This window comes from Acanthopagrus latus, chromosome 14 (genome assembly GCF_904848185.1).
Source record: "Acanthopagrus latus isolate v.2019 chromosome 14, fAcaLat1.1, whole genome shotgun sequence".
Lineage (NCBI taxonomy): Eukaryota > Metazoa > Chordata > Actinopteri > Spariformes > Sparidae > Acanthopagrus > Acanthopagrus latus.
The window spans coordinates 4934790-5006878 of record NC_051052.1 but is presented as its reverse complement, the minus strand read 5'-3'; the positions used below and the strand labels follow the sequence as shown (position 1 = coordinate 5006878).

Below are 72089 nucleotides of genomic sequence, written 5' to 3'. Positions count from 1 at the left end.
ACTTTTTTTTTATTGGAAATCCATGTGCAACAGAGCATGGAACTGAGAACAGTGCCAGTGGGAGCGGGCGGCCAGCGCTGACCAGAAATGTAAATTGGCGGTCTGAATGCACGGGCCAGGAGCGCTGTCAGCTGCACTCCTGCAAACAGTAATAACTCTCTACAATCACACCATAATGATATGCTTGGGGTCCTGTTAACTCTGCATGTAATAATGGTCTCGCTCTTCTGTGTCTGTTAACAGAAAAAGATGGCAGCCGTCGTACAGAGCGGCCCCGGCGTGTGGCGGGGTCTATGGCGGCGACGAGGGTCACACTGGATCATTATCCTCTCCATTAACATCCCAATTACACACCTTCGCCTCGCATAAAGAGCGGGCAGATATGCGCCGCGACCTTTGTTTGAGCCATTACTCTAACCGCTGCCCAGCCCCTCCTCTGTAATTCAGAACCACAACCTTGAACCCCCTCGCACCGCCGACCGCTTTCCACTCCCCCGCCATCTCGCAGGCTCCCCCCGACCCTCACTACCTCTGTGATCCTAACAATAGATGAAGGCTAAATTACTGTGTCATAACATCACATAGATAAACAAATGTTCAAATTTGCTGCGGGTTGTACGACTTGATGGCTATCTTCGAACTCCAAGGATTGCGGTAGACCGTGTGTCTATGCTCAGTGAGTAGAGAAGGGGGAATAGAATTTGGACTATTTCTGTGATCTCCCACCATTACGACCATATTGACACAGAAGTTTTATCACTTAATTGTAGCAAAGTCCAATGGAGCAACTCATGTTACTCTAAGAACATTTGACAATCGTTTTGCTTGGTTCAGGTGTAGTTAAGCTAAGTTAATTTAACTAAGTTAAGTAATCTGCCCTTTTTTTTCAGGCTTAATTATTCTAGTCAGTAGAGGTTGTTTTTTTCTGCCTCTGTTTAAAACCAGTTTAATACAGATTTTGTCTTTTGATTTCAGAAAGTTATACATGTTTTTACAAAATGTTAAGATTGTATTTGTTTAGACATGGAATGATGGCGGCTGGTGAATTTGTTTCAATTTGTTGTTGTTCTTGGTGGTGTTTTTCTTTTATATAAAAGCTCTTTGTCAGATTTGCTATAACCAGATGTATCAAAGCACCCTACTGGTGCATCACACAAGTCTACTTAAATATATTAATACCCACAGTACGATATGTCTCATATGGTTTTTCCACAAAAAAGACTAATTAACTCATCAAAATGATCTACAAACTCCCAGGGCCCTGCTTGTCAAACCATCAGTCCAAGAATCTTAAGACTTCATATATGACAAGAAGAACAGCAGCAGCAAAAAAAAAAAAAAAAACTATTCAAGAAGCTAGAAGAAGCAAATGTTTGATATTGTAGCTTAAAAAATCAGCACTCCTGACTTCTTCAACCACGTGCTCTCTCAGAACTGAGAGTTCATTCTGTGCTGCTGTCTTAGATGTTCTTGTACTGCTGCATCTGCCGCTACAAAATCCACCACTCTTATGAAAACAGTTGGAGTTTCTGAGCATTCACTTTCATCATTCTCAAGCAGGGCTCGCTCAATCTCACCACAGTCTATAATTTCAGACGAGATGTGCTGTTTTAGCCAGCCTCCTCGTTGTCTTCAGATCCCTGTCCTGCAGCCTTCATCAAGCTGAGCAGCAATATTATCTCTACCAAACATGCCAAGAGGCATTTTCCTTATTTCCCATGTGGCTCTTAGCTTGTTCATGCCTTTTCACTTTTTCTGCTTTAAATCAGTCTTAGCGGACTGGGTCCATGCAGTGGTTCGGTTCCTGCGGTTTGATTGTTGCGTCCCTTTTTGCATTGTGTCATTTATTGAGTCTTACTGTATGAATGTTACAGATGTGTACTGATGTATTGTTCATGAAAATGGTGGACACCCCAGGAAGAGTAGACTCCTTTTAAATATAGAATCTAATGGGGAGCTAAATGTAACTGGCACAGAGTTTGGAACGCAACCCTAGTTGATAGAACATGAGACTCTTGAATTCAGGGTTGTGGGTTTGAGCCCCACGTTAGGCGCTATGGTTTTAAAGTGCCCTGTCTGCTTTCCCTTTCGTGTGTTGGACTGGTGATGGACTGGCACAGACATACAACATAAAGTGTATCGAATCTGTGAGTATCTGTGGTTCATGTAGGATGCAGTTCAACAAATCAAATCAATAAATACACTGTAAAATGCTCACAAATACTTTATGTCACCAAAGAAGGACCAATAACTTGTGAGGTATAAAAACCTTCTATAGTCTTCTTTATCTAAATACTCTTGGTGAGAAGTCTGGAAACTACTTATCTCAATTACCAAGAGCCCAAGGTGAAGCAATCCCAGACACACTGATACAGAAGTTACAATAAATTTGAGGCTATTGACCTGAAAATCCAACAAGAACCCAACCAGCAAGTGTTTTTTTTTTCCATTTTTTTTTTCCAATTCATGAATACAAATGAATCGTTGAAATTAGACCTCTTCTGTCTCAAAACCAGCCCAGCTAGCTCAGTCGGTAGAGCATGAGACTCTTAATCTCAGGGTCGTGGGTTCGAGCCCCACGTTGGGCGGTGGTGTTTTAGACTGTTAAGCCAACTAATCAGATCACTTTGGACTTGATGCGCTGGATTGGACACAGTCTGACTCGGTCAGCGTCCGGTGAGCCCAGGATCTCTGTCTTTGCTGATGGGTGCTGTTCCAGAGTATGTTAGCTTCGATTCATACTGCTAAACTGTACAAGACATGCATGAACCCATGATAGGCGCTGTGGTTTTGGAGTGCCCTGTCTACTTTCCCTTACATGTGTTGGACTGGAGATGGATTAGCACAGACATACAACATGAAGTGTCTTGAATCTGTGGTTCACGTAGGATGCAGTTCAACATCACTAAATACACTGTAAAATGCACATAAATACAATATGTCATCACAGAGGGACTCATAACTTGTGAGGTATAAAAAACTTCTGTAATCTTCTTTATCTAGATACTCTTGGTGAGAAGTTTGGAAACTGCTCATCACAATTACCAAGAGCCCAAGGTGAAGCAGTCCCAGACACACTGATACAGAAGTTACAATACATTTGAGGCTATTGACCTGAAAATCCAACAAGAACCCAGCCAGCAAGTGGTTTTTCCAATTTATGAATACAAATGAATCGTTGAAATCAGACCTCTTGCATCTCTAAAACAGCCCGGCTAGCTCAGTCGGTAGAGCATGAGACTCTTAATCTCAGGGTCGTGGGTTCGAGCCCCACGTTGGGCGGTTGTGTTTTACACTGTTAGGTCAACTAATCAGATCACTTTGGACAAGATGCGCTGGATTGGACACAGTCTGACTCGGTCAACGTCCGGTGAGCCCAGGATCTCTGTCTTTGCTGATGAGTGCTGTTCCAGAGTAGGTTAGCTTCGGTCAATACTGCTAAACTGTACGAGACATGCATTAACAGAAATGGTGCCAATGAGGAAGCAAAGTGCACGAGTGAAAACTGTGACAATAATGTATTTGTCAAAACTGACTTTGTTAAACAATAACCGTGACTACATCTCTCTACAAAATATTGAGCCCACATTAGGCGCTTTGGTTCTGGAGTGCCCTGTCTACTTTCCCTTTTGTGTGTTGGACTGGAGATGGATTGGCACAGACATATTGACCTGAAAATCCAACAAGAACCCAACCAGAGAGTGGTTTTTCCATTTTTTTCCCCAATTTCTGAATACAAATGAATCGCTGAAATCAGACCTCTGTCATCTCTAAAACAGCCCGGCTAGCTCAGTCGGTAGAGCATGAGACTCTTAATCTCAGGGTCGTGGGTTCGAGCCCCACGTTGGGCGGTGGTGTTTTAGACTGGTAGGTCAGATCACTTTGGACAAGATGCGCTGGATTGGACACAGTCTGACTCAGTCAACGTCCGGTGAGCCCAGGATCTCTGTCTTTGCTGATGGGTGCTGTTCCAGAGTATGTTAGCGTCGGTCAATACTGCTACTGGTACTGTGATTTCACAATCAACCTAAGTGTATATGTTACCAACCTGTGTAATCATCTGACTGCTAATGTTCCAGTAATGAACCTGGCTAGTAAAATGTCATCATAACTAAATAAAAAAGATGGTTGAAACTACAGAATCAAATGGAAAAACAGATTGTTTTTAGAAAAACCCTTGAAAAGAAAAAAACACTGAGGTCAAATAAGTTGCTCCGACTGTGTTTGATGCAAACACATTGTGACTACTGAGGTGGCACTAAGTCCACAGTTTAGACAAAGCTGCTTTCTGGCATGAACATTACTGGAAAATCTGTGCAGGGGAGGTGAATAATAAACTACTTGCTGCCTTAATTACTGTTGCCAAGGTGCCCCCTTTGCAGAGCACTTAACCCCCAGTTGCTCCGGCGAGCTGCTCAGTGGCCAAACAGTAAAAAAAAAAAAATCTGGGCAGGTCCCAGGTGTAAATGGGTGCAAACGTGAATACAAAACAGGACGTCGGAGGGAAAAGAGCATGTGCGCTCGGTCGACATCCTCTGAATAAATAGAGATTAATGAAAAACAATCTTTCCATTCCACTGCCCTCTTCCAGCCTCCCTGCCTTCCTCCACTCATCTTTTCCCTTCTGACACTCTTTTTTTTTCGCCCCTCTTTACCCCCCTCTCCATCAAAAAGCTGCTTTACATGTATGAGGTGCTCACAGTGTGCACCGTGATGAAAGAGGCAGAAATATATAGCGGAGGGACATGAGCCTTGAGCACACCTATGGTACCGCCGGATCATTCCCATAATTCAACACCCCACCCCTTTCCCTAGCCTAGCACCCCCCCCCCCCCCCCCCCCCCCACCACCACCACCACCCCCATCCCATTCCACCCCCCACTCCCTGCAACATGGTGCTACAGCCATAATGCAGCGACAATAGAAGGAGATGGTTTATTTCACGTGCCATTTCCAACAGCACAGCAGTAATGAGGAACAACATTAACATTTTGCTGACATGTGTTCCTCTCCCCCCCCCACCCCCACCCTCGATGGGCATTAGCCTCCAGTTTGCTGCGTGGTGCTGTTGGTGTGCTGTATTTCATCGTTCCGTAGTGAGTCAAACGTTACATACCCAATGCACCTGATTTCCCTAATGGCAGGAGAGTGTCCTGCGATACTGAGATTAGGAAAGAATATCCGGACAAGTATAATTTATGACAGTATTTCCATGTAGAGCTGCAACTAATGACCATTTGTGACCATTTTTTTTTTGTTTTAATTAATCAACAATTCATTTAGTCTGGATAAATGAAATAAAATAAGGAAACTGCTCATCACAATTACCAAGAGCCCGAGGTGAAGCAATCCTAGGCACAGATACAGAGTTTACAATAAAATCAAACACACAAAGAGGCACGATACGAAATAGCACGACCACTTGTTACAGAGTACATCTATGGTACATTACGGTTTTGTCGCTATTACTTTAAACAACAATGTCTGAGTACCTTTTCCACCTCCACCAGACTGTGCTTGAAAACACAAGGCTAACACAAGGAGACTTGACATAAAAGGCATGGGTATTTCCTCGGCCTCGTGAGGGACGTTATCACTTTGCATTATGGGAAGCGTGGTACACAACATTCTTATTAGCCTGATAGTGCATCCTAGGAGCTAAATGTCAGCCGCAATTGGACTTTAAGTACATCTGAGGGGGTTAAATCGACCAACAAAAACCTCCCAAAATATAGAATCTGTAATATTGAAAATAAATTAGTAATTAAAAAAAAAAACAATAACAGTTATCATATAGCTGGTAGAAAATAGGAGGGCGAGGTAGGTCTTGGTAATATCAATGCCATTGCTTAACAAGACAGCAGTAGTGTTATTATTTTGCCAGTGCCATGAAAAGTGGCACCCTTGGTACTAAGCAAGGCTGCCTCTGAATGGACGGTCTGGGAGAGGGAGCGGGAGGCTTTGGTACCTCCCATAAAAAATAGATGAAACCGGGCAATCTTTGAAAGAGTAATTGGGTCCCTGGTGGCTGCCTTGCCTTCAAAATTCCACCAAAAAGAAAAAAAAAAAATCAAGCCAAGCAGACACCACAGAGGGCTTGTAGGACACGTAAGGAGAGAATGGACAGTGGGCGCGTGCCGCTCCAGTGAAAAGACAGACACTTTAAGGAGGTGGCTGGCGGGAAAGCGCTCTCGTTTTTTCCACCCTTTCACACACTTGAGCAGATTTTCTTGTCTTTGTCCGAAATATATATATATATATATTTTTTTTTTTTAACAATCCGTCAGCTCAAGAGCCGCTAATGGCTCCTCAGTGTGACGGCCTCCTGACTGGTCCGAGAGCAGCTGCTTTGTGTGTTCGTGTGTGTGTGTGTGTGTGTGTGTGTGTGTGTGTGTTGACTGTTCACATGTGATGTCACCGTGAATTCCATTTGAGCCATTTTCCACACAAAAGAGGTTACAGAAATCAATCAGGTGCTCCACCTCTCGTTGCCGGTTTTAATTACTCCGACGGACGGCGGTGCAAATCAGCGGCGCGCTCGCTGAAATGCTCACGCCTGCATTCTGACAAATGGCATCAGTGGTAATTGCCTCCAAATGAGCAAATTAATGGACACGAGCATCAATATGGGCGCGGGAGAAATGTCACGGCTCACAGGCGAAATATGGGAGAAGTGTTTGCTGTGATTTTTCAAACGACGGGTGTTTGCGAGGGTGAGATAACGTCTCCAAACAAATATCTGTTCATTATACTACTTCAAGATCGCTGGCGCTGAACAGCTTCAGCTAAAAAGAAAAAAAAGGAAAAAAAGGAAAAAAATGCAATAATCTTTCATTAGATAGCGATTTACAAAAAATAAAAAGCTAACATTAGCGTACTGATCCTTTTTTTTTTTTTTTTTTTTTACCATTCCTCCTTCCTCTACAGTCTGACAACACATTAAGCTCCTCACTCGATGCTCCAGCACATTAAGACCCCTCCGTCAGTTCTAACATTATCAGGCCCTGGTGGTTTCATCCTAATGGACGACGCCCTCAGGCTGCTTTATTTGACAGATCCATAAACACGTATCCTGTGGGCAGGAAATAAAGCACTGTCAAGGCTGATCGGAAAAAAAAGGTGATGACGGCTCGGTCATTAAAGAAGGCATCCTGGAACACTTAGTCCACGGCACTGAGTGTGGCAAAAGCCAGCGCAGGCATTAATGCATGTTAGATGCAGATACTGATATTAGGAGGTGAAAGATTCTGATATGAATATAGCTGCTAATATACACAGTAACAACTTAATCTTAAGAATTTAATAATCATAAATAACCCAACCCATATTTTTCTGCATTATAACCTCGAAAACAAACAGCCTTTTCATATCGTTGCATATCAGCCAATATATGCCCCAATACCAACATACCTGTTGGCCGATATGTGCCGATGAAACTGACAGCACCACTGTCAACTTACACCTCCTGCACAAATGCATCATATAATGTTTTGTTTTTTATTTGCTCAAGTTTAAAGATATCAAACGCTGCCACCCCCTCAATACAGCTGAGGTTAATGGATTTCTTGTGTTTGTGGCACTCATTAAACGACAACTTCAAGATTCAACAGCTGCTTTGCTTTCCGGACACAATGTGCCGGAACCCAGCGTTTATAGTTCACACTCGCTCAAAACCTGGAAAATGTACTTGAAACTACGCTACCTCTATTACTAGCAAGTGTTTTGGATAGATAGTTTTAGTCTTCTTCTTATTTAGTATAGTACTCTTTTTCAAAATGTAAAGAGAATTTGTTCTAGTTTTCATCATTTCATTTTTTTTTCTAACTCATGACTCATTTTCAACTGTATGTCCTGTAAGCATTCTGAGTCTAATACTGTCTATCATTCATGTTTTGTTTTTGTTGTTGTATCTGCCTATAAATTAGACACATTTACATCTAACGATGAATATAAGGTCATCATTAGCAATGTGGTGAATAGCTGTTCTTCTGTTTTACTGTTGTATTTTTTTTTTGTATATCATGTTGTATACGTTGCATTTTAACATGCTGCAGGTGTCTCTTGTAAAATAAATAAATTAAGTGTGAGCAGTTATGATGGTCTGGGTAAAAAATTCTGACAGTAATTCAGCAAAGATTTGTCAGATTAATGTAAAAGATGGCGCAACAAGGTTAAACATTCACAGCGAGAGGGATTAAACACCTCTCATAACACCTTCTAACATCCATGTGACAACCCGATTATCTCAGTCATCATCTCTTACGGACTAAGACAATAAAATCTGGAGAATAAAACATTGGACGGGCTCGTTTCAAGTCATTTCAGAGATTCTTCTCATCGGATCAGTCAATAAAATCTTTCTCTCTCCTCTCAGTTTAAAAACCCTTGTCAAAGCACAGGAATAACCTGACAGACAGTCTCGGAGAATAAATTAATATGCCGAAAAAAGCTCCGAATAGAGAATGTGAGAATGAGGCTCTGTCAGATGCCAAAAGGCAGGAAGCAGAATTTGCTCCCTAACAATGTTTAGTCATGGAAATGGTGTGAACAAGTCGCCTCTGTCTAAAGGAAGAAAAATATAATGTCACGTTGACTTCCTTATGTCTAATCAGAGGGGATATATTATGCGTTTTTCCTTTTCCTTTGGTGCATTATGGCCTTTTTTGGACACGTCACACGTTGAAGACACCTTGTTTGTTGTCCGGCCTTTTGCTCCCATAACTTATCTACATGACTGCATAGCACAGCAGCACCTCCAGCACCTCTACAAGCAAAGACAACAGCACTTTTGCAGGAAATTGATTTTTCTCAAGGAGCCGCAACGTGTCGGGGTTTGTAAGAGTGAAACCGCTGGATACTTTTAACAAGATGGGGGCCAGTACAAAGAACAGGGCCAAGCACAGGGGCAGCTGCACAGAGTCTTCATCTTCTTCCATCTGAGAATATCGCAACCTGCTGGTGGATTTACTTTATTTCATATCTAAATCAGACAGAAATGATCTCAAAATGACTGGAAAACTATTGAACAGTGTGCGCTTATACTCCAGTCCACACTCCGGACATAGTGAAATGGATTCTTCGAGGAATATCATGTTTTGTTTTTTAACATTAAAGCATGTAAAAACTTCTCAGATAGCTTCCGTACAAAATGAATCTGAAAAAAAAAATGGTCTTAATATTCAGGAAACATTTAGCACCAGCAAGTCCATTAGAAGAGCAGCAGACTACTGCAGATAAAACACCAACTCCTTCGGGAGAACTTTGGTGGAAAGCAACTTTCGTTGGTTCCAGCACACAACCAACGCCCATCATAGCCTTTCTGCTATACCTACTATGGTGTACAGATGCTGTGATGTTCCTTGCTGAGGCTGTGGGGGGGGGGAGCACTGCAAAAAACACCCTTTGTATTCCTGCTGAGGGAGCAAACACCATCGCTTTTAGGAGTGACGTCCAGATTGACAGCCACTGATCTCAGCACCAGCTTGGAGGTGGCTGTGAAGGGGGGGGTCTCTATAGGCTACTGTAAGCTCATTTTGTCCTTGAGAGGATAGTTAGAGGGTACAATTGGAGACTATAAAGTGCTGTGTAATGATTCTGTCCATTCCCATATCCATCCAGGCCAACCCACCCAGCCCTGCCCCACTACGGAGCCCTCAGACTCCTCTGCGAGATGCAGCAGCCGAGGGCAGCTGGGTCCTGTCTGGACGGGCGCGCGGCGGCAACTTGCGCTTAAAAGTCCGGCACCAGTTTTGGCAGAAACAAATATTGTCCATCATGTGGAGGTCAGCGGTGTTAGATCTCGGGCGCCCACAGAAGGAAGCGGGGAGACGGGGGGGTGGGGGGGGGGGGGGGGGGGGGACAGCAGAGCCCGTTCAGCATGGGAGTGTGCAGTGTAAGCTAAAGCAGGAGGACAGCTGTGCTCTGTGCTGGCTGCAGCTGACAAACATGTCGGGTCATTAGGGCACTTTCATGCTTAATCAGGGCTAACGCCAGGAATACACCGGCAGGAATGCGTCACACCTCATAGGGCGCAACGTGGATGCTGAAAAAAAAAATCCTCTGCACACATTTTCCTCTTTTATTCAGGCCAAATAATAAAAAATAAAAAAAATAAAAATTCTTTGTCTTGCTTATTTTGTTAATGTGTTTATCGTAAAGACACAGCCCGGCATGCAATGTCAATGTTATGCATTTTTGAATAAGCCACAGCAGGGTGCAGCTCTGCTGATTCTAGCAGGCTGTGCACCACGGGCTGCTGCAATCCAACCAATACAATCTCATCACACAGCCAGAGGAAGAGGACTGTAGCCTAAAATTGCAAATAGAAATATGCCATGATTAATAGGGCCTGTTTTTGCTAAGTAGCAGCATATGTACATGGCATATAGTCCAAAAAAAAAAGAAAAAAAAAAGTAATTTGTTATACTCAGTGAAAGACAATGTTGCTCCAATAACAGTTTGATCGCTCTGTTCTCTGCTGGTAAAGGAGTGTATCATTCAGGGAACTCTAACACAAACACAACACCTGCAGTGTTTCCATCAGTTCCTGTGGCTGCCAGCACAAACAATAGAAAGCAGAGGCGCCCACTCGCTTTCGTTTAATTTGCTATTTCAAACACCTCATGAACGCTTAATAAATAGATACAAAAGCGCTTAAACATTAGCAACAAATACATATGCATTATTTCACATTACACTTTGATATTTACTCACAAGTTCAAACACGGACGACAGAACGTGTGCGTTGGCAGATACTCTGTGGGCATCTACATTTACATTTTAGCTCCCATCAGTTGCTCTGGATCGATGCTGTTGTTCCGCTGGACTGGACAGTGATACTCTGACCTCTGTGCTGTGAACCACAAAAAGCTAATTGTTCCCCCGCTGTGCTGTGAGTACACACTTTTCTTTCAAATTGACTTGACGTGACTCTCGGCTCTCAGCAAGCGTGCAGCAGTTCGGTGGTCTGCCGCTCTGTCAGCGGGTGTGATGGTGGTCGTATGTTAATGTGTTGCCACGCGTGTGTTTTTACAGCTCGTATGATGGATGGCATTTGCAAATGTTTTGTGTGGCCTCCGGCTGTATAAACACGTGATTTGTCTTCTATAAATGCGTGCAGGAGTCGGGTCGACGTTTCGCCGACAGTCTCAAGGATGTGGCTTTTACACCCTTTTGAGTGCCCGGTGTCAGTGCCTCGCCTCCGCTCCGCTGACAGGGAGCAACGTTAGCGTCCACAAACGTGAACTTGGCGACCGGCTTCCACCACAACACATCCCGCCGCTTTTTCTCGCTATGTCCCGCCTTATCCTGCCCCGGATTGGTTGCTGGCGTGAGATCGCTTAGGGTTAGCGTAGGTATACCACTGTAAGCCAGTCAGAGGCAGAGTGGAGCGACAGAAATAGGTACCAGCCAATCAGGGGCAGAGTATGCCGGTCTTAAAAAGCAGTGTTATCCATAGTCATGAGACTCTATAACAATGAGACAAAGGGTGTTGCACATATGCATGAACTCCCCAACTGGTAATCTACAATTCTATGAATGATATTCAATGATATTCCCAAAGGAGAGGATTTGAAGTTTGCATCTGGCTGCCCCTCTATTGGTCCCCTGTTGACAGCAAACTGCTGGTGGTGATAAGATCGTGATGGATACTATGACATATCCAGAGCCGCCAGACTGCTATCCAAAATTATTTTAGGCTCTCTGGTCTCGGGGGGGCAGGGGAGGATGATCGAATAAAGGAACTCCAGAGGATCAAGAAGTGCATACCCTCCGTCTATCTGAACCACCCTCCCACGGATTTTTGGACTTAATCTGATGGCTAATCCATTTTGACTTGACTGTACAGAGGAAAGGATCAATAACCCGGGCAAATTGGGAAAATAATTGTGCCGCTCAGCGTCAGGTTATGATCAATTCACCTTGACACGACATGACTGGCTGGCAGAGGGAGAAACGATGCAGTGAGGAATGGAAGTGACGTCAACAAAGGTGACGTCTGAGGAGTCTCTGCACAGCAGCACGAGTGCCTGAGTCACCAACTCTGACTGCTTTAGTGACGGGAAGTAGGAAATACCCTGTGGACCCCGATCAGGAGATCAGTTAGCTTACGTAGTTTTAGCAACTTCAGAAAAGACCGCATGATAACAATAAACTGTGGTCTATGCCTCCAGCAAGAAACCGCCATCAAAAAGCCAATCATAGCCACAAATAATTCTCAGAACAGCACCAAACTTCAGCAACAGTACAAATAGGGTCCCAGCACATGGTTTGAGGCATCAAACATCTGCTAGCTTTGCCAGAAAGTGAACACAACTCACCACTCTCCTGCAGCAGCTCGCTCGTTGTGGAGAAGCCCTGACGAGTCGATTACAGAGTACAGTAGAGTTCCGCAGCTCAAGGATGAAAATGTGTATTATTACTCCATGGAAATGCAATCAAAGTTCATATGTGTCTTGCCTACCAGTTTAGAACAGTTATTATCGAGAGCTGACAGGGAAAAGAACGGAATTGAGCATTTCTAACTGCACTCGGTGATCGACTCATTCCTTTAAGTAGGGAAATACTGATAAAGCTGATGATAAAGAAGAAAAGTCAGGGGATTACCAGAGTTACTGCTGTGAGGTTAAATTAAGGGTAGTATGAATGTTCATGGCACGGAGTCCAAAAGTTGTTGAGACATTTCCCTCAAAGGTATTAATGTCCATCTCATGGTGGCACTGTAGGAAAGGTCAGGAGGTCACATGTGACATATACAGACATGTGACATATATTAATATAGTTGTCATTTGTCTTACGGGAGATTTTTCGGCAACAAAACTTGGTTGGATGAAAAAAAAAACACTGTGGTTTGGGTTCAAACAAGGAACCTAGGTAACTTAAGTTACATATGTTTGTAACGGGATTCATGTTACATGCATGATGTGAGTTAACAACATTAGTTAAAATAACAAATTTAGCTGTTTTTTGTTTTCATACTCGACATGAACAGTTGTTTATTAGACCCATCTATTAACCCAGCCTCCTTCCTATGCAGACTTCCTTGCTCGTCATACAACATCACCTGACTTCCTCTTTTGCTGCCATAATAAAGACTACTGCCGCAAAAGGTTGCCGTTTAAAAAGACTTCAACATGGGTCATGATAAGCTCCTTTCATAGACTAACACTATGGTTGTTTTTTTATGATGAGGACTGGCCGGAAAAATCTTTTTTTGTATTGTGTGTGTGTGTGTGTGTGTATGTGTGTGTCTGTGTGTGAGTGTGTGCGCGCGCACGTGCATGCGTGTGTTTGGGAGTATGTGTGCGTGTGTGCAATGGCACAAATCTTTTCATATGTTTCAACATCCTGTGTCCATGTCTCATGCCTTTATAATCTTCTCACTAACGGAAATATAATGTAATAGGTTACATCCTTCTCTAATGAGGTTGGTTGTATAATAAACAATGTGTCAGATGTGGAGTCAGCGTGGTTTATTAAAAAAAAATAATAATGATAATGTAATTACATTAGGAATAAAATTACCATTAGAAGCAAAATACAAAAACAGTCTGGATCTTGAAAGTGGACTGTAAACTCTCCCTCCGTTCTATCATAATCAACTATATTATAACATGTGAGTGATATCTGGATTTTGTCAATAGTCATGAAGTCCAACTGCAAACACACACAGTACCCACTGTTTAATTTTCTTTTGGACTGAGCCCGTTGTGAATGAAAGTAAACATCCTCTGATGAATAGCGTGCTGCTGAAAAGACGGACGATTGATTTTCTGACTTATGCACATCGTCTTGTCATGCCAACAAAGCCAAAAATATGTGTGCTGAGGAGCAGAGTGGAAACACAATCTGTGCTTCAATATGACGGGGGAAATTGCTTTCAGGACGGCATGGGGGAATGTAATGGGATAGCTCTCCTGTTGACATGCATATGGAACAATAATAAGCCATCACACGACGCGTATTGGATTCAACGCTGAATAGACTACCCGGGATAAAAAGGCGGATGATGAACAGGTAATAAAAACAATGAGCGTTAAGCTCAGCAAGAGCCTGTTATACACTTAGGTGGCATTTGCGAGGTGAGAATGAAGTGACACTACTGCTGGATGCACGTTGGCTGGTTCATACGCAAATTATGACAGAGTTGTCCATTATCCTGTTTACCATCAGGATCACAGACCTATTTCCATTATCAAAACTGATCACCGCATCACATCACATTACAATGAATGCAGTATCAGCTGCAAAGGATCGTCGGTTTAGCTGAGTTAATGCAAGCTCAAGAGAATGATAGCAGCTGACTTTGCTGTTGCCTAGAGACGGCTAAGTGATGCTTCTGCATGTGCAGGCCTCTCAAAATCAATGAGAGTAGTGTAACTAGAGTTTTCAGACCAACAAACAAAGACAGACCTGTGAGGGAAGGTTAGCGGTTTGAAAGCCTCAATCCAGCTGTTCACCTCTGGATTAGGGTTTGGCAACACGCTTGAATTTTCCAATTGGCCTGACGACGAGTAATTGCAGACATTGTGAAATTAATCCAGTTCATTTTGCCACTAGCAAACCGACTCATGACAGACTTTTTTGGTTTAATAGTATCAGCTCGGAGAAGCATGCAAGCAGTGAGTTTGCTAGCTTCCATTTTGTTGTCTAATAAATAAAATAAACTTATAAAATGTCAAGAACAAGAGTTTTTTTCCATCAATTTTCCTTGTTAAAAGAGAAAAAGAATAAGAAAGAAAGAAAAATTCAAGTTTCTCTTTTTCAGCAAGCTTAGGATAACGTTAGCTTAGCTGGCTTGTTAGCTCATCGTAAAACTCTTCATTCGAACTCGACAGAAACAAAATGAAACTCAGAAACACAGAACCATTTTGGTTGGTCTGTTGACTGTTTCAACTATCACCATCTCTGGTTTGGTCAAAATAAATTCTTAATTCAGCAAGTTGTAAGTGAACATATCTGCCTCTCCATGCCATTGCTAACCCCTTGTGCTACTGCTTTAGCTAAATGAGGGAAAGTTGGACTCCACATTTGCCCTTAGAGCTGATGTGTTTGTGCAACTGCCCAATTCGGATCTGCGTAATTTAACTGACCGTAGGAAATGTCACACTTTGGAGGTTTCACTCTGCAAGGCGTGCAGCTTTTTAATCCAACTGAATTTGAATTTGCACTGCGCAGCCCCTTGATGTGATCGTGTATAACTGTGTCAAAGCGTGAGAAAGCACCACTTAAAGGAGAGAAAAGCATCCTACTCATCATTCACTCTCGCCTTATTGCCTCACCGGTAATTTATAGGCGATTAACTGTATTGTGCAGCCATGAATCCAAGGTCGCCGTGGCTGTGACATGAATGAGAATTTCATCGCAATCCAGTGCAAAGGCAAAAAAAAAACCAACACACAAGAGGCACAGAGGTTCAGGAAGAAGGTAGAGAGGCTGGGAAAGTGTGACAGACTGGACAGGAAAGGTGGAGGTGAAGTGAGAGATAGCAGCTGTGACAGCCAGGGGAAGACAGGGAGAACTAAAACAACACTTAAGTCAGTGAGGGGGTTTTTTGGGCTGCTGAAAGTCCTTCACCTGCTTATAGTTTAGTATTAAAAGATCCTTATTTAGCTTTTATCCCCCTTTCCTTCAGTGTGTTCTATAGGTTCCCGTGCATTTTAAAGGTCTTGAAAGTTGAAACGGTGAAAGTCCACGCCACTGGGAGCTCCTCTCTCCCACGGCAAACACTGCTCCTGAAGTATCTCAAAACCTCGTCAGCAGTCTCGCCTTTAATTTCTTGACATCACGCTACGTCACACATTTATGACTACATTCACGGGTAGGAGCAAAGCTCACTGGAAGCTGACAACACAACAGATCTGACTGAAGACATGGTGAGTAGCGGTAGCTCAGGCGTGTGTGAGCTGACCAATCAGGGCAGACTGGATATTCTGGAGGGGGAGGGCCTTAAAGAGACAGGCGCTAAAACAGAGCGTTTCAGACAGAGGGGGAATACGGTGCTGCAGAACTGGACAGTATGTTAAGATGTAAGAAATTATGAATGTAAGAAAATGGACAATATAAGGTCGCACATGCAGTATGAACCAATCAGGATTATTATTTTTTTTCCAAACGGAGGGAAAATATTGTAAAAACACGCATCAACATAAATTCCGTCATTAAACAATATGTTTTACATGGTTTAAAAACATATTTAATTACTTGCAGACACATTTACACACTAACGCACCACGACTCCTTTTTTCCTCACCTGTTCTCTCTGTTCCCCTGTCCCTCTCCAACACACACACACACACACACACACACACAGACTGAAGGACATAAGCATGATTTTCTCTAATACACCCCCCCGCCCCTACATGCCCTCTGTCAGCTCCTCTCCCCGGCTAATCAGCTACAAGCCCATAAACATTCATCCATCCGCGGCGGCGGCACACCTGCTGCAATCTGTTGACTTTGAGCGAGATCTTTCACCTGTCGCTCGCGGCTCAGAGAAAAGGTGTGAGTCGGTCGCTTCGGAAAACCACCTGTTCTGCCTGGTTAGGTTGCACCGTGTGCCCAAATGTGACCCGTTAGGCTCAGCTGACAGCTTTCAGAGAGCCATCACAGCAGAGGTGATAGATGTTCTGATGTGGCGGTGGTATGAAGGTGTCCAACCTTTTCTCTGGACGTTTACTGAACTTCTGTGGCCATTTTTTATCCCACCTTCAGTAGAGTTTTGAAAGTTATGTTTTTTTATCATTTTTAGCTGTCTGGAGTTAGTAGTCCCTGTTATGAAAGATGACGAGCATTTTCCTTATTATTTAGATGAGTGGTTGAGTGATCAGATGGATAAATCGTTCATGGAATGATCAACGAAATTACAAATTTGATAATTAAGTGTTCAAGTCATTTGTCGAGCTTATTAAGCACAACTGCCAGCATCTAATATGTGAGGATTTGCTCCTCTCTGTTTCGTATGCTTGTATATTGAATTCCTTTGGACAAGTGGTCAAACGTCGGCATAGGCTCTGGATGAACTGCCATGTGCATTTTTTTACTTTCTTTTTCTCACTCCAGCACATTATTGGCCTACATTTTACTTCACAGATTATATTACAAGTATAGGTATAATCAGTGTATATATGTTGGCTGATAACTAAAAAGAAATGGAAGTACAGGAATGCCAAAGGCATCAAGATCTAAGCCAAAAAAAACGTCTGAAAAGATTCCTGTATCCATGTCTTTATCTGGATCTTTGTCAAAAGATAATGTGGTCTGTTCTGGGCTGAGACCCAACAGTCAATCTGAGTTTTGTGTTAATTTGTTCTGTAGTTTTTTCTTGTTATCCTGCTGAGAAACCAACAAATAAAAAATAAATAAATAAATAAAAAAATAGAAAAAAAATGCCAATCAAGACTTCCTGAATCGCTCGGTGACATGTTGAAACAGCTCATTTTGACCAACCGCCAGTCCAAAACACAAAGACATGCAGCTTGCTGTTATAAACGACATACACAACTGGCAAATATTCACAATTGAGGAGCACTGACCTGTATATTTCTTTGCCATATTTGCTTTAGAATAATGACTTAAACTGACATTGTACTGTCACAAATATGGGCCAGTTGGGGTTGCTGTATGCTGAGGTAGCTGTTCCCAGATCCCATCCAACAGCTTTGCTGCATGTTATCCTCCATCTACTGTCAGCGCTCTGCTGCAGCTTTCTGACAAATGACTGAAAATGTCCCTCTTTCTCTCTTTCAGTACACACAGTATGTGTGTGCATGTGCGTGTTAAACATTCTCTGATGAATAAATGACTAAATTAAATAATTTCAGGTCTACCAGAGAGCAAAGAAGATTTATTTTTCAAAATGTGTATCCTGTGTTAATGTTATTCTTTCTTTTTCTTACTCTCATCATATTGATATTTCTACATAACCTCAAGTGTCAGCTGGGCTCTGCTGAGGGAAAGCATACAATCAACTTGTTAATGATGAAAATAACAGCTACAGTACAGTACAGTCACACTGGTTAATGTTACATTGATGTTCAGGAAAAGGCTGTGTAGCTGCAGCACAGATGTGTGATAAATCAATAGGGAGGACTGCAACTGTGAGTCTTTATTGGGTAAATAAAAGATTGTCTACATGCAGGAAGAACAACAAATCACCACACATCAATACCCTGAACTGCAGGGTGAACACATTATCTAAATACACTTGCAGCGCTGATGCTGAAATCAGTACCAAGCTCCATGTATTGCTGTCATTTTTGTCTGCATAATTGGCAATTATGGCAAACAGAGACAATCCTGAGAACAAACACCATCAGACGCCAGTGATCAGATCCTGTTAGCGGTTACAGTGCAGCGCTCCATTGGTAATCAATGGAGGCTCAGAGGCATCCACTGATCTGCATGCAGATGGCCACGTCACGTGGCGACGGCAATCTAAAGCCGGGGAGACATGCAAACACTCCAGTGTTCAATGGTGCTGGTCAACAGCACAGAGGTGACCCAGCGGGATCGATAGCATGTTGTACATCACCTTGGCTCCGAGGGATTTGTTTGAAGTGAATTAAGAAGCTTTGGATGCAATTACTTTAAAAACACCGCCGACAGAAAAAACCCATTTCCTAAATGAGTTTCTTACGATGAGCAATGTGCTCCATGAACTCACACTGTTGCTTATTGAACACGAGAGATTTCAAGAACCTCAAAGTCAAACTTGGGTAAAAGTGAATGTGTCGTGTTAAAACATTACCTCGGTAAAAGTAGATTGTCTGTCACGGTGGGTTTTAAGGGGGAAAAACCAAAAGGTGAACCCAAATGCTGATCAGACAGGAGGTAAGATCAGGGGAAACAAAAAATGCGAGCTTTAATAAACAAAAGCTGAATCAAAAATAAATACAAGGAGACACAAAGAACATCCAGAAACATCAAGGAGCTTTGGAAAGAACAGGGACAGCACTCCAACAGAAACAATGGACCGACACAGAGAAGGAACAAACTAAATACACAGACACTGATGACGAGACGAGGAACAGGTGAGGTGAGAGGAGGGAGGAGGACAGCTGAGATAATGAGGGGAAGACACAGAGGAGAAGGCATGAAAGACACAATACTGACAGACAGGGAGAGACAGACAAGTTTCCCAGTAGATCATAATTAGTAAAAAAAACTCATTTTAAGTGTACCAGCTCCAATTCCAACTTCGATTTTTAGTCATTTAGCCATGAATATCTAATATAATAGCGAAATACTTAAGACTTTAACATGGCTGATAACCAAGAAGCAGAGAACTTCGCGGGCACATGATGGACTTGAGTCCTGCAGGTGTTCTCAGGTGTCGCGCTCTACCCAGAATCCTCCACGGAGCCATGAGGGAGCCGTGATGGACGAGACAGAGCTGAGGACCCTTCAGGAGCGCAGTGTTCCATTAGCCAGGCTGTGATGTACTGCTGGTCCCGCTCAATACACTCTCTCACACACACACACACACACACACTCACTCTTCCTGAAACCACCATTCAGGCCCGTGGAGGAGCATGATGTACCTCTTCATTCAGCCTCTACGTACGTGATTATTTGGAGAAAAAGCGAGATTTACAAACCAAACTGAGGCGGTAAAATAAAATGTACATTTGGCCTCAATAATCCACGTGCAATTTCTCAAAATGCTCAAGATTTTCCTTTACGTATAATTCCTTTAATCATTCTGATTCTTTACCGTTTTACAGCATTTTTTTTTTTTTTATCATCTTCTTTTGAAATTGTTGGTACAAGAGCTGTTTGATTTTTTTCTTTTGCATTTCTGTTTCTTACAATTGTGTTTACGGTCCCCTTCCCCGCCAGCAGCAGGAGTCCGGAGTTGTCCTTGAACGCGCCCGACCTCGCACATCTTCATTCTTCACGGGCGGCAAATCACCGAGGACGATCTGCGGCTCAATCGGCCTCCATACAGGATAGAGAGAGAGAGAGAGAGAGAGAGAGAGAGAGAGAGGGGGAAAAAAAATTCTCCTAGGCAAAAATATAACCGTCAATTCACTTACTCTCCAAGGACGGCCAAAGAAGCAGATAAGCTTTGTTGGTGCGAGGTGGCTGTTGGCTGCAGTTGGGGATGCAGCACACGCTTTTGTCTTCATGCGCATAGCTACCAACATGGTCTTGGGCCTGAGGGAACGAGTCGGCGAATGAATAAGCGAGGAGGAGAAAAAAGTGTGAGTGTCAGAGGCAGAAACAGAGAGAGGATAACAGATGATGAAAGTGCGACAAAAGGGGATGGATGCTAACTCGGAGGCATGGTGAGAATAAGTGACGGAGAGTGAAAAACAACAGGAGTGAGATAGAGAAAGTCAAGGAGAGAGAGAGAGAGAGAGAGAGAGAGAGAGGCTTTGATGCCATCTTTGTTACCACACCTCACAAGCTCTTGATGACAGCTGAAGCTGTCTTCCACTCTCAGGAGGAGCCAGCGTTACATTCGCGGAATGCATCAACAGCTGAGGCGCGGCTAAAGGAAAACAGCAGTGTGGTTTTGTTTACTATTCACCAACATGAGCCGCCGCCTCAATTAATGAGGAGCAGTCTGCTAAGAGCAGATCAGATCGGTCTGCTCGGTCCGACTTTCATTCAGCCAATAATCGACTCGGCACGTATGCTCTCTTTCACCAGCCTGCTTGGGTTTCACACAGTTACGCACATCCATTACTGCCGCCCGAGACAAATTAGCTCCGCTGAAGTGGTGGCAGGGTTTTGTTGCTTTGCTTAGGGGCAACTTAATAATGACCACAGGCATGGTCGAAGGAAAATGCACAAAAGGGGCAAAACATCGATGAGATGTTTCAACCACAGAGGGTAAAAGTGAAATCATGAAGTCCAGTGAGTCATTCGGTAGGAGACATTTTCCGGGACTGGGACTTGGGACGTCTATACTGGATTTATCAAAGTTTAAGGACACTGTAACATGTTAACTTCCTGTATATTTACTTTTTGGCATAACAGGCATGGCTTATTATGCACATTTCGCTCATATACTTTGTGAGTCATGATATGTAATTGCAGAAAACAGGGGAGAATCGGTCACAACGATCCAAGCAGCTCATTAAAGGTCATCAAGACAGTCACAGTCTATCCTCAAGGGGTGGTTACAGTCGATGGTGCATGGGCACAAGACAAATCAATCTACGCCCATCTAATGATAAGACATCTTATTGAAGGAAATGAAATTTAAATCAACATTTACCCCTGATCTTAATCAAATCTTTGAGAGATGCCAATAATGCCTCAAGGGTGGGAAAATAACAATGTTGTTTTCTGATTACTATGCTGTCAGTATGCCAGTACCTATGATGTAGCCACTACCATATTTACTCTTAATAAAAAAGAGTTTCCTTGCAAAGTTACTCCAAAATGTGTCATTACCTTATTTGAAGAGAGGAGGTTTGTGGCTGGCTTGCTCAATCTCGAGCCATTTGATCCATTACACCGAGCCCGGCTAGCTCAGTCGGTAGAGCATGAGACTCTTAATCTCAGGGTCGTGGGTTCGAGCCCCACGTTGGGCGACCTTGTTTTGAACTACTTCATACTGATCTTGGTTGCCAAAACACAGCTCATCATGGCTGGTGGTATTGAGTGATTATCATTGATCATCTCATTACAATGCAATGTAGCCTTGGGATTATTTGGGTACTGGCATTCACCACTTGACATGCACCGTCCAGCCAACACTGATGTGGACCAAGAATACAGCGTCCTGGCATGTCGCTCCTCTAATAGGCAAATGTGCCCTGCAACACCAAAAAAACCTCTTAAATGACACAAAAAAGACTGAGGCGTTGACCCGGCCCGCAAATTCCCTAGATCCCGCTATGATCAAGCATCTGTGGGATGTTCCATGGAGGCCCCGACCCCTAACCCACAGATTCCAAGGCATCCAGTACAAACCCAGTGCCAGACAACACGGGACATCACAGGGTTTGGCCTATGGACGATGCCTTCATCCATCTCCGATGGCTGACAGCCATAGACTACTATTCTCTAACCATCGTAACATTGTGTTTTAAAAGGCTCCCCACCAGAGAGCACAATTAATTGGGGCGTTCCCTCAGAGTTGCCGTAGGGCAAGAGTTGTTGTTTGCGGTATGTGGGAGGAGGAAATGAAAAGAAGGATGTTGCTGCTCAGTGCAAGATCACGTTGACACCCAGTAACATTTTTCCTGCGGGCCGCTGTTTCTCTCAGTCATGCCATTTTTTACACAGTTTTCTTAGCTTAGCTTCCTTGGCTAGTAGGCCAACGTTGTCCTACGCATATGAAGCTGAACAAATTTAAGTTATGGACAGGCGGTGGGGAGGCGAGGATGTTTTTAAACCTGGCAAAAGGATGTAAGTAGTGGGAGATGGGGACAGTTGAGACAGTTGGAGATTCATGTGGCTAAACACTGGTGAGCTAATACGCTACTGCTGCCTTGCGACAACACTGAGGGGACCTGCTGCCTCAAAGTCATAAACAACGATGCCATTGTTCATCACGATGTTTCATTGTAGACATCGTTATGTGCCGATTCTGCATACATCAGACAATCGTGGGACACAACCAGAGGTCTTTTGTCAGTGCATTGATGAATCAGAGCTGGTTTGGCGACACGAGGGGAACCAGCACAATATTAAGTAGATGGTTTTATTGTTGTGGCTGATCACAGTGTATGTCCCAACATAGCAAAATAAGAAAATACTGGCAGCAGATACACACTTCTAGTTGGTTAGTGATTACTGAGAGGGATTATCTTTTGGTGCATCTTTTTAAGCAAAGTCTTACTCATTTCTCCTTCCAGTACATTATCTGAAAACTCAAGCAAGTCCAGTTGCCTCTGATTTACCTGCGGTTTATTAATAAATATAAAGCCATTTCGGTTTTAATGTTGTAAAGTAGTAAAGTAAAGTAGAAGTAGAACGTGATGCCACTAACATAATCGTGCTACTTAGCTAACGTAAACTGGTAACATTTACATTTAATTTGACCTTTTTCTAACTGAATGGTTCAACAAGAACCGATCCTGGGGGAGCTCGGGTATTACATTTTTTTAAATCACATTTTCAGAAAGGGTTTGATTTTCTTGAGAAAAAAAACAGTTTCATCTGAGTTTTGATGACTGCCGCCCTGTGGCTCTCACCCCCAACCCTGATGAAGTGTTTTGAGAAACCGGTTCTCCAGCACGTCAAAGACAACATCCCTGCCAGCCTGGAACCTTCAGCGGCTTGCTTTCAGAACCCACGGATCCACAGAGGATGCCGTGTTCATTCATATTCGCCCTTCACCCACTCCATCCTCATGCACCTGGAGAATAAGAAGAGCTACATCAGAAAGCTGTTTGTTGACTCCAGCTCGGCATTCAACGCATTCTCACCGAGAAAAAGCTGATGTGTAAACTTTAGCAATACTCTGCAACTGGATTCCTCGCAAGCAGACTGAGTTTGGCTTCGTCCTCGATGAGCGATCAATACTCCATTTTCTGAAATAGTTGAAGCACAAAGGACTCCATCATAGTTCTGTTCTTTTAAACCCTTAAATACATTTACTTTGTAACTTTCTAGTTTGTGACCATGTAGACCTACATTGCTCATCATGATTTGAATCATTGTCTTGACTAGGGAAACTGTGCTTCAATCATCCAATCGGCGCGTGGATGTACTTTGAAGAAACCTTTTTAATGATAGAACCGCACGAACTACACCCTTGTCAAAACCACCGTAAATCTAACCATCCCGGGTTTTAATGCTTTAATGATGAGATCCAGGATCAAGGACACGGGGAGCATCTAAACCTTTGTAGTGTCCTGTTAGATGGCCATAACATGGTTTCACGGGAGGGATCTGACTTACTAAAAGAGGGGCCGCAAGGAGGAAGTAAAAACCCAGACAGAGGCAGAAAGAGCCAGACAGGCCAAAAGAAAAACAAAGCCAATTAAAAAGGAAGGTTTCGGAGACACAAAAGGGTAGGGGAGAGATGAGAAGGTTATAGAGACTGACAGAGAGAGAGAGAGAGAGAGAGAGAGTGGGAGATAGAGGCCATGAGGAACGGCGAGCGAGGGATAGATCGAGAGAGAGAAAATGAGACAGAATAAAAGGGAAAAAAACAGGACAGACAGATGCGAGGAGAGAAAGAGGGAAGGGTGAAAAAATAAAAAACAACAAAGGAGGAAGACGGATGAAAGATCGAACAGACGTTCGGGCACAGAAAACAGAGTCAGAGAGAGGTGAGCGTGTCGGACAGGAACCGGGAGGGTAGCGAGGCAGTGACACTCCGACTGCTCTGCACTGGGCAGCTCCCAGTGGCAACCAGTAACAGACAGTGATTATACTGGGCAGCTCCCGGTACGACCGTGCGATGCAATGCGAATGCGAAGAAAGGCATGGCCGTATCAGAGAATATTATTGCTCAGTGGACTTGACGAAAGCTCAGTGACTTGAGCAAACAAGAAAAGGGACATTTACAAAGAAAAAGACTCGAGCTGACGAAGAGGACGGCGGGATGTTGAAGCAGGGAGCCAGATGTGGCCGGAGAGGCGACAGCTGACCGTTTCCAGCTCGAGTCCAGACGAACCAAACTCGCTCCAGTTTGGAAGACGTCCGGGGGGGAAAGGGGGGGGGGGGCGATAATGAGACAGTCCCCATTTCCCCTCTGTCCAGACTGACCAGCCAGAGGATGACGAGAGGAGGAGGACAGGATGGCTGCGGGGGTCAGAATCGTCCAGGCAACAATTCAAACAAGCAGGAGGGGAAGCGTCTGAAGCAGCCAGCTGTGATGGAAAGCGCCTGCAGCAAGGAAACCGAGGAGCGCGGCAACATATTGTATTATCTACAGCGAAATGACCATTCAGGCTTTTTTTCCTAGACAGCAGGAGGAGGCGGTTCAAGCCTCTGGCTGTTTCAGAGCTTTCCCCTCGCATAATATTCATACTTAGACAGTCAGCTCAGGTTAATTAAAAGCCAAGGAGTGTTGTTTTAGATTCATTATGTGGCTGCTCAGAAAAGGTGTTCGGAGCTGGTTATTTTCAGTGATGTGAACACAAAAGGGAAAGCGTCTATGTGTTCGCGCACCAAATGTATGTTAATGTTACAGCCTATCTTGGCCAAGAGCATGCTGGATGAACAATTCCACCCCAGTGCAGCATAAGCTGAAAGGAAGAAGATGGAAGTGGAGTGGGGGGGGCTTTTTCCAAACCTCAGTTGCTTAGTCTGGCTGAATCAGACTCCAGGAGGTTTGGAAAGATTCATTTAGGCGAATGTGAATACAGCAATCATACTCAGGCAGGGTTTGTGTTAGCCGGCGAATGCTGGCCTTTTGCCAGCATCAAGTGTAGTTGTCAAGCAGGTGAAAATATCAACGGCCATGGTCTCTGATGGAAAATAAGCCAAATGCATAAACGAAGGAATTAATAGCATGAATAACCTAACTGCGCGTGACTTGGTGCAGATATTCTGCCAAGTCAACTCAAACACAACTTCTATTATGCAAAAGTTTGGTTTCGCCTCTGCTGCTGAGACGTTGTTTAGTCATGTGCTGTGTGTTTTACTCTCACCACATCTAATCCCAGCGCTCCCCAGGGCACTGCCAGCAATTTCTGCCAAAAAACTAATCACAATGCACCGCACGAGATTCAAAAGCTGCAGCTGCAGCAGCAGCGGCGGCGGCGCTATCGTTTGGCTCAACAGCAGTTAACTGGACTCTAAAATGTCGGCGGCGAAGCAACCAGCTCAGGGTCAGGAGAAAAGAAAAGAAAAGAAAGGGAAAAAGCATGAATGCAAAGGTGTAACAATAGGCCTGCTGCAGCTGAGGCCAGTAAGACCGCAGGAAGGCACCAAGCTTCTGCTCCGGAAGAAATGGCAGGTGGCAGGAGAAGGACTGGGCAACCAATCACACAGGGGCGCACCGCTAGAAACATGTCTCCAGCAAAGCCACTGTTGTCCTGGAGCTGTCCATTCGTGGCGGAAATGTAATCTGACCTCGACTAGAAGTCGTGGTCTGCAGGTTGGTGTCAAACGGCTCTGTTCAGTTTCCATGAAGAAGAACAAAGTGAATTTTCAGCGCACTGGCTCTGTTATAAATAGATTACTGGCTTTGCCATACAGCACGGGGGAAACCCGACAGACCCATCAACATTTATCAACAGCAAATTGAGTAGAGTCCATCCAAACCACAGCAAATGTCTCGTTTGCGTATTCATACAACACAATACACAGATGGAGAATGTAGAAATGAATGAGCGTAAATCATGGATGCATTGCATGGGAGAAATAACCGAAGTGAGGAATCTGGAAAACACTGTTGGAAAGTACACTCAAAATACAACACAGATAGAAAAACATCAATGATGGCAGACACTAAATGACAAATCTGGTAAATATCTGCAAACAGGTAACAAATACACTCATATACAGTAACTGTGAAAATGCAGAAGCCGGCGAAAGAGTACAACCAGCATAGTGATGCGGGAGAGAAAGTGGGCTGAACTGTCTGATCTGACACCATTGTGTTGCAGAGGAGGAGGAGGAGGAGGAGGGGGGCTGAGGTTGGGGGGCTCAGTTGGTGCACTGCATCTGTAGGCATGCAGTGCTCATGCTTGACTGGAGATGCTGGATGACTTCACCATTTCCTCACGTCATATCAAGTAGGTGCATGAACACCAGAAACACACACACAAACATATGCACAGGCGTGCATCTACTGTACCTCACAGCCAGATATCTTCTATATCAGGAGGGTGACTTCACTTCCTCATCAAGTAGGCTGACTTCATTCTGTGTCTCTGCCGTATTCTGCTCCCTCGACCCATCTTCCCGTCTGTTTTCCTTCATAAAATGTGTCTTTTTTTTAAACAAGGAAAGCAACAAAAGCACACACACTGTCACACCACGTGTCAGGATGGCCAAGCAGTCCTAGCCGTCAAACTGGGTAGAGAATGAGAGTCTTATTCTCAGGGCTGTGGACTTCAGCCCCACGTCGGGTGATGACGTTTTGGACCATTCTGTCCACCCGTCAAGCCACCTTCCTTTAGCTGCATTGAAATGGCGATGGATGAAGAAATACAGATTACAGTGCGCTGACTGGCATTTGTGGTTGCCCTAAGGTGCCGTTCTGGTAACCATCAACATCAACAAATACCCTAGAAGTTCATACAAAGCACACACTATTTACAACAATCTAGTTATATGAGTGTTCTCTGTCCATGGGAGTCAATGCAGCCGCAAATTGGATCCATTTTGACAGTAAGCCGTGCCCGGCTAGCTCAGTCGGTAGAGCATGAGACTCTTAATCTCAGGGTCGTGGGTTCGAGCCCCACGTTGGGCGATGTGATTTTAGAGTACTTGGTCTGGTATACTGCTAGATTCCCCTAGACAGGCTGGACTTGATATGATAGGTGGATACTGGCGGTGTATGTTGACTCTGTCTACACACCCAGAATATCTGTGTCTGCTGCAGGGTACTATTCTCTTAACTGAACTCTGGCTTTCAGCAGTCTCAGGAGCCACACTGAGGATTTACCCTCCCCTGAGAAAAGAAACTAATAGTTTCCAGTCAGTAAAAAACTGGAAACTACTGAGACTCCGGGTGGATTCACACCTGCATCTGGCTTCATCTGGACTAAAACAAGGGAAAAATGATACATCATTCTTAACCCTCCACTGTGGACCCATCTCCCACTTTGAACCATCCAGCCCGGCTTGCTCCGTCAGTAGAGCATGAGACTCTTCATTTCAGGTTTGTGCATTCAAGCCCACTGTAAGGCAATGGTATTTTGGACCACTGGTATGGTATTCAGGACGGCCAATTAACACTAACAAAAAGTTTTTTAATGCGCAACACAAACTGTCCAGTTATCATGTCACTTTCCCTTGGATGTGTTGGAATCAATGCGATGGGTTGTATGTTGACTCTGTAAGCTGACACCTGTGGCTGTCGTAGGGTGCTTTTCACTTAACTGGACTCAAAGCGCCATACGACATCAGTTCGCTGGCCAAACAGTCTGTGGCGCCACACGCGAGGATTGACACTTTCCAGAGCAAAGAGACTCGTAGTTTCCAACCATCCATGATTGTCAGTGTTCTCAGCCTGTATGCATTATTGCAGCCAGAAATTGGACCCATTTTAGAGCTACTGACAGCCCGGCTAGCTCAGTCGGTAGAGCATGAGACTCTTAATCTCAGGGTCGTGGGTTCGAGCCCCACGTTGGGCGACTTTCTATGAAAATGCTTAGTAAAAAAAAGCACTTTAGACATGTTCAATCCAACATGATGTGCTTGACTCATGAGGGGTGGACAGGGACAGAGTATGGCCTATCACCATCACCTGGAATGCAACAAATCCTGGTTCTTACAGGGTGCTGGAAGTTTAAAGAGCTCTTTAAGGGATAATGGCCTTGATCTCTCGAGAAAACATTTTTTTTTCTTCTTCAGAGGTCAAGAGGTCATTATAATGTCCTGGGAGGCTGCAGGGATGCAGTGTCTCTCTCAAAGAAGAGTCACTTCCCAGCTTAGCACACCACACTGCAACTTCTCCATGTACTGCGTTTTCTTCACACGCTTTTGGCCGGTGTCGCTTTTCCATGTTTCTTGTGCAGTCATGATTGTTTGAGGCTTTATCCTCTTCTCACAGGATATTTCTTTGCAATGTTGGAAACCAGTGCCACACACAGAAGCTTATGTAATAGAGAATCACACCGTTCTGTACTTTTAATTGATATGTAATATGCTACATTGTATATTATCATTTTCACACCTAAATTCTGAACAACACTGTGTTGTATTTTTGGTACTGTATTGTGTGTCTGTTATTTTGGCCACCTCCGCTCCTATAGTAAGCATATAGCCGGATATATAAATATGTGGACCTGTAGGTGGTAAGATGCAATACATGCTGTTGTGCTCCCGCTGTTCCGAAAATACTTGGGTCCTCGTGCGGATTAAGACAATAGTGGACGGAGCTGAGAGAGAACTGGCTGCCGGTTATTAACTCACAATTCAGATAAGCAGAGATCAGTGCTGCCTCTGCCAGCGGCGCTGAGAGGCAACAACACCAACACCTTGGCCACAAGATAAGGGAATTAGAGGGGACAAAGGCGACAGTTCTTTGGCGCAGTTTGCAAACATATTGGAGCCGTGCATGTGTCCCATTCAGGCTGTACTGTTTCCCCATCTGCACCACCACCAGGCGTTAACACACAGAGAGACGCCGGGGCATGAATGCAGGGAAGCAGCGGAGAGGGAGGGGAAAACAACGGGCGGAACACGGAGCCGTGCGCGTCCGCCGGCCTCCTCATTGAAACTCGCCGATTTCTCTACGGGTGTGACATTTCAGCCGGCGGTCCCTCGTGAAGCCAGAGCCCTGCGCTAACAGCATTTCTGCATCCGCACGGCTGGATTTCGTGTTCACCTCGCTGTGGAGGAGTGAACACGGGGGAATGGGCTCACCGAATCAGACACAGGGACATAATGATGAGAGGTGAGAGAACAAAGCGCATCTGCAGAGGGATGGACAGGAAGAGGTCTCGGTAGCCTATACGAATACACATATGAAGATGACAGTACATGGTCTAGGATGTTGCACTTGTGGAAAACTCTTGTATGTGGCTTTTAGTGCTTTCAAGCTGAATTTCCACCAAGGCGATTGTTAGCCATGCTCGTGGCCTGGCTCTAGGGATGGCAAAGCATGTTGGTGGGTCCATCTCATTTGAGTTTAGTAAAATAGCTCTGCTGAATGGATTTGTACAGATATCGATGGTGCCAGGATGATGATTCCTAATGACTTTGGTAATCTTGACTTCTCCTCTAGCGCCACCTGCAGGTCACATTTCAATTTGTCCAATTTGGTTTCTGACTAAATGACAGCAAACTACTGACATTCCCATTAATTAGAATGTTGGCGTGCTAACACACTAAACTACTGTAAGACTGTCAACCACATATACATTGCCATACACTATACCTAAATGTACTGTTAATACAGTCACTGTGATCATGTAAGCAGGCTAAAGTTAGCATTTCGCCCAAGGCGCCGCCATCCTCGTCTTGCATAGCCAAGCCACAGCCATCTCCACAGCACTGGGTCAGCACTGGTCTGACTGCAGTTAGCAATTCTCATGAATAGGTATCCAGTGGCATGTAAACACCAGCAGCCTGCATCAGGTCAGAGTCAGACAACCACCGTATTCTGACACGATGCTCATAAGCCGACTGCTGTTGCTGAAGCAAGAGGCTATTGCGTGAGAAACCAAGGCCACAAAATAACTTTTTGCTAAAGTTACATTAATTGACTTATTTAAAATCATTTTACACCTAGAAATGATCTGCTTGTTCACAGATTAAATTAGACTGAGGTGAGCAGCTAACGCATAAAAAAAAACATGTAATATTCCAAGGTGCAGGCTATGTTTAAAAACAGAATCTATTAAACTTATTGTAAAAAAAATTAGCTTTTAAATTCTTCATCACTTCTTCGCTCTGTACTCTCAGGCTCGCCATACATCATTTGCTGCCGAAATGACCCAGTTTCCCTTCAGGGATCAATAAAATGCATCTTATCTCATCGTGTGAAATTTCTCATCTCACAAGTATTGCTCCACAATGGCAAATAGCTCGAGGCACTTCGGCAGACGTTATCACATCCCAGTCACTTCCGCGGCGTCGGTGCACTCGCTGTCCCTCCTCCTCGCTCATAAAGAACAGGAGGCTGTGCATTGTTTGACCTCTGCACCTGCCTGGAGAGGGGGGGGGGTGACTGCTTGATTTGTTGGGGGGTGGGCCAGCCAAGATTCCCCGGAGCAGACAAAGCAATAAATCGCGGGGGTGAATACAACAACGGTGGCGGTGGTGTTGGTGTTGGTATGGAGGACGAGTGAGAGGAAAAAGTGAAAAAAAAAAAAAAAAGAAAAAGAAAAGAAACCGGTCCCTTAAGAAATATCAGCCTCGGAGCATCGGAAACAGTTTAGGTGCCGCCTGAATGGAAAGAAATCTAGACACCGCGACCCTTTCTCCGAGAAACGCACACACAAATATGTCTATCAGCAGTCCCTTCTGGTTCTGGGTCACGTCTCCCTGTCTGGGTCACACTGGCTTCACACTCACCCTGGAGGCCTGATGTCCAATTAGATCGCACAGCGCAGCAGTAAGCAAGCTGCTGCCGAAGGAACTGGAGCTATAGGTGGAGAGCGAAAACAACGGCCCTCAAAGGAAACTGTGAGGCAATTTGTAAGGAATAAACAAAGCCAGATCTACAGCGGATGAAAAACGTGTAAACCCTGTGTTGAGCGGAAGACTTTAAGCTGAAACTAGATCAATTAATTCTGAAATTACATTCAAGTCACAGTCTCTCCTCTAATAGCATAAAGGAATCCAGCTGTTTTCCCATCAAATCTCACTAATTGCACAATAGATTAAATGCGCCACCAGAAGCTGCCAGTGGTCTTGTTGGAAGAACTGTAAGCTCAGGACCATTTTTCAAATGTCTCTACAGTTAGTGCTATGATAATACTATAAGACACTGATGTCAAAATGCCCATGTAAAAGCTTTAAAGGATAAGTTTACCCAAAAATGAAAATCCAGCTGTTATCTGATCAGCCTCATGCCATTAGAAGGTCAGGCGGAGTTGTATAGTCCACACAACATTTCTGGAGCATTCTTCCAAACAACTGAAGTAAATGGGGACTTGGCTCCATGCAGCTTGTCCGGCGTAATCCAATTCTCCAGCAGCCCCGAGAGCCCAAATTGATTTGAAACAATGTCATTTACAGCCCTCAACGTGCAGTCGAGGTCGTACCCCCACTTCTGACAGGGTGCACGCTTTCAGCTTAGCCGCCTAGCGCAGATTTCAGCTTTAAAAAGGTTGCTTTTTAAATACTTTAAAATTTAAAAACAGAATGTAAATGAAATAGTCTGTTTCACCTGGTAAATCTGCAGTGATTGGTTTTTCGGATGTTTTTAAAGAACAGTATACTGAAAATGTGTTATTCTTTGTTTTCGGTTGTTGCTTTACATTTTAAAACAAATTTCTCCTTAAATTGTTTCAGATAATGCTGCAATGGTGTCTTGCTGTGAAGCTCCAGATACGAAAACTTCACCTGAGTGGATAATGACGGAATTGTCATTGTTGGGTGAACTGATTAAGGGCGTTTGCTCAGTGTCAAAATAACACATCTTCATTTAAAAACCCCAGCAGATACTCTCCGTTCTATTAACGCTGCTGGTGCCCGCAATCTTATAGAAGCTCATTTCGAACAATCAGCTGGTCATCAGGAAACACCTCCAATAGCCTTAGGTGGTCTGCTAAGTGCTCCCCATCCAGCCGATACTCTCCCAGAGCATCTGTATTCAAAATGCGCTACGTGTGTTCACTTCCCTCTCCGTTTGTCCGACAGCTTCATGCATATTGCATGCGCCGGCGTCAGCCCTTTTGCTGCAAAGGGGGTGCATCCCCCCGCCAACAACAAAAGGACCATCAGAGACGTCCAGAAAAGCAACATCCCTGTAAGAGTACATCAGACCAGAGTGAATACAATTCCTGATGCTACATCAGTCACAGAGCAAGACCCTACTTATTGATTCCAACACTGACCCGGACTGAGAAAACATCTCCATTTGTGCACTCTGAGCTTCAAGAGAGGACAACAGAAGGCGAACTGACCAGAAAATATCTGTGATATATAGGAAAACAAATGCATGTTCACTTTATTTATGACTTCCTCATGACAAGACAACAGTGACTCTAAGACTAGTTGATGTTCATTTTCAGACAGTGGTTAACAAGAACACTCATAGACCCGCATGAGCCAATCCAGGTAGGTGGCTGCTGTGCTAAGCGGCCACTCTGTGGTCAAACGTTAGTGATGTGAGCGTGATGCGAGCAGCAGCAGCAGCAGCAGCAGCAGCGAGAAGCCAGCCGAGAGTAATGAGAAGTGGAAGGACATGAGCCGTCTCAGCTGACCAGACAGTCTGCCACTTTTCGGACCATCTCGCGGCGGTTTTTAATGCGAGTGCTGGCAGCCGTGTCGGAGGGATGTTGAAGTAGTCAAGGCGAGAGATGAGCAGCGCACGCAAGAGGGGGTCAGATAGGACATCTTGCTGACTGAATATAGTGTGGAGCAACACGACCCAAGTGGCAGATGCAACGTGCCTTGTGGAAGTTAGCTGGTCGTCAATCATGATGATTTGGAGCAGACTCTGATGGCAAATGTGAGGATTATTTGGTGAAATGAGCCGAAGGGTTAAATGGTTCTTTATATTTCTAGCTAGCATTGCAGCCGCTTTGATCCTATCACCAGGTGGTCTGTAGTTGATTTTAACTTCATTCTGATCCAGGTTTTCACCAGCTAAAAGGCAGGGGCAGATTATGATGGTGAAGCGCCTACATTAACATGGCAGACTGATAGTAATGTTACATCCACGGACCTTGCTAATGTAACTGTTATTGTCCGTTATCCAGTCATTTTTTTTAAAGATTGTAGGCAGTTTTCCTTTCACCTCTGATCTCATTTTTAGTGTTATTGTACATGAATGGCAGTGTTTCCTACATATAGGCTCTATGCTGGCTCATTAATGAGTAGATTATTGTGAATTATGTGTGGGAAACACTGCAATTTATGTATAAATGGAGCCGTCTGACAGAACAAGGCCACAGCTGTGTTGTTTGATTTGACATAGGTACAATGTTAAGTTAAAATAGAGAATGTAGTTTGTAGTTTTAGAGCCAAGGACTGCTCACGTTATTCCCCCTTACCCTACAGCAGCAGGGTTAACATCATAAACTGTACTCTAACCAGCACCTTATCGGTCAAAAAGTGTTCTTCATGAACCTGTGTAAAATAATAATCAGTTCATTTTTTCACTCATCTTTTAACAATTTCGCTCAAAATATGTTTTATGGGCACAAATGAACAAACCTTGTCATCGTTTTTCATTCGTGGAGGTTGTGTTTTCAGCCAGGTCTGTTTGTGTGTTCGCTGGCTGGTTGTGTTTGAGCACCTGGATGGAATAAGATGAAAAAACCCAATTAACTTTTGGTGCAGATCCAGATAAAGGTACGGATCAACATTTTCATCAATTTCTCAGGGACTACTGCATGGATCTTGATTAAAACAATCATATCGAATCATACAATCACAAAGCATATTTAGATGGCTGGAATCTATGAAGGGGGACCGATGGCAGAGGTATGCGCAATACCTGCATGTGTATGTACATATATGACTCATATAAGTATGCATAATACTAGAGTGCAATTTCAATTTTGGCTATAATTTTGATTTTAGCTGCTTTTTAATTTCTTTATTTAAGTCTTTATGCAGTTTTTCAATCAGCATGAACATTAACACACATGTAAAAATATGGAGAAATTAAAAAAAAATAAAGAGAGACAAAAACCAGACCACACAGACTGGACAGAAGCACAGCATTATCTTTACACTGCCCATAGCATTAATGATTTAAGAGCCCACCAGCACAATACCAGTCATCCATCGACCCACTCTAGGGATCTAGCTCTGCAGCTAAAGAAAAGTCCACATAAATTAATAAATAAAAGAGAGAGAGCCCATCTTTATGCCATAATAATGAACAGAAGATGAGATATCATTTAGCTGTTTTGACTACATCACCTTTAATAATGACAAATGGTGTTTGACGTTTGCCAGTGAATCAACCTGTGGATTCGTATCTTGCCAAAAGCTGCCAGAGTTTTTTCACAAGCTGATCGTGGCGATAAGCACAGCTGCTCCAAATAAACCCAAGCGGCGCAGTAAAAAAGGAGGCCGCAAACAGAGCTTCCACTGGACGTAAATTCAAAAAGAAGCCTCCCACTTCTCACCTCCACCTTCTAAATCACCGTCAGCGAAACTGGCTAAAAGACTGAGATGATTCATTCCCGATGAACCCAGCCTGATGTCAACAGCATGTAAAACTGCAGAAACTATTGATTTTACGGCTTCCTCTCTGAGGTGTTTGCTCTCAGGCGAAAGGTAGAGGAAGAAATACGGGACCTACTGAACTTCTTCACAAAGCAAATCACGGGTAGGAAGGGTTTGCAGTTGTGCAAATACTACTGTTCCATTTACACATCTGAGATTCAAATCCAGATCCTGCCTCCATTTATCCTGAACAAACTCCAGCTCCGATAAAATAACTAAGAGTGCAAGAGTGAAAACTAATTCTTGGGTACCCAAGAAAAAGAATGATTTCAAGATTTTGCTCATGTGAAGTCTTGAACTCAGGGCCCTCGACACAAAGCTCTTTCTTCTGTCCGTACCACAGTAAGTTAGCACTCAAGCACAGACGTGCTGACAGAGTAGTTCTGACCTTGGAGCGTTTCCGAGCTCTTTGCCTGAGAACGAGACCAGAGAGCAATTTAAAGTCTTCGGATCGGTGGGAAAAAAACAACAACAAAAATGAAAAAAAAAAAAATAAATAAAGATCAAAGCTGCAGAGATGTGGTCTCTCTCGGAACCGACCGCGAGTGGAATAGGAGAAGTCATACTGTGACATGCCAAATGATGAAGTCAACCATTCCGGGATTTTGGAAAAGGAAAAATGACCAATTAGGAGGCGAGGAGCCGTCATCGCTCTGCCCGTCAGCGAATCGCGCGGCCGAGAGGGGAGGAAGTGGGAGGCTTTGATGGGCAGGTGTTGAGAGATTGTTGCCGTTACTGGTCAGGAGACTAAACTAGTCCAGGCAGGTTGGGCGCAACGTGAACTCTTGACTTCACACACTGAAAACCGCTGCAGTCCCAGATGGAAACACAACTCCACTGAATAGCATCTTAAAGCTGCTCTCGCTGAGGGAAAAGAGCAGGTCTGATTATTACTATTTTTTTTTTTTTTCTCCACAGCATTCGCTTCTTATAGCTCACTTTTATAGGCTTGAGTCATTATACGACCTTAAGTAGCTGTCATAGACTTTGCTCTTTTATACATGCTGGAAAATGAGTCCAGTCTGCCCGTTGCTGTGAACAAGAGGTCTTCACGGGTCATTTTAGTTCTGAGCGAGATCTGATTTAAATCCAGGCCAGTTGAGTCCAGTGCTATTTTTATAGGTCTCAGGTCTTTGTGACAATATGTTCAATGGTGCGTTCAGACCACCGCTGAGAAGGCAACAAGGCCACAAGTCGACAGAAGCCAGCGATATGAGTTAAAACAGACGCTCGCACAGGCAATAGCAGCTTGCCGACAATGTAGCTTGTAACTTTGTTTGTGTGCGAACTTCATAAAACACCAACATGGATTCAAACCTGGACACTATGAGCAGTTATCATGTGCTTTTGTCATACTCAGCACTGGAGAAGTAATCGTTTTGTCAAGGAAAGATGGGGAGCATGGATTGTTTAATGCATAGAAAAACTGCATGTAATATCCTTATATTGCTGCTGTTTTTGGGGAGGTCACTGCTCATTAATTGTACTTTTACCACAGTTTGGAGTAGGTTTAAATATAGCAGGGTCCTTTTTGGATTGGGTCCCTTTAAAAAAAAAAAAAAGTATCTTTTTATGTGGGTTTTTCGTAGAATCTATTTATAATTGGCTCTGACATCTACTCTTAACAGGATAAAGAGTTGAGAAAATGGTACTTTTAATTCAATAAAAGAAAATATATTGATAAACTACATCAAAAAAAAGCCTATGAGTCTACCCTCACAATATGTGCAGTTGCACTTAGTTCCACGTGCTCTGAATTAAATGCAAATATAAGCATGTAGCATGCCCGCAATGACAATGCTAACATGCTTATGTGCAGCTAGTATTATATTTACAACAATCCATGTTGACAGTGATGAAATTAACATGTTAATATTTGACAACTTGCACTGAACGCAAAGTAATTAAGCATGTATTCGGTTAACAAACAAAGTTTTGGGGGAAAGTTACAGCAATTACTTCTGTGGAGGACATTGATGTCATAGCAGTCCATCCAATAGTTACTGATAGATGTCATTAAAAGTCTCCAAGTGGCTGATAAACCTTATGGTGGTGTTCAGAATGTACAACCTCTGAGGACCATGAACATCTTTTAACAGACTTTATGGTACTAAACATTTCTAGCGTTGTTACAAAATAGTGCAAATACCAGCTTTAATTCCTGTTTTAACTGCTAAAGGAGAGTCTAGACATCACAGCTGTCTACTTTATTATAGCTACTACTGGGCATCAGAACGGACCCAGTTGGACAGAAGCCACTCCAGTCTGGGCCATTTGGTATTGGCAGTTGGGAAATAAAAAAAAAATAAAATAAAATCACACAGTGTGCTCTGTTCAATTCCAAACACTTAACTTCTGATCCTGTCACCGCCTGACATTCTGTTGAGATCATTATTATAACATTTTAAAGTGAGAAATGGCCTGACCAGTTTTGAAAACAGGGTCACAACTCACAGAAAGTTCACCTCCAGCTCTCTGTAGCGTTTGGCCGCGTTGCCCACATATCCTTCCACTCATCCAAATGTCTTTTTCCCCCTCATATTTTGCCTTAACTTTTTTTTTTTTTTTTTTTTGCGAATTGCAGCATAAATCACCAGGGAGACTGTTGTTGATGGATCTCCATTTCTGGTTTGGAAGAAGGGCCTGGAAGGATTTGTGCTCTTGTGGCATTTTGGAGGTTGTCTAGCTGACATGTCACCGAGTGTGTTGTCTTCCGTATTTATTAAGTAATTCAATATGTGTTCTTTTTCTGATGCTCAGACCAGAAAGAATCTGTGTACACTGGTGGAAATAGTTGTCGGCGGGACGTCTGGTCTTACGAGGCCCGACATAATCTTCGGATCTGTCCCAAGCTTTATTTGAAGGTACCTTTAGTTTACAGTAGTAGTAATATGGCTGGCACAAATTCAAGCTAAAGTGGTACTTGTCAGTGGTAGTAGCATGGATAGTTGTAACGGTAGTTGTACAGTTGTGCCCCTCACCTCCACTGAGGATGAACATAAGAAAAGAGGCCAGTCCATCAGCTACAAACGAGGGCTGGCCTACTTCACAAAGCCCAAAGTGCTCAACCAAATCCGCGATCACTCCGTGCAGTCACCTGCCAGAGCAGAAATAGCTCTACAAACAACACTGTTAACCATTTCTGAGAACCTCTCCTTTTTTAAATTGAACACCAAGTCACACAGAGGCACCAACGAGGTCCGTGATAAATGAGTCTGTGGTGCAGTGTGCAGTGGGGTTTTTTTTTGGCTTTTTTTTTTTTTTTCCACACATAGGATGTAGTAAGCCACAATAACAAACAGGCAGTGACAGACATGGCAGACATGATGAATGGATATCCAGGAGCAGGATCTCACAGCAGCTCCTAAAGGCCGCACGCGAACTTTGAATACATCACCTCGCACGATACGGTCGGCAACATGGGGGTACAGATGCGGCGTGGGTCCTACTTTATGCTGTCTGCTTACTGACTGACCCGCTGGACGTCATCCTCAAGAGGGACGGCTGGAAACGACTAGCTTGGCTTTCTTCTCGGCTGTAAGGGATGGCCTGTGAAGTAGCTAGCAAAGGGAAACTCCAAGCTTTGATTCACGTTGTATTTATAGAGTTTGACTGGGCAGTGTTGTCTGCAGCGCTAATATTAGACAAATAAATGAAAAGAACCACTTTTATGTCTTTCAGCAGAGCATTGAGTCAGCTGAATCTCAAATGTGAAGGAATTATAAGTGCGGTTTCGGGGCCGCAGGGGGGGGGGGACTAAATAATAGATGGTCTTACAACATAATGTAATATTATTTGACAGCCCTGTATTGTCGAACATAAAAGTTTAGTTTTCATCCTGGAAATAATATCCACAGTGAAACTCTAACGTGGCAGGGATATTGGAGTGTGTAGCCCTTCAGTGACAAAGGGTGATCACTGACTACAATCCAATCAGCACCTCACCAGTCATACCGCCACTTTGCTCCAGAAGTAACAATCTCCACAACTGCTGGATGGATTGCAAGAAACTGGTAAGTTGGTACGCATATTTGCGGTTCCCAGAGGATGAATCCTAATCCTAACCAGCAAAAAAAACATAGTTGACATTACCTGCTCAACATCCATATCCAAGCAACAGCCCGCCAGAATGAAGACCCTCCTGTACGCCACTTGTGTTCATCTACACTAAACAAAACATTGGTGACGTATTGCTCAATTTCAGATAGCGTGCCATCATCCCGTGAGAAAATTAAAAAAAAAAAAAAGCGACGCCTGCCATGTAACACAACAGCGTCGGCGTCTCTAAACTGTGTCATTCTTTGAGTAAGCTGCTAACTGCTGCTATCAACACATGTTTCAACGTGATGGACCCATGTTCCATCCTGGTGGTATATTGCTATGACAATCACAAAGATGCCAAGCAATATGTCAATTTCAATCTCAAGGGCTGTTAAAGGCTCAGCACCTATGGTTCAATCACACGGGTGGTTTTTTTGGGGGGGTTTTTTGCCTGATTAGACCTCGTCTGAGGATGGGCGTGTGTGGTTGTGAACTGTGATTGTCTGACATCTCTCTCAGGCTCGTAGTAGTTTTGTCGCGCCTGTTGTCCTCCACCTCAGCTTGTACAGAAGTGTAATTGGCTGGAAGAAATAACAGCACACTGTTCGGGTGTCCAGGGACTTTAAAGTTTAGCCACAGAGGACCTGCCATTATGCTGGCTTTGTTGTTTTCCTTACACTGAACTAAACACAGACAGAATAATGCCGCCCCAGCGTGTGATGTTAGAGAGATGGCTGCTGTTCCGAGAGGCCTTACCGATGCGACGCGTTACACGAGAGCGTCAGCGTCCAGCGTAATGTAATGCTGTTGCTTGTTGTTCACTTTCTGCAAGCCTAAATCGAAAGTAGAATAATGGTGCAGCATTCCGTCCTACAACTTTAGCCTTTAGTTTTGTGATTCTTGTTTGTGTTGTTGTTGTTTTGTCCAGCCCATGTATGCATCTCACAAATCTACCTTCATGTGAGTGTTGGTCCAAATAGTCACTGATGGCCAGAGTGTCTATTTTTAATTAAACACTGTTTATTTTTAGGAAAGTAGGATCACTTGGAGGACATTAATTCCAGCAATCTGCTTACCTATGGTCTATAAATCTCACTTAGCACGTACAGGTTGTTGTTCACACGCCTGCTTGGATTAAACACAGTGAAGCGCAATGCTCAGCGGGTTGACGGAAATGTATTCCCTCCTGCTGGCTACCCCACTGGCCTGCAATCAGAAAGTGGGCCAATCTACGGCGTTGTTTACTAGGATCGGGGCCAATCAGTCACCCGCTCGTCGCAGTCATTGGCAGTCTAATAACTGCACGCCGCGTGGGGTATTTCAGGTGGCCTGCACACTTCCTCCACTCAAGTCTAAATCTGGTGCCTTAAACATCCTCGTTTGCGGGTAATTTATCTGCTGTGGCTCGGAGCCAAGGTATAATGAACACTAATCCATGGACGCGCATCCTCCCACGGTCGGGTCAATGGAAACAAAGGTGTCCGCAGTGGTTCAGATAAAGGTGAATTCCACCTTCAGCACGGCTGATGCTGGAGCAGTCTCTGATCGGACATTAAGATTGATTTGAATCTAAAACAGACTTTAATGTTTAGCTTCAGGTGGAACCGCGGTTGAGTTTGAAAGATCGATAAAGTATTCTGCTGAGCGTAAGCTTTAATTGCATGTCCATAAGCCTAAACTGGACCAGCATTTTCCGATGGGAATCTTCGTCTGAGCTTGGATCAAACTATCAGTTTTTCATCTTTAATGTTGTTTATAGCCCTGTACTGTCTTCTTAATGTCCTATTTTTATTTGCTAAATAAATCTTTCTTTTACATACATAATATGCCCTATTTCTGCCAGTGTGTAAATGAGCGTTCTCACTGGACCACCTGGTACAAACAAAGGTTAATGGAAGAATGAATGACTACACACCACCTCGACGCCCCTTCAAAAAGCCCCCACCACAGGTCGGCCATGGCCGCGTGGACCACCACAGAATTATCACCTGCAGCGAAGGGGAAACCGCTGTTGCTATGGAAACACCATTTAGGAATCCCATGATCCCGCGCGCGCACGCTGCCTTCAGCCTAATTTTCCTAAATTCATACTGGTCCATCCTCAGGTTTGGTTATGAGTGGTGAAAAACATTAGCACTAATTAACACTCAGTGTGCTGCCATTTGAATGAGCAGGATTATTATACTGAAGTGGGCTGCAATATCATTCACACTGGCCTCCATTGTGATTTTAGTTCATACAACAAATGACTGCAGAACACAGCCGGCAGAATACAGAGTATGCACTATTGCCAGTCAGCATTTGTTTTGCATCATTTGATTATCCCTGATTAGACAAAATGAGGAAAGGCCAATGTGCATGTGCAGTCACGCCGAGTTGACTGTGGTCCGAGAGAACGTTGGAATACCAGTTCTAGCCGGGTTAGAGACCATTGGCTATCGTTTACGCTACCAGTTGATCTACAAGGCATTACACAGCATTTTGAGCATATAAACACTGAAGCAACTTGTAAGACTGATTTAATGAAACACAAATAAACCCAGTCGTGCTATTTCAGAGTGTATTCTACAGTCTTTATGGCTGCTCATCCACAGAGCAGCCATCTTGGATTTTGACGTTGGGGTTGTTTTTTGTTTTTTTTCCAAGTCAGAGAGACTTCCAGTTGAAATTGCCCACTGAGAACTCAGAAATTCCGCCTTCTGACTTGAAATAGAACGCACCATGAGCTCTTTATTCTATGCTAAGCTAACCTCTAGAGATGCAGGGATCGGTTACATGAGGAGCGTCTGCAGAGATCCTACCCATAGCTCACATTAAGACACCTCAAACATAGGCGGATAAGTGACTGGACTGTTTTTCTTGTTTATTTTTTATTAGTTTGGCAGAGACATCTCCACAGCGCTGTTCGAGCAAGCTCTGGTTGCACCTTGACTTGTAGGAAACAATCACCACCAAAACAGTAGTCAGCTATTTCCCTCAAGGTCTGGTGAGGAACAAGCCCCTTGACCGACATGAAATGTGGACAATAACATGGCGCAACCTTCAAGTCCGCTACCTTCAAGTGATTAAAAAAATAGAATTATTTGTGACTTAATATTCTCAGTCTAAGTGCATGCGAGCAGGCTGTATCATCTCATCCGAAGAAATTAACATCAAGGCACTATCCAACAAGTTAGAAAAAAAAAAAAAAAGAGGATATATCTGACTTCAACAAACTGTCAACGCAATCAGTGGCGCTGAAACATCCCTCAGTCAGGAAACATCCCCCCCAAAGATGGTTACATCTTTCCTATCTCACAGGACATGAGCTCTGTGCGACAAACACACGATACGGCGTTGTGTCACCGTGCCAGCGTCACTGTGCCAATTTGTTCCGAAAACCAATACTTGCAACTTTGCCTTTGTTGTCTGGGGCTGCCACAGTTACATAAAGTCCAGGCACACAGAGAGAGGAGGATCACATGCAGCAGTCATTAATGCATCATCTGTCATCAGTCCAATAAGCTGTGCAGCCTGATCAGCCCTCTGCTTTCCTCTGAGGTCGCCTGAGGACCTGGCTGCTGCAGGAAAAAAAAAATTAAAAAATGACTTTTTCCTCTGTGACACAGGCTCCAGCCTGGCTCTACTGTCAGTTCATGTGTCCTGCAGTATGTAAACAATTATCTCTCTCTACAATTACTGCAGCTCTGTCTGTGACATGGAAATGTGGATTACAAAGAGGAGGGGGGGAGAAAAAAGCACAAAGGCAGAGTTAATGGAGGACTCGGAATTGCTGAGTACACCAGTCAGAGTAGCATGGGGTTAAACAATTAGCTCATTAGCCTCCTGAATAAACAATGCGGTTGTATATGTTTATTCGGGGGGGGGAGGATGTTCAGAGGCGAAGACATTTCGAGGCAGTGTGCTGATGCTGTGCTGAGTCAGTGTTAAGTCTTTTTGCAGCGATGCTAAAACAAGTGCAGCAGCTGGAAAACAGCACTGACGTAAGTGTCAAAACAGCCGAAGAGCTTGTTTCAAGAAACCTGAACACGGGGGGGGGGCTCGTGCTCCTGGCTCGTGTTGTAGGAAAAAAAAATAAAAAATGGAGAAACTGATACAAACATCTCTCGCACAAAGCACAGCATGACAGCTCCCATACGTCTGGAGGGAAAGGAGCAATGCATCTGCCAGCGCAGGGGGTGGAGCTAAATCGTTTACATCAAAGCTCATGCAATATGGAGGAGGTAATCATCACTGGTGGCAATTTGGAAGCGGGTGCTTTTTTTTTTTCAGAGCAGCAGGAGTGGAGAGCATTAGCTGTTCATTAGCTGGGCAGGCAGGGAGCCATGTGCGCATTGATTCGGTCCGTGTGCAGCGCCAGAACCCTCGTCTGTGGCCCGCGGACACAAGAGAACTCGCTCGCACTCGACCGCCAACATCTGCATGTTCACCTGATCCATCGCTGTCGACCCAGGAGTCATATTCAGATATATATTACGGAGATATTATCAGATGTTAACACACTGACTATCCTTCACACGCTAACTAACACATTATGTATAACAGTAATAGTGGAGTTACTTAAGTGTGTTTCTGGCAGCAGGTGCTCCTTACAGGCCTGTTGCTATGACACAAACCCTTAGGAGAGCTTGATATGTGATATTGTTTCAGTCACCAATCACAGCCAGAGTGAGGTCTGTCTTTCTTTACTGCACCGAAGTGTGCCCTGAACTTAAAGGAGGAACTGGGACTCATTTGTGCCTGCCTTAAATTAGCTTCCTTAATTTGCACACGGAACAAGGCGGTCCCACGAGCCTCCGTGAACTTTAAATATCTTTGATTTTCAACTTTGTGTTTTGCTCAGCATCCAGCTTTTGACTCTGCTCGGCCTCGATTCGCATCAGACGGAGTATTCCTGCAGTGATGCGCTTTTGTTTCTGTCTAAATTGAAACTGCCTGGAGTTTTCTTGTAAATAAACAAAAGTTGAATTTATATTCAGTGCTTCCCCCACAAAATGCATTGTGGGTGTCGCCGAGGCCCAACAGGCGATTTCTGGAATATCAAATAGCGTGCATTGTTTACACCCGTCCGTCGAGCTTTACTAGCTTGAAGTCTTCTTCACCGACTTTTTCGGCATCACTATTTATTACCATACGCCTTTGTGTATTACTGCAACCGAGTATAACTTTGTTTCTATATGTACTATGATGCTCAGCACATCAAATGTTGCATACCTGTTACGAAATGCTCCATATATATCTAATCACCTTGCCTTGTCCTGATCATGAATCCAGCCTGCACACTGTAAACACCTATGCAATGCTTGCAGGTATTTCTAACTTCTGTATATTATATACTTTGTATTGCTACTATTGAAACTGGGACATCAAACATAGTGTGCATAGTGAGGGTTGAGCCTAAGCTTGTCACAGTCCTGAGCATGCTAGACTGCATTTGTGTAGGCAGTTCAGAGAGACGCTCCCTCTTCAGAATGGTTTTCCACCTGGGGATACTGTTCTATATTTGTATGTTGTTGTTTTTTTTATGTGCCCAGATTTAGAGACTAATAAACTAATGGAGACGCTCCGTTTCTCACTTTCTTTCCCATTTATCGGTCTTGTGCCCATATCTCGTTGCAGCCTACGCAACATCTCCTTCCTCTTCAAAGAAAGAAAAACCCTGAAGCAGTCGAATACCAATTTGGACATCAATTACCATGGCAACATGAAGCTTCAAAGCATCGGGGCCAGCCCGACATGTGACCAGTTGCTTATAAAATCAAAATCCATATCTATTAATCTAGATTCAGCATCGGTGAGGCTGAAACCTCCAAATGTTTTGCAGTTTTACTTAAAAAGCTGACAATCCCAAGTCACACATTTCAGCCAATTTCATCTGTATATTGTACATAATGTAATGAATTGAGATAAGTCTAAAAAACAGTTTTCCAGTATTTTTGCCAGACCTGTTTGGCACGGCCTGTTACAATATAAACTGCCATACTACGACACACACTGAGCAAGTGAATCCATTTGCGCTTTCCGGCCGAGAAATTTTCCACTGCTTTCCACATCCTCCATAGAGGTCAGAGGTCAACAACGAGGCTCTGACACCGACAATGATGCTGAAGAGCATTTTGTGTTGTGCTCAAGGACACTAAAGATGAACGGATCTTCCCGGCCTCAAGCAGTGGTCCTCCTCACTTATGTTGCCTAATCCTAATCTACCAGCCATGTTCCTGTCTGATAACAGCCCCCGTGGATAGGCAGGCATAACCCCCCCCCCCCTCCACTCCAGACCTCATAATCGCTCCATTCTTGTGCGCCCACCCCTTATGACAGCCTCTGCTGGCTGTCACCATCAGGCTGGGCTTACTGGGACTCCTTTCGCTGACATAGGAGGAGATTCACCCCGGCTATCTGAGCTGTAATGCCATGTCTACCCACCTCACTCCCACCCACAGTGCTGGTGCTGGGAGGGGATATGTGATAATCCTCGAAAGGCAAAAAGGCACAATGTGTGGTGGGGACTTTCTCAGTGAGTAGAAACGTAGCATCAAAGGTGCTCTCCACCCGCGCAACACGTTGGTTACCCTCCTCCGACTCGCCATGACCCGAAAGCTGTACTCCTCACGCAACAAAAGCTGTACCCTATTTTGCCTTTTTTCTTTAACCCTAACCCAACACCTGATGGGGAACATGGGATTTGCTTTCTGGCCTAGTTGGGCGAAATCCAAATTGTATGTGGTCAGTTCAAACAGACTACTGGCTCTGACCATGTGGCGCATCATCATCATCAACATCATCACAAAAGAAAATTGCTGTTTCGTGGCAAGACAGCAAGGATGAGCAATATGGTGTGAGTTCGCTGCTCATCAACTGGAGGCACATCATGCTGCTGCCAGGGTCTGGTCAGGTCTGACCGCAGTTTGACCTGGGTTTGATCATCCTCTCATCCTATCAGCGCCCGGTCCCCTGATCCTTTTCAGATCAGGTTACACTTTTTGACTATGTATTTATGCACGTCAGGTTCAGGAAGGGGTTTTTTTTTTCCACAGATCTGTTTCAGATCTGGTCTACCATTCACAACTCAATCTGTGCAGCCACTGTCTCTCGCCTCTTCTTGTCCCTTAACAAAGCATATGCACAATATGGTCTGGGCCCCAGAGGACTTCGATGTTTGTTATCATGGCAGCACCCCCCTCCCTCTGTTGCTCTTGCTTTGCTGACCTTCCTCTGTCCATTCTTCTATCCATGCGTTTGTGGGAGAAGGGTGGTGGCAGAGATTATATGGCCCTCCAGGCAGCTGTAAAAGATGACTTACAGCACCACAGTGTTCCAGATGCAACAGTAGCTTCTGCCGATAGTGTAGCATGGAGGGGGTTTGGTGTTAGGATGAGGGAGTGAATTGATCTGCCAGGAATTGGAGGGGGAAGAAAAACCAAAGGAGCGATAGCCGGTTTCTTTTCATGTACTGCAGAGGAGATTAGGGTTTAAGCTCCAGCCAGTCGCATGGAAAAAAAAAAAAAAAAAAAAAAATCACACTGGGCCAAGAAGGGGATTGAGGAGGAGAAAAAAGGGAGTCAAACAAGGCCACTGCGTGAAGCCCTTTTCTCGCTCGCTTGTATTCCCCTGTGTGAAAATATGACAATCCAATTAGTGCTCCATTTCAGACAATCCGTGGCTGTTCACTGAGTGTCGAACCTGAGAGGAGGCAGAAGGGGGGGGGAGGGATAGAGCCTTGACATTTGCGATCTAAGTGTATAGCTGCGGCTGACGATTTAAATGCATGCCGGACATAAATCACTGTTATAGGTCCAATCACGTCGTCTACTTGTGTGTGTGCAGGTAGAAGAGTAGAGGCACAGTAGGTGCTAACGAAAAATCAATTGTTAAGGGTCAGGAACTGTAAGAATTCTGGCAATCTCATCCCAGTCGATTGTGGGTAAAAAGACAGAAATCATTCAGCAGCGAGTGAAACGACTTTACCAAGTGGCACTGATGCAGCTTTCAATAAAATACATTCAATGTGGTGCCAAAGTGTAATAAAGCTATTCATCAGTTGGATCACCTGGGAAATTGTATGGGATCAAAGCTAAATGATCAAGAGAATGGTCAGTCCTGTCACCAGACAAGGACATCGAGAACAAACCAGAACCGGCCCAAAATGGGGCCACAGGTCATTTTTATTCTGGTTCTGTCCAAGAGTTGGGCCAATTCTGGTTTATTCCGATCGTTCGTGGCTGACATGTCGCCATGGTATGGCCTGCTTATGGCTCAGATCTGGCAAACAGGAGTTCCACATTCCACGTGGTATGTGGGCCAGATGAACCTGTCTGGTACGATCCTGCTATCTGGGACAGGTTTCACCTTGCGGCCTTTATCAGGGTCATTGTTGACCCTTCTGGATGAGCCAAGACAGTGGTTGGATGCAAACCCTGGTTTCCTGCATGAAATCACTTAATGCTTCGCACCCTTACCTTCCGCCTCAATACATAAAGAGCGCACAACCTCCTTTATTGATGCTGACCACCGTCACTGGGTGTAAATCGAGAGGCGCCATCACCCAAGGTTACCAGTCCGTTCCCCAATAGCCACGTGTCCTCGAAAGAGATACCGTACCATCTTTCAGAACAGCACAGCGAGTAAGAGCCACAGCTTCATGCATAAAATGTGGATGTAATCTCCAGAAAGTCTGCGCTTATCCACAAACACTTTGTCTCGCCATGGGCTCCGGCATAATCTGTTTAAACTGCCGAGCACAAACAGAGAAACGAGTCAAATTTAACCAGCCTATTTGACAGCTTTTACCCCCTTCTTCAGCTGCTCCCATTATTTCTTTTACATTTTGACAGTCATCTGTGCACAGATGCAAGTGGTGGGACGCGGTGAAGCTACTGTAATCAACAGTTTTCCAGAGAGTTCCAGTGCAACGAGACCAATCTATGAAAGCCACTGTGTAGTATTGATGTTTCTTGGCGAGACTCCAGCCCCGACTCACAGTGAGCTGAAAGGGACTCCGACCAAAATGTTGCGTGGGGCAGAGCCAAGCCTCGAAAGCACACACGGAATTGGACGAGCCAAGAAGGGATTTTGTCGTTTTATCGAACAATCAACAGTTCATACTGCATTTAATCACAGGGAGAACCAAGGGTTTCTGTCAGACAGCCAACGGTTTTCTCGTCCATAAAGATCTGGGTGAAAATTTGCATCATTCAGCGGCAAACAATACATTCTTCCGAGCTTATGCCGTTCATGTGATAAGGAGATGTCACTCACTGTGCTTTAAGTTATAAGGAGTTTAGCTGATGCTCAGTGAAGTCTGAAATACATGTTGAAACAAAGCCTGCTCTCACTCACTCTCTTATCACTCTCTGCACTAATGTTTATCCCCACATTTCCTCAACCGTGAACAAACCCAGTCTATCTGTCGAGGAAACATTTCATGTGTTTTATCTGAGCTGCTCGTTCCAAGAAGAATCCAATCTCAGTCTAAGCTAGCAGGACACCAGGCTCAGCACTGGCCTGACCTTACAGGAAGCAGGCACCGGGGTGGTTAAAATCCTCCAGCGCCAACCAAGTATTCAATGAGCAAACAGTTAAAATAAAAAAGTGTGACAGTGAAACTTGCGGGCTTCTCTAACTTCACATCACAAGCTCGAGGGTGTGTTGATTTTAGCACAGACTGCATTATCGACAAGCTCCAGAAGTCAAGAATAGATTAAAAAAAAATCCCCCCCCCAAAATGCCGATTCCAAAAAAAAAAAAAAGAAAGTTACTACCAAAAAGGCTGAGGAGCAAAAAGCCAAACACATACCACAGGGAGACACTGGAGGGCAGCTCGAAGAAGCTCAGGTGAACAACACAGGTGAATCACGCTGGAGAAGAAGGCACGGTGAACACAGGGGAACACTGACATCGACAGGCAGACTGCATACACACACAAGGCTGATTACAGACAAGACACAGGTGGACGCAGAAAAAGGGCGGGAAGTCAGACAATGGGAGGAAATGAGCGAAACATGACACACAACTTCAAAATAAAACAGGAAGATAATGACACAGCTACGTGTAGAAAAAGAAATGGTCAATCTGCATGAATTGCTTTGCTTGATAATTGTATATAACTTTGATTAGCACTCAACAGATAGCTTGCTGACACCAAGACCAAGGCTGATAAGGATAATTTTTCTTCTCTAATATGCACGGTGGTTTTGGTTTTAGAAGCTGTTCTTCTTGTGATATTCACGGTCAGGTGAAAGGTAAGCCATGCTGACTCAGGCCTGCGTGAGCCGACCAATCAGAATGGACTGGGAGGGGACCCTGAAAGAGACTAAAGAAAAAAAAAAACAAGGGATTAAACCAGTGCTGTACCAGTGGACTGTTTGAGAAAACTGTGTTTAAATTAGCATTACATGTTTCCTTTAAGCTATTTTTGAAAATAGCTGGCAACTTATGGCTTTGTCGACTGATTGACTGATTGATTAATTCACAAACTGTTGTCATATCAGCCACTCCATAAGTTAGGTAACTCCATAAGAGCTAAGAGAATCCAAAAAGTCCTCAGCTACATGAGCATAAGGCGTAATGACAAAATGAAAAGAAATCAAAGAAACAAAAGTGGACAGCTTAGTAGTTTCTTCCAGATTTGTTTATGCCCAAAATACCATTGTCCTTCATCTGCTTTCCGACTTCACTTCCTTTCCTGATCCAGTCAAACCATGCTGACACTAATATGAACCACGCTCATGCCCATAAATACATTTGTGCACATGAGCGAGTCAGATCAATGCTAATTCCAGCTACACTCTCAGCAGGGGTCCCTCTGATGAACCTGCACTGACGGGGGGGCGGGGGGGGGGGGGTGAGCTCTTTATCCTCCCACTTCACACATCTCATTAATGACCTCTGTCCTTGGAAGTGGTGACCTCATGGGCGGATCAGGGATGAACATCTGACTGTGTGATAGGAGCCATGTGTCTGGGGGTTAAAGGTCAAGACAGGCACCAGAGGAGGCATCTTGTGATTTTAAAGTCAAAATAGAGCGGTGTGGCGATTACACTAAGCGCCACTGATGTATAAGTGCAATTTCAAGCCCCTGTGGCCGCGAGCGTCATCGCTGCTGACAGGTCGACGAGCGAGTCACGCCACCTTGGCTGCTCCGCTGCTGAATTCCGCGTCCCTGTGGATGAAGGCAGGAGTATATTCAAATTTCTACAGACGGGTTTTACACAAATAGACGGCAGATTTCGGCAGCGCTTATTTGCATTTCAGTCATTCAGTTTAATGACCTTCTTTGGGTAAACACTGACAAATTAGCATGGTGCCACGATCGAGCGCAGGAGCCTGTCTCTAATTCAGTTTGAGCACATTTCAGATGTGATTCAATTTCCCAAATTCAAATTGGAAATTGAGCGGCTGTCGCTGTTTGAGCCGATATCGCGCGGCATTAAAGTTACACCTGATGCTCTAATTGGATGATTCGCGCAGAGGTTTCCGTTCAAAAAAAGAAAAAAAAATGTTCTTTTGATGGTTGTGCACATTCATCACATTAGGAAGCCTGTCCTCGAGGGGGACGGGATCTCTAATGATGCAAACTCTCTGTGACACGATGAGAGTTCGAGCCACCGTCTAAGCAGGTTATTTCGCCAACGCGTTCTGATGACTGCATCGTCAACAAATTCTGCCTGCCTGCGGTGTGACATGTCCCCCGCTGTTTTCAAATCTAATCAGTGACATTAAAAAGCCCAACCGGTGCCGAACTGGGAGCGGGCTGTGGATGAGATGACAGGTCTACCCCCCAATTTAGACTCTATTTTTTTTTTGCACCAGCTGCAACATCCCAACCGCACATACAACCTCCATCCTCCTCCCTGCCTCTCCGCACCCCCTCCACGCCCAGGCCCTATCCGGTAACTGCCACCGTCGCCGTTCGTCTTGCGTGACACGTCTGGCAGTAATGCGGCTATCCGTCAGCGCCAGCGTGTCACGGTGTAAATCACCGGCAACGCTCGATGAGCTCCAGACATCACACCCACCGCGCACGGGGGGAGAAGGAGTCATGCAAAAACGGGTGGAGAGACGGCGAGAAGGAGGGAAAGAAGGAGTTGAAGGTAGGGAGGGGGACCACAAAGATTCTGAGATTGGCAGTAACCATGGCAATGCCGCTCCATTGTTTTCTGTCCGAAGTCTCTTCCCTTCATCCCTCCAGCTGTTTTAACGACAGAGTTTGATTTTCAAGAAGAGAGACGCAGGATCCAGGCTCGCCCAGAGGCGCATATCTTTCAATCTTTGCGATTACCGAGCAGAAAGAAAGTTTTGGCTGCTCGCACCTGGCCTTTTGGTTCCAGCCCTGTTTTCATCAGGCACGTCTAAAACCTAATTTTGAGCTCTGCCACTAATAAGTGCAACCGAGAGATTGGTCACTGGCTCGGTAGTGTGCACAATAAAGAGCAAAACCTCGCTGAAGATGTTTTTTATTACCGCGAAAAGAAAAAAAGAAAAAAAAAAAACAGTAAATCTGGCCGGCATGGCGAGGCAGCTCTCAGTCTGCATGCATCAATCTCCAGGGGGAAACAGGATCAGAGAATGTTCTCCAAGCCTCAGCCGGCAGATTTAATAATCGGTTGGTTTCCTGTATGTTTTCCAAGCCTCGCAGACACGGGACAAAAACATTTGCTTACCAAACGAGGACATCGGGCAGTTGAAAGTGGTCCGTCGCATTTCTGCATCCCGTCCTCGATTCCCCCGTCCATGCTTGACTGGCTTGTTTTAATGGCTTCTTGGGAAAATGGGGGGTTTTCTTTCTTCTCCCAAACAATGTCTCTCCTTGAAGTTGCTTCAAAAGATAACTGCGGAAAATCTAATCTCTTACTAGATCTGAGGAAAACCCCGACCCTGACATTAAATTGATCCTAAAAGAATGGGGAGGCGACAGCCCCGATGCGTTCGAGGGACAGAACAATTATCGTGCGTGCATCTGAGCTGCACAGTGTCTGGCCTAATTCTCCTGTCAGTTCACCTCGCGTCGTGCGGATAAATGTGTGTCGCTTTAAGGACGGCTCTCCGGCGAAGGCCAGCAGCTCTGGGACAACATGTACATGTCGGATCCACAAATAGGCTGATCAATTCACTGCAGGCATGGCATGTCTTCCTCATAGCTCCTGCTTGTCTCACTGTCTGTCTGTCTGTCTGTCTGTCTGTTGGTTGTGTAGTGCAGCGTGTCTCATGATGAATGAGCCTCCTTCCAATGGCCGGGGAGGCGCCCTTGTTCAAAGTCGCAGCCTTGAGCAAGTTATCACACTTCGGAGAGCCGCCCTCTCATCGCTCTAGGAGGACGGGGGCACACCTGTGCATGTACCCGCACATATGCGCACACGTGCACGGACCACGCGCGCCCATACATCCTCCTCGCCGACTTACAGACACGAGTGCGCTCACATACACACTGGCATCATTACCAGGCGTTGGCTGGCCTTCAGGGCTCTTGGCAGGCAGGCATCAAATGGAGCAGTGTCCGTGTGTGTGTGTGTGTGTGTGTGTGATGTGTGTGGTGTGTGTGTTGCTCCAACCCCCCTCAGGCACAAAACCTGTATGGATTTTCAGTGGCAACAGAGGCTGATACGGTTTGATCCCTCTTGTGCTTTTGTAAGGAAATCTGTGAATAAGGGTAAAAGGATTTACAACATGATGCACTGTCTATGTACAGTAGGGGCCAAAAGTCGGAGACCACCAGACACCACTTCCATTGCGAGCTTATTTTGAAAGTGTCCCTTATAAATGATAATACCAGCATAAAGGTCTTATTTGTAAGAAAAGTTTGTTTTAGAATCTCAACTTGTCGAATGTTGACACTCTGGCATTGTTGGTCCAAGTTGGGAATGAGACTCATAACTCAGCTTTCCTTACAAATAGGACCTTCAACAATGTGAGTGGATGGGTTGTCCCTCAATTTCAAAACACCTTTGCATTCGGTATGTCCCCCTTTTTCTTTAATGACAGCACGCACTCGAGCTGGCATGGTACCCCACGCGTTACTGTGAAACCTGCTGACTCATGATTTGATTTTGATTTTCTGGACACTGAGAGAGCCCCTCTTTGCTTCGAATTACAATCTGACTTCCAAAACATTTGTTTACTATCTGAATCCTTTTTCTGATTATTTCCAGGTTTGCGGTTGGAGAGTTTCAGTGCGGTCGCCGATTTCTGGAACCCTCTGCGTATGTAACCGACACACAAGCCTCCGATCTCAGCAGAGGCGTGCTGAGAAATCCATTAAAAGCTCCTCTACGGCCGCGGACAGTAGTGATATGTTCAGTGGAAAGCCCACAAAGGACTGTAAACGTCCTTGAGAAAGAATGTAGGAGAATAAAGGGAATGCAGCAAAGAAGCCTGAAAGAAAGCTTACTTTAGAAGGCAGCCGTGCAAGGTGTCAAACGTCTACACTGGCATGGATGTTAAGTTACTGGTAGTGGTCATATAGCGCGAATAAAGAAAGGCGTGATACCTACAAAGGCAGATCACTAAGGTGGTGCGGAGGAGACCAGACAAGAAGAATTCGAGGGGGAAAATGCTTTGAATAGTTTGACGATTCGTCAATAGCGGGGGAGGTGTGACGGCGGTGATTAGGTAGACTGTAAGACGGAACATCCCAATAAAACCTCTTGGAAAAAAGAAGACAAGTCTGTCGGTTTGTCAGAGTAAGAGCAAACTATACCACTTGCGGGCTTATTTACATCAGAGCTGAACAAGTCCCCAAATACTTGACACAAATTGCGGCGGTACTGCTTTTCACAAAGATCTCATTGTCAGCGTTTCATCCAACACAACCGACAAAAGATTTGAACAAGCAACATGTCTCGTATCTCAGTTAAGATACATTTCTCACGGGGGGGGGGGTCGACAGGAAGAAATGAGTTGACGGCAGCTGCAAATACATGGAGGGGTGAAGCTTGGAAAAAAAAGAGGGAAAATGGCTGCGCAAGGTAATGAATATGTATAAAATTGTGCATAAAGAAACGTATCATTGCGAAATTAATCCATTCTATGTTTTTTTTTTTTGTTATGCAAATCACACTTAATGCAATTACAGGGTATTAATGCTTGCTGCCGGAGCACTGGCGCACAATATCTTTGCTAAGTGATTCGCATTACTCATAATCCCATGACATGTGTGGAGCATGACGAGGTAACAAGCTCTGCTGCTGCTGTGATGTCATCCTGTAGGCTAAAGCTCCTCAGTTCTGCAGACCGCGATACCACCAAGCTGCACTGCACCCGCTCACTGACTCACCCGAGCCTTTTCATTACATCAGGAGGAAGCACCACGGCTGAGCAGCTATGGCTGAAGTGATCATCACCGTCATACGACTGGAGAAAACGTCCAGTTTAGCAGCTCTTAATCCAAATTATTCCTCTTAATGATTTCAAGAAACAAATTGAGCAAACAACACCACTTCTCTCTTTCTTTGTGCACATATGTTATACTGATAATTGATTGGGGAGATTGAAATTGCATTATTGTAAACAAAAAAAGTTGTACTTTTATGAAAGAAAACTCAGAAAAAGGGGCTTGACAGAGATATATGTTTGAAAAAAAAAAAAAAAGGGCTGGTGTTTTTCATTTTCTTCTAATTGAAGTAAACAAAGGAAGGACGTGCTTGTGTTGGGACTGACTTCATGGTTTGGAAGAGCTTCCTATTACCGGATGGACCACATGTTCAATACAGACACTGGTGTCATGTGTGCTCGCATCAAAGCAAAGACAAACCTTGGAACTATCATTTTTAAGATTTCCATCCCGGTAGATCTGATGACACCCGTGGTTCCCGGTTGGAACCGCGAATGAGATTTCATACTGCGAACGCTCTTCTTGAGCAGCTCCTTTGTCAGAAATATACCAAAAGACTAACTACTGTATCCGTCTACCATGTCGTTAAACAAACTCTTATTGGGAGAGGTCAGTATAGAGTGAGCTTTGATACTGCAGCAGGAGAGGTAAAAGTAAACAGTTTGGCTGATTTTGGCAAAATTACAATGCAAAGGTAGGCTCTATGAATCCAGCAAACAAAAACGCAAACAAGCGGCATCAAAAATATGGTTTGATTCTATGAAAACTAACTTTGAAGTATACCTTTTAAAGAAAAGTTCAACATTATGCCTAAAATGAAATGAAACAGCAATCATACCACTTCAAAAAGGGTCGACCAGCATCGTTAAATCCACAAATTAACATGTAATATCTCATTTGTTTAATTCATACACAAAGCAAAGTGTAAAAGACACAGTTACTGGTTTTATGGGGGTTCTTTGTGCCTTTTGTGTCCCCTTTTGCACAAGCTAATGTAATTGTTTCCTGGCTGTAGCTGAGTATTTACAGTACACATATGAAAGTGGTATTGCATGAAATGTGCATTTATCCATCATTTTACAGTTACGTTACTATTCCTCAAAGGATTTTTTTTTTTTTTTTTTTTTTTGCATCAGGCTCTTTTGAAGGAAATAAATGGATTATAAATGCGATCCTCTGTTCGTGGGACACTTTCCCAAACCATGAGGTCACCCCATCACAAGTTCACTTGCTTTGCCCAGAAGTTGTGTTTATCTCAGTCTGAAACAAATTAAAAACATCAGCACTGTATTTATACCTACCAGTAAATCAATTTGTCCATTTCTTCGAGGAAAGAACAAGGGACGCGTTCAACCTCTTCATTCACCTCTCGCTGACCTTTTCAATGATGTAAATACGCTGAAATGCACAGAACTATAAAGCGAGTGTTGCCATTCTCTTGTCAGCTTGTGTACTTCACTGTCATCCAAAAAAAAAAAAAAAAAAGAGTCGTGAGTAAATCAACCATCAGCCATCAGCCAGAGACACCCGAGCAGTGTTGTTCTCTCTGTGCCATCGGTGTCGGCAGCCAACTTTCACAATCCAATCCAAAAAGATAGCGGTGAAGTCATTCTCATTGCAAATTACTCACTGGCAGCGATTACATCACTGTGTTTCATAGCAACCTGCAGACTTACAAAAAAAAAAAAAAAAACCTTAAGGGTATGGGAGCACCAAGCTCTCTCTCTCTCTCACTCTCCCTCTCCCTCTCTCTCTCAGACACTGAACACACACATGCGCACACACACCCACGCGCAACAACTTTCCCTCTGCCAGGTGTGAAAATCTACTTGAATGCAAGACTTGTTGCCTTCCGAACGGATCTCAAGGTTACGGTTAGCAGATGTTGGAAATGAAAAGGCAGAACAATTCAGCACAGAGACAGGCAGAGAATAAACTGAGGGAGGAGGTGGAAGATGATGCCTCCCCCCCCCTGTGGCATTGGATTTGCTGATGGGCTTTTCTTCTTTGTCAACAGTCTTATATTAATGAGCTGCAAAAAAAAAAAAAAAAAATGAGGCCTGCAGTGAGAGTGATCATCAGAGACTAGCCACATACAGCTCCCCTGTGCCATGTGGTGGATGCCTTCATCCAAAGCGCCTTGCTGTGCCATGATTGCATTTTTTTTTTTCTTTTTTCCCTTATGGAAAAAAATGGAAAGATAATTGGGCAGCGTTGGATAAAGACACCCACTGAGCTATGTGAGGCCTGTTGCACAGTATATGTATGCTGTACGGGAACATTCGGGTTGGTGGACAGCACGTCCCACCAACCAGGAGCACCAGCAGTTGAAGGCTTGAGAAAATCAGAGCATTGTTATTTGACGATCCTGGAATGAGACTCAACAGTCAACTTCGTTACAAATTGGACTTTTAAACCTGCATGTTTTTAGGGCACTTGGAGGCAACACGACACTACAATTGAATATACGCCTGTTTACAAATCTAACAGACGCATAGCAACATTAGTATTTATCTATAGTCTCAAGTACCAAGTCTCAAGCCACCTGATTAATGTCAAATATTGCTCCTTTGTCTGGGTTCAACACAAGGCTCATAGCAGACAGAAATTTATTGGGTTTCTGGCTGACAACAGCTGCTCGCTGAGGCCAAAAACAACACCATGAGAGCAGTGAGACTGAGCCAAAACAGTCAAATTATTGGCTGGATGACCAAAACAAAGCTGAAAGACTCTAACACGCTGCAGAGATGGGCGATAATACTCTGTGGGTTGTTTTTTTTTTCTTCTTTTTAATAAGCAGAAACACCTTTCACATTAAACACATGATCCATTGTTAATATCATCATAATGATTATTGTATCGGAGCTTTAAAGTTGCAATATGTGAGAATTAGCCACCTGTGAATCCGTTCTCAAACAGCAGGCAGCATGTAACTGCTACTAACTGCAGCTGCTGTTAGCTTGTTAGCTTAAACCGCTGTCCATCTGGTGTTTGGTGACGGGTGCTTGGAGAACAAAGAGAGTGTTGACGTTTGCACCGCTAGCACAGGAATGTTGTACTGGAACAGGTTGATGCTAGCTTGTTAGCACGCTAACTGCAGTAGATATCTCTACGACACAAAACAGGTCTTTGACACAATGTAACAAGCAGAAACACCTTTGTGTCTTACACTGCAAGCAACAGGGCAGCTTCCAAAATACACCCAACTAACAAAACGGCGAGAAAGCGTAAAGCTTTGAGAAACCCGCAAGAACGTTTTGTTGATCCCAGGTTTCCCAATTTAAAGCAATCCCACAAACACACTGCTATAAAGCACGTGTTTCCTATGTGTTTGCAATACCTTGATGGCCAACTACTATACCAACAGCTCTCAAACGGATGGGGAAAATATACCCTTGATGTGGCAGGTGTTTCCAGCTCTATAAAAGAGTGAAAAGTTCAGCCATTCCGCAATACACAGAACTGTGAAAACCGCAGTTTGAGCCACAGCCTCACTGTGACTGACAGGTGATAATGTCATCATCAGTCACGCTTCATTGGAAAATCAGCGCACATTAGCCGCGGGAGCGTTTTTTACGACCTCTCCTACGGCTTCGACGCACTTTCAGGGGGAGAGAGCACATATTGAACGAGTCAGTTCTTATATACGAGGGGCAAAAACATGCAGCTAATCCTGCTCATGCTCTCTGAGGGGCATTAGAATTACAAACAAAGCTCTTAGGACTCTGTTGGTGGAACACTACCTGTTTGGCTCTACACTGACGCCTCAAGAGAGGAGCGGAATTGGACGTGAAAGTTGAGAGGAAAGCTGCCACTTTGGACCACTGTGATCCCCGGGCCTTCGGTTGGACCGGCTGTTCAGAGGAGGTGGCTGCCGTCCACGTTTTCCAGCGTAGAAAAAAAAAAAAAAAACAGAGCGAGATGAGGGAACGGAAACAGGACAAATTGCCTTCATCCCTCCGCCCCTCGATGCCAACGATGCCCTGCACACATCCAAATAACAGGACTGCGGCATAAATAGTGTTCAGAGATGGCAGAGGAGTGCTTTGCGGCCATCATTACAACATCCTGTCACATATGGTGCTCCGCCGAACATGCCAGCGCACACTGTGGCTGGGCAAATACGGCTGCAGACCTGGGGTCAGGACAAATTGCCTCGTTGGGTGTCTTTGCCAGATGAGGGCCGCGGCTAATCAGCGAAAATGAACAATGGCGTGGGCGGGCGGGGTCGACAAATGACAGCGCTGAGTCCGCTACGTTCAACACAGCTGAGGTGAGAAGGAAGCGAAGGGCAGCAAATCATATGCTCTCCATTCAGGTGGTCTGTGGTCGGGCAGTTTTTAGAAGGCAAAGGGAAACAGTTCGGTTTCCTCTCAGTTTCTCGAGTGTTTTGCCATCATCCATAATGAAACTGGCAGAGCCCTAGGTTTTGTGATTCTATTATCGACTGGGGGAGACACTTGAGATTCCTTTTGAAAAATACTCATTTCCATCCTGATTAGGGCAGTAAAGTATGAACCAACGAGGCATCAAGATTAAAGAAAGGGCCCCTTGAGTGGAAAATCACTTCAAAATTCCCTCCTGAATCGAGCACCGGGGATATCATGAAGGGTACAGACACCGTCTTACAACTGAAAGGTCACAGATCTAATAGCTGCAACAGCCTGTACCCATGAACAACCTTACTAATTAACTGAACCCCCCCCCACCAGCTCACTCGCTCCGCAGATAAGAGACGCGTTAAATGCCATTAATGAAAAATTAAAATGAACATGAAAGCTGGACAAGAAGGCCACGGCTAACCTGAGTGACAGCCTGTCTTCTCATGCATTATGCATCAAAGACGTGCCAATACGCCTCTGTTCTTCCGCTGTGTTCAATAAGAGGTTAAAGATAAAGCGCTGTCCCTGACAAGACCTGCGGGGGGTCAGTGATCAAAATCTTTAAGTGTTCAGACGCAGCGGGCTGACCAGCAAGGTGCACCTACAATCCCTACAAGCCTTCTTCCAAAACAACCTGATCACCTGGGCGCACGTCCCAATCAATATTAATGAATACAGTATCCAGCTTTGTTGAAGGCAGAATACAGGGAAGGGAGAAAAGTGAGAGAGCGCAGAGGGAAAAGGGGGCGCAAAATCGAGAAGAGCGATGAATTTCAAAAAAAAGTGGACCAACTGTGCGCCGCAGAACCACGTGATGATGATTCATGAAGAGGAGCAATGTCAAGGCAAATGTTGGGTCAGCTATTCTACACCTCGGGGGCCAAGCACGGCCGGGGTAAACTGCATCAGCACTGCAATTACATGGTTACTGCAAACACAGTTTTCCAGGACAATTAGCGGCCCTCCGTATCAAAATGAGGGGGTTTCCTAAAGGATGATCCTCATACGGTTATGTTCTTACTTCTGGAACACAAACAAGTACTTTCCAAAGATGATACCACTCATTACTGTATACCCCCAGGCTGTAGTAAAGAGTATGCACTGGTTTGTGAGGCTATTCCATCTTTGTTGGCATCTAGAAAGGAAATTGACTTAAATATAAGCCTGTTGACAGTTGCCAACTGATCTAGTGGGTTCTAAACCCTTAGATATCTGCAATCTAAGACTCCCGCATCACTGTAACAATGCCCTAAAGGATATAAATGGTATTTAATATGTGCTGCCAAAAGGACTGAAAAATTACATTAAAATTCCCACTCAGAGAGCAATGTGTCTTTCCATAAAAAAATATCTAGGTAACTCAGGATAGTCCAGAGTCCTCACTGTGGACAGTTTTCATTGGGACCATTTCTGGAGGAGAAAATAGTTCCAATAAAAACTGTAACTGAAGCCTTGGATGGATTCAATGCTGTGGTTTCTTCAAATGTAATTATTTTTAGTGCCGTTGCATCACAAATTACATGTGACTCCGCTTACCGCCTCCCTTCCAGTCAGTGTCGGAGGTCCGAACATCTTTGTTGATGTTTCAACGATTTCAGGTGCACAGCGCCAAAGGTTAATTAAAAAACGTGGCCAATCGTAATTGGGGCTGCCAATTGGCCAGCCATTGTTGCGTGGTCTCAGAAAACAGCTTCTTCACGAGGTTAAGGTGGACGGATGTGCCCGAAATTAACAAAAAGTCATTCTTACTCATGATAAGAAGAAATTTGGGAGATTTTTAAGTTCCGAATCTGGAATTTCCAGTTCCAGCTGAGCTTGTATATAACATCGGGTGAAAATAAGTGCGTATTAACTGTATGTGTGGGAGAGAGAAAATATTACAGGATGCACAGTACATATAAGTATAGGCTATTCAGAAAGCACAGATTTTTGGGTGAAAGGTTGGGGAATCATCCCTTCCGACCGATGACGGCGGGCCTTGATAAATGAGCTCATTCATACATTTTTCAGTCTTAAAACATGAGTTTGAACGATACAGGCATTGTGGGAAAAGCAACATTACAGCACCATTTGCGTCCAACTTCTTTTGAATGTGCAGTCGCAGTGTGGTCAGCTAAACCCAGCAGATTTCTGAACTACTTGTTCAAGGTTGCTTCAATCGACACATGGTTGCATGACAAAACGTAAGTTGCAGTCCCTTAATGCTGCACAAGATAAGCTAGTTTTAAGGATAGAGTGTTGAGAGTGAGTTCAGCAGTTCTCAAAGCCCGGAAAGAAGCTGCTCTGTAGTCTGGTGGTACGGCAGCAGATATGCCAGAAGGCAGCAGGGTGAACAGACTGTGGCTGGGACGGGTGTTGACTTTAAGAGGATTTCTTAATAAATAATAAAATATGATCCTACATTGTGTCCCTGCTGTTGCATTTGCCTCGTTCCAGCTGGTTCATCGTGTGTTGCGTGTTTTATAGCAAGGGAAAAATTGCGCCTGGCATCAAGATTGCTCTGTGTGGTGACAGACTTCAGTAATGGAAAGTGTCTCACTCAACCACCCGGGCCTCAACAGCATGAAAAAAGAAAAAAGAAAAAAGAAAAAAAAAAAAAAAGACAGAACTAAGAGGCAAGTGAGTGATTTCCAAAAACCACTGGATACAAAACCACAGAGCCCTGCGGAGCCGAGAGGAGCTAAATGACATCAGCAACAAGAGCTTCCCATGTTGCATTTACATTTTGATGTTTACACGGACTGCATGACTCGCAGCACGGGGACGCCTCAGTTGTCGACTGATTGTCCGTCACATTCCTCTCGTTCATGTGCGAAAAAGAAAAAAAATCTCATCACCTAAATATCTAATATTTGGCTCCAGCCACCGTGTCTAACCAGTTCTTGCCATGGAGATGGATTGATCTGTGCATTCAACGACTTCAACCAGCCGTGCGAGTGTGGTGTGGTCACGCACCGAACAAAAAAAAAAAAACGGAGAGGCGGCGAGGCAGAAACAGGCTGAGAGAGCGGAGAACATTTAAGGGGGTCAGTAGTTTATAATAATTTAGTTTGGGCTAGGGTTTTTGATACATATACAGTAAAAACACACCATTCAAAGCTCAAGTTAAAACAGAAAAGCTTGCGGTATAATCGGTGTCACAGCTAGAGCAGAACGTCTATTAGAACGTAGGCGCTTACTGTACTTTTAGTTGTTATTGAAATTTTATTCACGGACAGGGGATCCAACAGAAACCATAGCTCGTATTAATTTCAAATAGTTCAGGGAAAGGTTGCCGTTTAAGGAACTGCACTCCTTCACTGTCTTGCTGTGAGTTTTCTGAGATCGATGCCATTCTCATACTTAAATGTTGAATATTGGCGAATGTAGCCATGTGGGTGCACAGCTCAGCAAAATACATAGCAAAAAATCTGGTCTCTTTGAGACATTTTGACGCAGAAATGTTAACATATATCATCTTTCATTTGTGAGCTGCAGAGGTGCTGGGACTTTGGAAAGAGCCAGGTTAGCAGTTTCCCCCTCCTGCATCCAGTCTTTATGATAAGCTTAGCTCCCCATCCAGGCTGAGGCTTCAAACTGAATCGACAGATACGCGATAAGTGTTAATCTTCTGATCCAACTTTTGCCAATTAAGCATGTCCCGGAAATGCTATCGCTATTTTCTAGTCATTATTCCCTCGGGAATATCCAAAATCCAAACTTCACTGCTGGGAAAAACAGCCAAATCCTCAAACTTGAGAGGCTGTATCCACAGCATATTTACACACGTTTGTGTGATCAACCCATCATTTCAGCAATAATTACGATTCCTGTCACACCAATACTTACGCAACGCAGTCACTGAGTCAATCTAGATTCACAGGTCACCAGTCTAATGACATTGAGGATGTTGACACCCTGATACACCTTGAAGTTGCTGAGCAAGTCTCGGGCTCATTTCCATCCAGTCAGTGGGGGATGACACAGTATCTAAGAGGCAAATATCAACCTGATATTTTCAACCAGGTCACCGAATAAAGTATGTCAAACCAGGTCAGCGCCCTGACAAATAGGACTTGGGAAACGGGAGGATATGGGGAGAGAAAAAGTATGGAGTAAGAAAGCGTTTTATCACCCTCAGAGGTCTGTTCCATTGTTTATTAACTCCCCGACCAAAGACACACATCAGCAGGCCAGACTTTTAAGTGCTGGCATGTGCCCTCTTGGCAGCCGCTTCCTCGACATCACCCTCTGTCTCTCTGCTGCCTTCAGTTAATGTGCGGTCGTATACGGTGGTTTACAGGCGACTCATGCCGTGTTAAGAAACCAAACAGCTCATAATTGCTTCATTATCTATTGTTAGAGGCACTTATGATAAAGGCCTCGATCCAAAGACTCTGAAAAGGAAGCAGAGCAAAGCAAAGTTCCTAACGTAGGCGAGGTTAGTGGTTCTGCCTTTGCAAGTACATTGCTAGAGTTAGGCACTGACTTCTGAGGTCACTAGTTTACACTAAAGTGTTTCAAAAATGGCTTTTACATAACAATCTCTCTGTTAGCTATACTGGAGGTTCCCAATTCTTGGGCAACAATACACAAAGATGGTGTACATTTCATCTGAATTCAACACAACTGGTGAAATTTCTCTGGTGTTCCGTCTGCTTGGTGAATTGGCTCAACGTAAGCGATGCATTTCGTAAAAAAAAAACCACATTTTTGAAGCTATGTGCTAGCGTTAGGCATTATTTGCTTTGCTTAAATAAGTTAACCAGCTGTGAAACCAAACGTCGTTTAACAAAAAATGCGCCCCGTCTTGCACACAACATGACCTTTCTTCAGGTTTGGAAAAATGAAATGTTGGGTAAAATATCTGTGGTTCACCTTGTTTTGACAGAGAAATTCATTAGGAACCACAACATTGGACATTCGGGTCTTGGTTCTTGCGAAGTTCCTCCGCAGTTTCAACTAGCGCTGATCTGAATGCTTTGAAACGTCCAAATCAGCATTCGAGAGCTTCCGTTTTTTTGTCTTTATTTAGCATAGTTTTATTTTTGATGAGGACGAAGACGTCAACCACACCAAAAAAAGACTCAAAAGACTGATAGATACCAATAATGAGGCTTTTATATGGTGTTTAATTAGTTCCAAAACCAGCCCACATAAGAACAAAGTGTGTTAAGTACGCAAAGGACAGTAGCAACAAAGTAATAAGCATAAGCTACCTACGGCAGTGCGACTGTTTAACACTCGTTGACTTGTCAAGTTGACTTTTGAGACTTTGGAGGTGGGGATGGAGCGAAAAATAGTTGATAGCGTCCCTCCTGTCATCAAGTCTGAGGAAAGAATATTTGCAGAAAATTCTCACGGAAGCTTCAAAGCCCCAAGAACAGTGTTCAGAGCAGCCCTACATCCACCAAACCAACCACTTTATCATAAGAAATTACTACACTGCACATGAATGCACATAAATTGCGTCTCATCCTGACTTTAACTCATTACGCAGCTCAACGACTGACCACCACTCTGCCAGGCCATGGCGGGAAATGCGAGGCAACTCCAACACAATAACCTCAAACCACATCAGGCAGCCAGTGAGTGCAAAATCTGCCTGCGTCCAAAGTGACTGCTCGCACATCCTGTCAGTCCGGTCGCTAACAAAGCAGGGGGAGCCTAATTTCGCTGAGTATCTTCTGACGAGCACAGTGTCTGGGACAATTATTGATGCTGAATCAGTAATTGGATGAGATGCTTTGCTGTGTGATGTGAGTGCAAATGCGTGCGTGCGTGCGTGCGTGCGTGTGTGTGTGTATCAGTCGGAGATTAAAGGGTTCGCAGTGTCATTTAGACCCAGAGGACATTAGCAGCAGCACCAGTGAAATGAGAGGGGAAATGATAAACAAACTAGAGTTCATTGTGTATGCATGAGTCGGTGCCCTTGGTACCGTTTTCACTTACTTTTCAGCAAATACAGCCATATTACCCAAGTGGACGGTCACGTACAGCTTTTGATGGACACAATGTAGGTTGTTCCAACAAAAGATCTCTCGGTATATCCGTTGCTCTCTGGGAATGAAGTCATTGCGAAGATTTTTCCATAGGATTTCCCCACAGACATCACTTCAGGAGGATTAACCTTTCAATAAAAAAAGCTGCTGAGCGGGTACTGCTGACCTCAGTTCTTGGGTCAGTTATTATGAATTGGGTGTTTTCACTGGCGCTGTATGGGCTCGTGTTGCTGTAGATGGAACGGCACATTGCGTCAGGGACTGTCAGGAGTTAGATTTTAGAAGAGGAGACAAAATACTTGAAGCATTTTTGATAGAAAGGTGAAGCCAGCCCACAGCTGAGATTCACAACATTTTCAACTCGGAGTTTTGATATGGACGAGTGGGACTTCGTAAAAAAAAAAAGGCAACCTTTGCTGCTCCTGTTTCTCGTCCCTGAAGCTTAGTAAGCATAATTTTATATTTCATAAATATGTAAATTGTTGGACAAACAGAACTTATCTTACCTTTGACACTGTTAACGTGTCTGGCTATGAATAATTAGAGTTGCAATGATGAAGCAATTATTTAAGTTATCAACAATTAAATCAAACTATTTTGAGGAATGATTGATCGGTTTAAGTCATTTTAAAAAAGTCTAAATCATTTTATTCCAGCTTCTTAAATGTGTTTATTTCCACCTCTATGAAAGTAAAGTGATTATCTCTGGATTGTGGACTAAACAAGACATCTGAGGATGTCATCTTGGGCTTTTGGAAACACTGATCGACGTGTTTCATGCTTTTTCCGACCTTTCAAGGATCAAAGTAACTAAATGATTAATAAATAAAATGATCGACAGATTAATAAACAATAAGGACAATTGTTAGTTGCAGCCCTAAGTATAATTCAGCTTCTTCATCGAGTGTCTCACTAAAAATAAGGCGATTTTCCAATCAATTCTTATCCCATGGGTGACAGTCTACATTTCAATCTACCTACATTTACTCTGCACTGAAAAAAGTATCCTTCTTTAGTACCACGGTATGATATTCAATATAACACAGTGTGTGTGTGTGTGTGTGTGTGTGTGTGTGTGTGTGTGTGTGTGTGTGTGTGAGTGAGTGTGCAGCAGTGAAACTACACGCACCAGGATTGGTAATTTTCCATGCAGCCTCAAGCCAATAAATCCTTAACACAGATCGAGAGGTTTTGCATCCTCTGGCACAGGCACCGGAGCTCGTGCTTTGAAATGTACATCGAAACATTAACATGTGGCGTTGCTAACCGAGATGAACTCGCATAACCCCCCCCCCCACCAAAAAAAAAAAAACCTCATGATTCATGTGAGCCACGTTTCGGTTTACCCGCCGCCAACCCATGAGCGCTAACCCACCACTGCTTTGATGGTACGATTAATGCCATGCTGATTGTTGTACGAGGAGAAGGAGCGGTTGCCTTCCCTTTGTGTCAGCAACATTCTCTGGCCGGGGCTGCGGCCAGATCTTCCGAGACACGCATGCACGCACACATACGCCACTGCTGGTTATGCAAGAGTCTCTCACACACACACACACACTCGCACGCAGCAAGTCGCTTTAACAGAAGTGACTCCAAACACTCATGTCATGTAAAAACTTGCACGTACAAACAATAACGAACACCATCCCTAAGCCGCGGAGCTCCGAGGACTCCTCAGGGGCGTGGGGAGGATTTAATACTTCCATAACGACGCGTCGCATTGTGCAGCAGACAAACGCATTGAGAGCGGATTAGTGCTCCTCGAAGTCTTCGGGCCTTGCTTACCTCCTCGCACGGAAGGCAGATACGCAGCAAAAGGAGTCAGCTAGGTTAATGAAACGCTCGTATGTGCCTTTGAACGCCACCAACAACCAAGTTAAAGATCTTAATGGAGATGTAATTCTAATTGGGACTGAAGCTCCCGGCTGACGTGTGATAAGAGCCTGTGATGTGGAGTAGCTGTGCCGTGAGAGACAGGGAGAACAGCACAGCGCTTCATGTTGGAGACGGCGGGGCCTCCAGGAACAAAAGCAACTCCGTAAAATGTAAATTAGCCCCCTTAATTCCCTAGAAAAAAAGGTATACAGATGTATGTGTGTGTTAGAGAGTTGGCAGATAGTGACAAACCCTTCGGGAGCGGCAGCGACGTGCCGAATTCCGCTGCTAGTGCATGTTTCTTAATAAAAAAAAAAAAGAAAAAAAAAGATGGGAGCTGTAGTCACGAGGGAGGGTTTGGGTTGTTTTGTATGTGGGTGTAGAGGGGGATCCTTCTCCTTTATCCCTTTTCTCCGCGGATCATTCCTTTAACTGAGGTGGAGGCTTTTTTCGTGTGAGTGCTGCAGGCTTCTGGCAGAAGTCGATCTCCATCTCCCTGCAGTTAGCATGTAATGTGCCCGCTTCAGCACTTGCCTTTCCGCTACAAGATCATTAAACCCCCATGCCATTCATCATTTCTGATTTGCTCCGAAGAGGAAGCAAAAAAAAAAACCTCTGCGATGCACACACAAGTCTCCTTTCTCCGTGTTTAATACGCACCCATTTCAATGTCAAACTCCGCTTAAAACGCGTCGGGAGATGAATGAGCCCGATGTAAATAAGAACCAGGAGTGGATATTTCTCCTTAGCCTGCCACATTCAGGCTGATTGCTGATCAATCTCGCAGCAAATGGCGTAAAGATGCAGATTCGTGTCATTTGTGTGGTGCACAGCGGCGGTGTTTCATAGTCACACATTAGCATGAGTCAGGACTAAAAAAAAGGTCTATTTGGCCCGCTGATACACATGAGAGCAAGTAGGTGCTGGCATCGCTGGCAGTCTGTTCACCCTGCTTCTGTCTGGCAAGAGATACAGAAGTATCTGCTGTCGAACCACCAGACCACAGAGCAGCTTCTTTCCTCAGGCTGTGAGACTCAACAATAAAATAGCTTATTTTTGTGACTTGATTAGTATTTAGAAATTAGTCTGTACAGCATTTGTTTTTGTGTGCCTGAAGTTTAGGGATTAACTATCCCGCATCGCATAATGGCAATTTAATTGGTCTTGAATCAGAGTTAAAGGCCCCGTCGTCAGCGCTGCCAATCAAAGGGGAATGTGGCGGGCCTGTAGTCAGCACTCCTTAGCAGCACTAATGTATTACATCAGTTTCCATCAGGGCCCAGCCAGTTTGGATCAAAACCACTGTTTGCAAGAGAATGATGGAAGCATTTAGAGCATGTAATTGACACAATGACACTTTAAACCTAAATCTGAAAGCTACTGCTGCGGCTGCCTGCCACAGAGGACTAAAAACTCAAACTCTACAAACTCTCTACTTTTTTCTTGTTTTAGCTGAAGGAGTGCAGCGCCTCAAAACTGGTAATGTGAGGAGTTCACAGATATAGTCTCAAGCCCCCTGAACTGCACACAGGCGCATCGCGGCTGCCCTGATAATATCAAATATGTCTGATATTTCTTATTATATTAACTATATTATCTGATTATCCCAGAGCAGCTGACAGTGCTGCCAAGCAACGGTAAACATTCTGTGCTGTATCATAGGCAACAGTATTGAAGACCTTTCAGCTCTCATCCAAGAGGTTTCTTCAGTTCTAACTAACTGGAGGGGAGTTGCAGGCTTGTAAACTCAGTGTGGGAGTGTCCTTACAGAGCCGTTCAGGACACGTGGAGTTTCAGAGTTAGCTTTGAAACCATTCACACCTGGGCTAACCTTGCCCTAGCAATGCACATGAAGGCCAGTTGGATCAACTACCCACAAGTGACCGACTCTGAAACTCAGAGCTCACAGGCATCCCTCACGACTCTGTAAGGACACTCCCACACAGGGTTTAAAAGCCTGCAACTCCCCTCCAGTTAGTTAGAACTGAATAAGCCTCTTGGATGAGAGGTGAAACATCTTCAAGAAATTGAAACAAGTCCAGTTGCCGACAATACAAAACATGATGACTGAGAACATTCATCGACATTCTAGCTCTTGTTGTTGCACCATGCTTATCTCCATTTTGTTTACATCTGCTTCCCCATGGGAGCTGCCCCGTGTGCTGCGCAGAGCAGTGTTAGCTGTTTATTTTAAGATTTTGTTAACAATGAACATGTTGCACATCCAAATTGGACCAAATCTGACGCTGCATTTACTTGGGTCTTTAGCAACAAACCCGCCAAGATCAGATAAATGAGCTTACCGACAGTGGAAGAACATGTTTGCACTCACCAGCTCCATATTCAGCACACTGACAGAATGTGTGGGATTGTGTGAATATGAAGTGGGATGCTGCTGGCAAGAAAAAACACACACACTCTGTTGCCCTTATCTGAACCGGCAAAAGTTAATAGACACACTGGCTGATGGAGATTGTGGCAGGGAAAGGAGGACGGTGTCAGGTGTCAAGAAGGCAATGGTGGAATCACGGGCTGTTGAAGAAGCTGTAAGAAAGGTCAGTATCCACAAACAAGCATTTTGGACCACTCTGCATTAATCTCCGCCTGAAGCCCTTCATATGAGAAATCTATTGCAGTCTTGGAAAAGTTGCGATTGGTGTCAAAGCCAGGTCACTTCGAAGGAAATTCAGGCCTTTCAAAATATCCCTTTCACCGTTAGCACCCTATGTAGCGGCCCAGCTCCAAAACATGTCTAGCTACTCAAGCCCACTCCCAATAGGCCAGTTTTGCTTTTCATTTCCTCCCTTTGTCTGTTTTCCCGCCCTATTTGCTCCTCACCTGTGTTCTGTTTTGGATTACAGTTCACGGCTATGCTGCTAGCATCATGGTCTACATTTTCAAGCATGCAGATAGCATCCAAGTCATTTTCTTTCATATTTTTACTTTTCCAAAGCTCATTATGGTCAGTTTATAGCAACTGTCCCACCAAAGCCAGAGTGGTTATTCTGTATCAGAAACAAACAGCTTATTTCACTTAAATCTTTCCACATCTTCTGTGTTTTCTGCGTCAAAAAGACACTGCTGACTGTTTTTAGTAAATTAGGTCCTCTTTCATTGAGTGACACCCGCAGCAGCAATCCCGTCAGCACATTTAGTGAAAACTGTGTCATTGTGTGATTGTAATTTGATCATTTAAACATGAAGACGCCAAAACAGAAGAGATTGTCGAAACCTGAAAAATCAAAGTGCTTGAAAAATGTAATTTCACTTTTTCCCTTACCCTACCCCCCCTTCCACTGTGACCTCACCTCCAGGTGAGAGTCCTAATTTCATTTTCCACACCACCCACACAATCTCTCATTGTCCTGGAGAATTTATCCACAGCTCCCGGCTGCTCGGGGGGGTGGGGGGGGGACACAGTGTGCTATCTGTCATGACAAGTTCATTCGGCATCCTCTAAGAGCAGCTTCACAGGCCATCAGTGTCATGAAGCTCTCTGCCCTGAACACTCGCTGGTGACAAACAATCCCCCCCTCCCACCCCTCTCTTTGTGCCTCTCATTATTCATGTTTCCTGCTCTTCACGTCGTCACCTTGATTACACATGGCTTTTGTCTTCTATTCTCCTTTTTGTAAAAGCCTTTTTAATTCTGACTCTTTGACGGCGTCGAAAAAGCTTTGCCGTCATCTCTTTGCGCGTCCACAAGTAGCGCGCTAACAGCCGACTTTTATGGGTCAGCCCGGATTCACTTGGCCCGGAGACGACGCTGCCTGATGTAGCAGAGAGGAGTCTTCAGCTATAGATGAGTCAGTTTTGAGTTAAACTAATTATTAATCCATGAGAGCATCAGATGGCGCCCCTCCAGGTACTACTTAGGGTCCGATTAATCAAACGAGAAAATGACAATGGCGCTAATCGATGCTGATAGGAGAGCACGCCGCTGCTCTCCATCAAAGCCGTTGAAGCCTCGTCTGCGGAGGTGCGTCCTGATTTAATCTGACACTTTAAATGAAATATCTCCAGCCATCATTGATCTCAGCGAAACACTACCCTCACGATCCAACACAGACACGACCCAAGGGCAGGAAAAGAAGTGAAAGCGGTGACATGAAAGAAAAAAGAAGGGACGGAAATGAGGAGAGACTCGAGGAGATTGGAGCGGGGAAGGAAAGTTGTTAACGTCTAACGTAGCCGTGTGGCGAGGAACGTACAGAGAGAGAGAAAAAGAGACTGGTACAGGTGCAAGAATAGAGAAGGGGACGGATTTAATGAGGAAGGGTAAGGCGACAGGACTAGAGATTGAATGGAAGTACAATCAAAGCAGTCTGGAAGACTAGAAGGGGCAGACGATGAGAGAGGCAGTGATAATAGAGAGCTAATGGAGGGACCAAAGCTGGAGATGGGGGTCGAGTCCCTCAGGGATCAATGGCGCCCCCGTCGGATTCGTGCACCACAGCCGACTGCTCGCAATCAACCTCAACGAACTGTTCAGCCCCAAAACATACCTGCTCCACATCTCACCGCCTCAAAGCCTGCGCGGAGCACCGAACCGCTCATCGTCATCTCATTTCAAATGAGCTACTCGCAGTGAAGCCACAAATTCGAATTCACGAAAGGAATGTTTCTACAATACGGCCAGCCCGATGTCCAGGCTTCCGTGCTTTGCTCGGGTACTTTACCAACACACATTTACTAGAAAAGCTTTTATCATTTTACAGAAAAGTCCTGAAATGTTCAAAGCTCCCTAATCCGAAACAGCAAACAAGATCTGCGCATGAATAAAATAGCTTCTCGAACCTGACCACACAACTCGCTGTCCTCTCAAATACTGACACACAAAGTCTAGCCGTTCAATACCCCCTCATGGTGCTTTGATAGAAATAAAAGAAAGTAAATTACTGACCGTTTAATTATTACAAATAGAGAACAGAGAACAAAAAGAAAATCACAGATTAAAAGCCAAAAGCTGAAAGAAATAGAGAGGCTGTTCTTAGTCAACTCGAAGTCAATTCATCAAGCGGCTCCACTGGAGTTCGAAGCCACATCCAGACACGGTTGAGATGAAGTCAAGACAGAAACCAGAGCAAATGAAATGATATACACAACCATCAAAGCCAATAGAAAGAGTTCTTTCCAAGTGTAAAAAAAAAAAAAAAAAATGGACAGGCCGGATCAGGAAAATAAAAAGAATTAAAAGTTACTTAGCTGAGAAAAGTCTGGATTGGAATTCAAACTGCTCAAATGTGGTTTAAAAAAAAAAAATGCTTTGTTCTTGTCAGAGTGAAGCTCTCGCTAAAGTTCCGACATCAGGCTGCTCGGCCGCGTGCTTTGGCCTCCGGTTCATCACTCATACCGTCCTGTCACTCTCTCCTCTCACGCATCCTCATTCCCCTCCTTCATTATGTGGGGCTGTCAATTGATATCAGCTGTCACATCAGCCGGTCACATCTATTCAGTGGCAGTGACACACCTTCACTGTGAGTCTATTATCTGGCTGCCGTCTCTGTTAATCCGATTACGTCTCTGCCTTCGGGTTTTGGTTGC

General features: G+C 44.3%; 6 non-coding genes across 6 annotated transcripts; all 6 read left to right on the top strand.

Annotated features, from left to right (window-relative positions):
- The first annotated feature begins 2515 nt into the window (after positions 1-2515).
- Positions 2516-2588, top strand: trnak-cuu. The gene has a single exon. It is a non-coding gene; the product is annotated as a tRNA-Lys (tRNA).
- Positions 2589-3209: 621 nt separating this feature from the next.
- trnak-cuu lies at positions 3210-3282 on the top strand. The gene has a single exon. It is a non-coding gene; the product is annotated as a tRNA-Lys (tRNA).
- Positions 3283-3778: 496 nt separating this feature from the next.
- trnak-cuu lies at positions 3779-3851 on the top strand. The gene has a single exon. It is a non-coding gene; the product is annotated as a tRNA-Lys (tRNA).
- Positions 3852-21472: 17621 nt separating this feature from the next.
- Positions 21473-21545, top strand: trnak-cuu. The gene has a single exon. It is a non-coding gene; the product is annotated as a tRNA-Lys (tRNA).
- Positions 21546-27258: 5713 nt separating this feature from the next.
- Positions 27259-27331, top strand: trnak-cuu. The gene has a single exon. It is a non-coding gene; the product is annotated as a tRNA-Lys (tRNA).
- Positions 27332-28144: 813 nt separating this feature from the next.
- trnak-cuu lies at positions 28145-28217 on the top strand. The gene has a single exon. It is a non-coding gene; the product is annotated as a tRNA-Lys (tRNA).
- The last annotated feature ends 43872 nt before the right edge of the window (positions 28218-72089 follow it).